Source organism: Cervus canadensis, chromosome 1 (assembly GCF_019320065.1).
Source record: "Cervus canadensis isolate Bull #8, Minnesota chromosome 1, ASM1932006v1, whole genome shotgun sequence".
In the NCBI taxonomy this organism is placed as follows: Eukaryota; Metazoa; Chordata; class Mammalia; order Artiodactyla; family Cervidae; genus Cervus; species Cervus canadensis.
In genome coordinates this window covers 52,682,725-52,754,128 of record NC_057386.1, presented here as the reverse complement: position 1 = coordinate 52,754,128, position 71,404 = coordinate 52,682,725, and the positions used below count along the sequence as shown (strand labels likewise).

At 49.4% G+C, this 71,404-nt stretch overlaps 2 protein-coding genes across 2 annotated transcripts; one reads left to right on the top strand and one right to left on the bottom strand.

The window, feature by feature from the left end:
- Positions 1–16,677: 16,677 nt before the first annotated feature.
- On the bottom strand, positions 16,678–17,642 carry LOC122436903 (translation initiation factor IF-2-like). Its single transcript, XM_043461193.1, has 2 exons — positions 17,120–17,642; positions 16,678–17,060 (listed from the first exon to the last, which is right to left on the bottom strand). The coding sequence occupies exons 1-2, from the start codon at positions 17,640–17,642 to the stop codon at positions 16,678–16,680; spliced, it is 906 nt and encodes a 301-aa protein (XP_043317128.1).
- NOG (noggin) lies at positions 17,033–19,005 on the top strand. The gene has a single exon (XM_043483515.1). It carries the CDS (start codon positions 17,641–17,643, stop codon positions 18,337–18,339), a length of 699 nt encoding a protein of 232 aa, XP_043339450.1. The 5' UTR covers positions 17,033–17,640; the 3' UTR covers positions 18,340–19,005.
- The last annotated feature ends 52,399 nt before the right edge of the window (positions 19,006–71,404 follow it).

The window sequence follows — 71,404 nt, the reverse complement described above, 5'->3', positions numbered from 1 at the left end:
TATCCTGAGGCCTATGCAAGATACCAACAGTGCAGATTACAAAATTACAAGTATGATTATCCTGCCCCACTGACTGAATTGCTCCAACTCTGTACTTGTATGTATGAGTTTACATAATGTACTGAACAATTGTATATACATACCCCCAGGGGAAGAATATAAACCATCAAACTATTAACACTGGCTACTCTAGGGAGGGATGTGGGACACTTCTGTGTTTTTACTTTTTATATTCCTCATTATTTCAAATTTTAACAATGTATTATTTGGTCATTTTTCTAATTTAAAAAACTTAAAGGTTAAAAGCCACTCATTTAGGCATAAATAGAAGAAAATTAGAAAAAACAAACAAACAAAAATTACATGCAGTCATTGTCTTCAAGTTGCAGAAACTAACCTGGACCTCTCACCATCCAAACCTCACCAGACCAAATCCCAATTACGTACAATATGGCACAGCAACGCCTTCCAGACCAGGTTGATGCGGACTGGGGTGAGGAATTGGCTTATTTTGTTTACAGTCCAGGACAGTACTATGCTCATAGTATGTAATATGTACAATGCTCATATTATACATTCTATAAAAAATTACTAAATGTAGAACGAACAGAGAAGAACTCAGGATATACACAGAAAGGCAATTTTACTTGATTTAAGCAATTGAGATGAGGAGGCCAAACTGTGACCAAACACCAATACTTTTGAGTGCAGTTAAGACTGGTCTGTAATTAGCATATCAAATGTTTGCCTACCTGTAACCACTTCTAAATTGCTTGTACACATTTGCTCATCAAATATCTATTAAAGCTCCTAAAACCAGTCCTTGCCCCTCAGGGGCTTCAATCAAGCAGTACAAGTGGACCTATAAATTCAGTGTTTGAAAATGCTACTTGTTAACAGACATAGCCCTGGGCAGGGTTGCAATCCTGGTTCTGACTTCACAGTCATGACCAGCTGTGTGAACTGCTTTGGCCTCTCACCCTCCTGAGCTATCAAAATGGCAATGCTAGAGCAAGATATTGTCTTGAAATATTATAATATCAGTATGCTCCTGAGACTAGATTCTCATTTAAGAAATCCAGGAGCTCTGGACCCTAGCTCCAGACACAAACCACTAAACCTCACTCTCAGGCCCCTTCAGCTCAAAACTGGGGCTACTACGCATGCTGATCTTTGTCCCTGCAGTCTCACCAGGGTCCTAGGACTGCAAGTCACCCTTTCCTGAGGGCTCCAAAGTTCGCCCAATCCAAATGAACACTGATCTCATGTATGTAAGTTTTCCTGGAGATTCACGGGAGCCTTGCACAGGGGAAGAACACTGTAAGGATCAAGAGCACAGTCTCTAGACTTAAGATCTGGTTCCAATCCCAGCTTCCCCACTTACTAGCAGAATGACCTGGAACATGTTGCTGAATCTCTCCAGGCCTCAATTTCCCCTTACATTAAATAGGTATAGGAATAACATCCATCTTGGGTTCAGTGCCTGGCAAGTCCTTAACACAGTGCCAGGACCAGGGTAGGTGTGGTGGGAATAGTAGTTCTTAACGAGTGAGGGAAGATAAAGTGAACAGGATTACAGGGTCGGATGGGGGATGTGAGGCCCAGCAAAGCAAAGGTGACTTTGGAAGCATCCTCTCAGGAACCGTGGTTACTGTTTCTTCCACAGGTGGGTTGGGGGCCAGGGGAAGATGGGATGCTTGTGAAGGGGTGATAGAGCTCTAGCTTCCTCAGGCTGTCTGCTCCTCTGATTGCAGTGTATTTCTCTCTTGTGTCCATCCTGGGACACAGCACCTCTTGCATCCATTCCCTGGAACCTGGTTTGTTGCAACAGTGAATCAAAATCAATACCACCCTTGTTAACAACTCCCACCTGTGTAAGTCAGTCTCAGACCCCTCCCAAACCCCAAACCAAATCTTGGCTGCTCCTTCAGGATGATTACTCCAGAGTTAACCAAAAAAGACCATTTCCCGATAGTGTTATAACCTTCGGGTCCTAGGCTGGTGATGGAAATGTGCAAAGGCATTATGTTGGAATCACCAGTTCTAAACTCTGGGATCCCCCAAGCCCAAATTAGCTGCTGCCTGTTGCAGTGGCCTCAGCCCACCGGGCCATCTACTCTTAACAATTTCGCCTTGCATCTAACTCAGCCTGTTGGGAGAGACTGAAAAGTCAAGATCCTTTCACTTTGTTTTCATTTTCCCAAGCAGCTCAGATCTAACATGAAAAGTGCAATAAACGGGGAGTATCAGTGCTCTCTGAAAATATCACTTCACAAGTGAAAATCTATCCAAACAACCAGTTGTAGAGGTTTACCCTCCTCAAAAATGCAGCTGTCACCAAAAATACATTGGCGATCTCTCGCCTCCTTCCCTCTGCCTCTCTCCCTTCCTCCTCCGTCCAGCTCTCCCTGTCTTGCAATTTAGCTTTAATTGCCCTGTCAGCTCTAAAGGCGGCTAATTGACGCCTTTTATTCCGCGTTCAAACTCCTCGGGAAGAAAGGAGCTCGCGTCCCTCCAGCCCCCCAAGCCTAGAGCGGCGTGGGGCGGCCGATTTAGCACGCCTGTCTCCCCGCGAACCGAGCTGGGTGCTGCGCGCGGGGGGCGGGTGGAGGGAGCCGCGGAGGCGGGGAGGGGGCTGGGCGGGGGTTGGCGCGTCTATTTTTAGTGAGGGTTTTATAGAGTGGATCCCTGTGGCTTGGCTCCACACTGAAATATTGTCCTCGTCTCAATGACATAAACACAGGGCAACTTGGAGACCTTGGCGCCAGCCCTGGCCGGAGCCTGTGAATGGGCAGAACGGTGGGACGGACTGAGCGAGAACCCCGCTGTAATTACAAATAAATCCGCCCCCCGCCCCCAGCCCTGGCTCTCCCAGCGCCCTTAATACCGCAAAAAGCCTCGGCTTTTGTGTAAATAAGACGAACCCAAGTTACTGAAAGGCCTACCAAGAGGCAGCTAATGGCATAATGACTTGGGTAAGCTTCGGTTAAAAAGGAGGCATTCGAGAATTAATTAAACGGCCATCGCCATCAGAGCGGGCCAGGCAAAGGCACGGATGGAAGGCCCCGCTGGCTCCTGGAGTAGATCCAGGTCGCTGTCCTCGCAGATCTTAGAGCATTCAGACCTGGCCCGGCTCCTCGACACATCGCATCTGATAAATTGGAACCAATTAGCACAAGGTCTCTCAATACGATTCTCTGGAATGTCCCAGACCGGGCTGGATGGAGCTGTTGCTCCGGACTGCCTCAGACATGGAGCCACTCTTTCCAAAGCCTATTTAAATATAGCCTTGCTTCCCTCCAAATGTAATCCCAACCCTCATTTTTATCCTTGGAAACTTTGGGGGGGGGGGGGATGGGAGGCGGGGGTGCGGAGGGGGTTTTGCATAGCCCCTATCCCCCACTCCGGCAACCCAGTAAATAAATAAACGATTACACCGAATTCCATTTGAAGTTGTCAGTCCCGGAATGGAACTTTCATCCCATTATGAATTTCATGGGTGAGACGTTCAGACTTTGAATGTGGCTGACGCCTCCATTGAAAGGCCCTAATTGCAGTTGTAGGAACTGCCTGCAGACACCACACTGTACACACCATCGCATTCCTGCGAAGAAAGAGCATCCTATGAGAGCCGCCCAAGGCCTCCCCTCAAGGCAGCAGGATTGTCAAGGTTTCACTTAAACTTTAAACCAAAGTTGCCCTATCGAAGGGCCAGGTGCTAATTTGGGATTTTGAGGTCGGGCAGCTTTGCCCTGGCTGACAGGGCTCTTACTATGCCCAGGGGGCTGGCTGCAGTGGGCCTCCGGAGCACCGGGAAGGGAGCCTTTCCATCCATAGGGACTCCTGAAGGACGGCTTTTATTTTCGGATGAACGTCCTCTGAGCCGGAGTGCCCGCCTACCTGAGTCAGGAAGGCCCCCTCCGGGAGTGCCCAGGGGAGGGGAGTCCCCCATCCACCCGGTGTCCAGTGACCCCTGATGGGGACCGAGCCAGAGAAGAGGGGCGCGGGACAGGGAGCTGTGTGGGAAGAAGTGCCGCGCCCTCCTTGCTGGACGTCAAGGGCGCGTGTACATGTGTGATCAAATGCTCGTCATGTGACATTCACCGTTTTAGCCATTTGTAAGCGGCATCAAGTACATCGTCACTGCGTCCCACCTTCACCATCATCTGTCTCCAGAACTCTTTTCTTCTCCCCAAACTGAAACTCTGTAGCCAGTAAACTTTGACTCGCTCTTTCTCCTGCTCTCTCCCTTGACAACCACCATTCTGCTTGGCCTCCATGACTTAGATTACTCTAGGTACTGCGTGTAAGTGGAATTACGCAGTATTTGTCCTTCTGTGATAGAACTTGTTTCATTCAGCATAGTGTCCTCAAGGTTCATCCACGCTAGAGCATATGTCAGAATTGTCTTCCTTTTAAAGGCTGAGGGATATTTCATTGTATGTATCCACCACATTTTGCTTATCCATTCTTCTGTGGATGAACAGCACTTGGATTATCCCTACTTTTTGGCTATTGTAGATAATGCTGCTGTGAACATGGGTGTATGTGTGTTGCAGTCCCTGCTTTCAGTCCTTTGGGATATATACTCAGAGGTGAAATGGCTGAATCTTATGGTAACTCTATTTTAATTTTTTAAGGAACTCCAATACTGCTTTCTATAGCACTTCCATCATTTTACAGTCCCACGAGCAGTACACAAGGGTTCCAGTTTCTCCATATCTGTGTCAACACTTCTTTTCATTGTGTGTATATACATATAATGGCCATCCCAGTGAGTACAAAGTGATATCTCATTGTGGTTTGGGACACCAAAGATTTGTTTCTGTTTTATGTTTGTTTTGGTAGCTCTCATCCTCTTTCTAAAAAATAAAAATGCATTTAAACACCCACCAAGTAGATCACCCTTTTCTTCCCTCTCCCCAAAGATAACCACTGTCTCCAAGTTGGTGTGTATAATTCCCATTATAAGCTTTACCACATATGTTTGCATCCATTAATAATTTATACTACTATTTTGTAAGTCACCTTGAATTCCATTTTTGTGTCTCTCCTCACCACCACTTTCCATATTTATTAGTTGTGTAAGGAACATGAGAAGCAGAATCCTAGATGAAATAAAAAGGGGCAATCAAGAACAGACCACAAGTTTGGGGTTGGGCAGAGTTAAACCACAGCTCTGCCACTTTCTATCTGGGTGACCTTGGTCAAGTCTCTTGACTCCCTGAGTTTTAGTGTCCTTGCTTATACACTGAGATGTTTTGAAGGCTACATGACATAACAAATATAATGCCATGTACCACGCACACAGCAAGAGCTCCTCCGGGAAGAGAGCAGAAGAAGAGAAAGAGGTTGCCATCAATTTTCTTGCCAAGCTGGGCCTCTGCCCTGCTGGCACTCACGCAGAGCACCCACTGACTCTTCTTGCCCACATCTTCACACTGCCATGAGGCAGGACAGACCATCTGCAGAAGCCTAAGATTCGCCCTTTCAGAAACTGGCAATGTAAGTTATGAGAGTGAGGGTCCCCCCTCTCCCCCTCCTCACCCCATCCAGAAAGCAGCGGCAACTGGAGGGAAGTGAGGAAGGAGGAGAGGGACGCCTGAACTGTTCTGCCAAGTCACCCTCCTCGGGGGAGGACATTGAGCTCAGGCCCGGAGCCTGGCTGCAGAAACTGTAATCCAATACCTTAATCCATTTCTTCTTCAAAGCGTTACCCTGCATGCCAGGTGGACAGAGCCTGGGTGATGCTGAGCTGCCCCTGAGAAGCTCATGCAGCGGGCTGTGTCATTCAGGCTGGGAAAGAATACCCGGAGGGGTGCCTCTGACCAGGTTATCTGGACAGTTGGGGCTATGGAGTGACAGCTTCGAGGACCTAAAGGATGTTTGAGGAATTGCACCTCGTCGGTGCTGACAGTGAACCTAGCCATTGATCCAGCCACCCCCAGTGAGTGTTGACGGAGCCAGATGCTGTGCAAAGCTCTTCGGCTACACAAAGGAGAATCAGATACGAGGGGAGCCTACTCTTCAGAGAGATTAGTGCTCTTCTGCCCTTTTGGAAACTCTTCTGAATCCACCTCTCCAAGAAGACAGCATGGACTGGGAGCAGTAGGGGCAGAAAGGAGAGAAAAGAGTTCCCAGAAGCACTGGCTGCTAGGGTCTCAGGGGTGGCGGGTGGAAGACTCCACCATCTTCCCTTCCAAGGGCATGGGCTGAGTTCAGCCTGACATGTCACAGCAGCTGTGCCTCCCCAGAAAGAGCTGGGATCACTCAGCTACTCCCGACCCCCAGCCCAAGCTGCAGCTTGCTGGGACGGAGCCAATCTCGCCCCACCCTCTGCCCGGCCCAGGCTGGCTTGTGCTGCCAAAGACAGCAGAACTCAAGATACTGAGCTGCTAATTTGTGAGGATTCAGGCTGCTAAAGGTGTTGGTACAACAACCAGGCTGTCTCCAGTTCAGCACAGGCAAGTTATTGGTGTGCACCAGTTAAATAATAAAGCATCTATTTTGGGCAAGTTGGTCTTTTTATTTTCTAGATACCTACGAGGGACCTAGTTTATAAGAAAAGATCCAACAGGGAATTCCCTAGCTGTCCAGTGGTTAGGGCTCAGTGCTTTCACTGCCAGGCCTTGGTTCAATCCCTGGTTGAGGAGCTAAGAGCCTGCAAGCCAAGCAGGATGACCAAATAAATAAAAAAGATTAAACGTAAGCCACTGCAGTCTGGGTTTGCCGCATTCATTCAGAGATGGGCAGTTTTCCCCACCACAGTCTCCTTTTATGCACTACCAGGATCCATCTGAATTGCTTTTTGTCCCCAGAAGCAATTCACAAGTTCCGGAAGCCATTCATTTCACTAGTCATCTATGGTACGCCAAACACAATGCTAGGTACCAGGATTAGAGAGATGAACTCCCATAAAGAGCTTGAGACGAGTAGTCAAGACAGACAAATGCCTAGAATGGATTACCATCTGGTAATCCACAACCTAAAGGAAGAGCTCCTTGATGACACAGGAGATTCGAGGAGGGAGCAATTCGTTCTGCCCAAAAGGAATCAAGAATGGAGGAGGCCATGCTTCAGCCGAATCTAGAAGGCTGCAAATGATCTTGCAAAAGAGAGAGCGTAGACAGAAGCTATAATGATGAGACAGAGAAGGCGATGTGGAGAGACGTCTGAGGAGTTCTCTAAATAGAAGGTGGACAGCAGAGTGGGAGAGAAACAGGCAGGGAAAAGGTAGATCAAGGTTAGATCGGAAAAGGCCTCCGATGTCATCATGTTATCCGGAGGATAACCAAGAGAACCCTTAAAAGCTTTCGAACAATTGTAAGTCATTCCATTTCTATATACGAGTTCATTTCAGCCTGTTTCTCCTTCAAGAATGCCAAGACTTTGGGAGAAATGAGAGGGGCACTTCAGGGCAGTTCGGCAGGAAGCTTCCTGCCTGGGGCGGGCCAGTCCTGTTGGCATGCCCTCCTTCTCTGCGGGAAGCTGGTGAGAGATGAGGGTCTCACCTAGGACCCCGAGGGCTGTGGATGAAGGAGAGGTGCTATCAGGGATAAGGCAGAGACCTCACAATCCCCCACCTCACAACCCTTCACGGCCCTGTGGTCCCTAAAAGAGGACAAGTGTCTCAAAGCTCGCCCGGCTGTCAAAATATTTAGAAAAAGCATATTGAAATCACACATAGAACAATAGGACTATCTCAGAAGTAAACATCCACGCTGTTGAAGCAGCCTAAGCCATAAACATTTAGTTTCGAATGTAGCTGCCTCTCCTTCTGGGCTAGGGGCTTGAAAGAAAAGCAGAGTTCTATAAAATGGGATCTGCCAGGATTTTCTTAACCCTGTGGCAGGATAATTACGATGCTTCTTATTACATTTAAAGGCTCATCTGTGGTGACTCAAATCCTCCAGGAGGTAAGGGAGGCAGCTTTGCATTTTTCTCAATGTATTTTGCTGAACCGCTGCTGTAATTCACTTTTGAAACACAGCGAAGTGAAAATGAGGTTGGAACCACAACCTTGCCTCATTACCAGCCCGCCCCCTCCCTGCCACCTCCGGGCACTTCAAGGGCCCTTCTCCCAGCATTTTAGGGATTATCTTTGCGAGTTTAATCAAGCTTTACATTAACTAGTTAACATGGTTAGGCATTTGTGTAAGGAGAGAAACCCTTGTCTGAAATTGTAGCGTATCAGATCCTTTTGTAGCGAGGTAGGGAGCAGACCCAGAGGCCCAAGTATTGGACTTAGCTCCAACCTTATCCATCTATCTACCATGGATGGGGAAATTTTTTAAATATATATGCATATAAATAATTTATAAAATTATTTTTTTCCCTAAAAATCCTATAAATAATGAATCATATCTTAGAAAAGTCTTGTGTTGAAACACAAATATACCGACCAACCATGCTGGTGAAGGACTGGCCACTGTCTTATATACTTTTATTTGTATTTTAATTAATGTTTACTTACAATCTTAACTAATTGTGCTGAAGAAAAGGTTGGAAAATCATTGTGACAGGTGGGAGATGCCTGATGGTTAGAAGGTAAGGTAGGAACCCGTTTTATAAATTTGCAAAGATTGTTTTTATAACTTTGAAGCTTCTTTTCAATTACTATGGGTATGTTTTGTGAGTTACAATAATGAAATGTCATGATTTTTTTCCTTAATTAAGGGCATTTTTTAATGAAGCTGGGTAACGATTCTAAGGTGAAACCTTAGATATAAGAAAAATAAAAGCAGCTGGGGGTTTCAGAGACATTGTTTGTCTTGAGAGTGATGTGAGAAAGCTTGATCAAAAGCCTCATTTTACTACAGTCATGCTCCATTATGGAGGGGAGGACTGTGGGTAGGCTGGGGGATGGGGCGTTTGAAATGAGCCCTCTCCCAGATCTGACCAGATTGTCAAAAGTCACTGGCCAGAGTAAATCTCCCTTGCCTTCTGGTTGATACTGATGACCTCTGGAGGAAGCTGGATATGGATGGGTCAGACTAAGGGAACAGTTATGGACCAACTTAGGAAGAAGGCCCCATTGAGCCCACAGCTCTGAGCTAAGAAGCCTCTCCCTACCTCTTGAGATAATCTCAGAATCAAAAATGACGTTGGGACGCTCCCTCATCTCTATGGGCCTCATCTGTCCCCATCTATAAAATGAGGATTTAATCACTCCTACTCCAAGAAGTTCCTGTTAGATGTAGATAAGAAACTATTTATAAGGCACATGATAAACTTTTGGAGGGCTTCCCTGGTGGCTCAGTGGTAAAGACTCCACCTGCCAAGGCTGGAGATGTGGGTTCAATCCCTGGGTCAGGAAGATCCCCTGGAGAAGGAAACGGCAACCCACTCCAGCATTCTCTGGCTGCCTGGCATGTGAAATCTTAACTTCCGCAACTAGGGTTCAAACTCTACCCCCTGCACTGGAAGTCTTAACCATTTGGCCACAGAGGAAGCCCCAAAGGAAATGGCAACGCTCTAGTATTCTTGCCAAGAAAACCCATGGACAGAGGAGCCTGGCAAACTGCAGTCCATGGGGTTGCAAAAGAGTCGGATACGATTTAGCAGCTAAACAACAACAAAAACTTCTGGCACGTGTTAAATTCATAGTCCTGTTTCTAAGACCGGCAGCTGGGAGAGAAACCCTCTCTTGTAGTCACTTGGGGACTCTGTCCCCCAATCCCTCAACTGAGGTGACATGCTTCCAGTCGCCAGCCCCCACCCCAAACTCATTCCAGACAGCAGGGTTTAGATCAAGCCTGAGATTGGGTTTTGGTGCATTTTAGTTTAGTTTTGTTTTTCAGCCCAGTGGTGGGTTTTGATGAGGGTATCACTTTATTTTGAAAACAATCTGATTTCTCTGTAGATGCCGGAGATGGGAGATTAAAGTGTCATGAAACAGTGCCTATCGCATACTTACAGGCCTGCGTACATACACTCTCATCTGCACACAAAAACCTCCTCAAACAGGCTTCTTTCTCCCTCACCTCACCACCACACAGGAGCGCTGAATCATTTAACTAACGCTGAAACAAAGATCCTCCTAGAATAGGAGTCAGCCCTGCCCCACAGCCCAGGGCTGACTTCAAAACTCTTTTCAACATGAAGAACCTTAAATGCCATTTCCAGCTTTACTTGTGCCTGACAGTCACTTTGGGGCAAGTCATTGCCTCTCAGTGCACTGATTTTAATCTTTCGCTGACTTTTCCTTAAATGCAAAAATGTTTTTTGATTGCACTCTCTTTTTAAGCCGATTTACATACAAAGACATAAAGTGGAAAGCTCTCTCCCCTTCTCAACTCACCCACTTACCCCACTCTTCAGAGGTAATCATTACAATTAATGAGTTATATTTTAGAGATTTTCCCCTGCACATAAACCCTTCATAGAGAATAAAAACAAGGATTCTAGGGCTGAACCAGTCTAGACCTTGATCAGAATAAAGTTTTGGGTTTTTTTTAATAGAGGCTGTCTTAAAATATTGAGGACCTGTGATCACCATATTCTTTCAAGTATTTCTAAATTCAAGTATAGTTCAAATTGGATTTTTAAACTGCTTGAGACCCTTGATGGCCCACGATAAGCCCCTAGTCTTCCCGTCATTAGCCCTCAAACCCCAGCACTTGCCATGGTCAGCTTGTTACAGAATTTGGACCATGTTCCCTCCTCACACTGCCCCGAGTTTCATCCAGCCCATGCCCCCTCCTCACTCCTCAGCCTGAGGAGTGGCCCTTGGATCACTGGACATTGAATTTCCTAAAAAGTTTATTTTTGGATCCTCCCCACCCCCACCGCAGCATTTCTGTGCTTCATCGTGGCAACTGACATCCTGACTTGTAATCTCGTGCTTATTTTTCTTTATTTTCCCAATAGTGTTTGAGAGTATCTGGAATCAGGGTACCTGCCCGGTGACTATATGGAGAAATAAGACCGATGGATGACAGCAGGTAGTCATAGCAAATCATTCCAAGTCTGCACCGATGCTTGGATGGTGAGCAGACAGAGGTAGGGGCTACGAAAAAAATTCAGAGATGTGAGACTTCTGCATTTAGACAGAAACAGTGGCTGGAACCTGTGAATCACCCTACTCACAAAGCAGTGGCTTTCACTGTATTTTTCACTCCATTGAGTTCCTGTCTCCTTGTTATCTTGAGTCTTTGAGGGGATAAGGGAGGCTAGACCATATTATCTCAATAAACATCTATCTGAGGCAGCAGGATGAGAGGATGTGGGGGAGATGTGAGCTTAACTGAGATGGGTGCTTGTGTGTCTGATGGGGGGAGGGCTGTGTGTAAATTCCTCATGGTAAGAGGCTGAGAGGGACTGTCTCCAGGAACCCTTACAGCCTGGGGAGCAAAGGAGGGCCGGCGGGGGTCGGGTGGAGGCTATGGGGAGCATGCGTGGTGTGTGTGTGCGCGGGTGTGCACCCCGGTCTGTCTGTGTGCTGTTGCTCTGTGTGTTGTGATGGGGGAGGTGCACGCCTCAGCAGATGTATCAGTGTCTCTAGCGTGTGCACTCGTGTGGATTCTTAAGGGAGAATGATGGCAAGAGGGAAGCAAGTTCTAGAACAACTAGAGTTTTCGTTTCTGTTATCCGTGACAGTTGCCTTTTCACAGAACAGCATCTCCCTCCTTCCCTTTGGAGAATCCTTTCCTGTGCTGTCCCTGCTGTGGGGGTGGCATTCCATTCATTTCCCTTTTGAAATTTTGGGTCGCCTATGGTAGGAGTCCACAACGCAGAACCAAGTGGTGGTTGATTTTTCAATGTGTGTGTGTGTGTATATTTAGAGAGGGAATGTGTGTGTGTGTGTGTGTGTGTGTGTGTGTGTGTGAGCACGCACATGCACGTTCGCACACAACACAGTGAACCGAGAGAAACGATAAAACAAGATTTCCTTTCCAGATAAAAGCCTCGAGTCCAGAGAGGCCCAGACCCCAGCCCCGGAGAGGCGAGGTGAAGCCCTGCAGAGCCGAAGGCCGCGGCAGACCCAGCGCGCCGGCCGAGGACGCGGCGTCTCCCCCGCCCGCCCCAGGCCCCCCACGCCAGGGCCGGCTAAACACGAGGAGGCTGCTGTCTCCAGGGCTGGGAGAGAGGCGCCCTCGTTAAAACTCAGATAAACAGTTTATCAGGAGATGAATGAACCACCGGGCTCCAGAGGCGCTCCCCTTCCCCAGCGGAGCCGGGCGGGGCGGGGGCGCGGGAGCCAGGCTGGGAAGGGAGGCGCGGTCAGGGCCCAGCGACCTCTCTCGCTGCCTCCCTCGGCCTTTGCTTTAGCTTTGCCGCTCTCTCTGCAAACGCACTGCCCATCTATTTATCCGTGCTCCCACCCCAGCCCACAATCTGGAGTCCCGTTCCCCTCCCAGTCTCCTCTTTCTTGCCTCCCACCCCCTCCCCCCTTCCTATGCTGCTGAGAACTCCTCTGCTGTCGGGAATCTCATCACCGAAATAATCACGCTCAAAATATTAGACTTCATGGCCAAGCTGCACTGGCTGCCGGTCCTGAACTGGCCAGGGCTCCCCCTGCCTCCTGCAGCCTGCCTGGTGCCCACCAAGCTCCCACCCTACAAGCCCCCTCCCCTCTCACGTTCCCCCTGCAGTCAGGACAGGAAAGTGACAAGCCTTGTGGCTGACTTGTCCTCATTTTGCTCAGTCGGGTCAAGCCCAAAGATGCCATCTGGGGTCTCACTGAGAGCAAGCCCATCAAATTCGACATGTAGGGGACCCAAAAGACCATCAGAATCAGAGTGACAATTTTTGTGTGCCTGGGACGATGCGGGGCCTAAAAGTTGTGGACATGCCTTCTCCTCTGCGGTGCCTCCTGTCTCTTGACCCCTCTGTGTCACGGGGCCTCAGAGAGGTGCGGTGATTCACCCAGGGTCACACCGCCGGCAGGTGGCTGGTTTTCCAAAGTCAAGTCCCACGTCCTTTGCATGTCACCCACAGCTTCCTTGGGGCTATGCTTCCATGGCCAAAAAATAAAATAAAATCAAATTATTGAATTGTTTTGAGAATCAGCTGAAAATAAGAAAAGATGCATAAGTAAGTGTCCTCGGGGCCCTGCTGCCTTGACCTGGAGTTGCCAAAGCCATTGTTCAGAAGGCTGCCTCAGCCTCCCTTGACCAGAGCACTTGGCAGGGATAGAATCTTGGGACACAGATCTCCAAGAATGGATTTGCAGTCACGCTGTTGATGAGACTCTTCCCTCATAGGCTGCCAAGACCCAGGGCCCTGGCCAATCCCCCCTGATGTTCGCCTGCTCCCCTTGATCAGTAAACTGAGCTGATAACCATCCCTCCTTTAGCTAATCTCCCCACCACTCACAGCTTCTTTTTGAATACATATACCCACTTTGTCCCCCTTGTCAAGCTCCTTCTTAAATAGAGCAGCAGAAGCATGGAAATGGGTCAGCTGTTGAGTCCCCCCAAGAAATTCCAGCTCCCCACCCCTAAGCTCCTGCAGGCCAGGAGCCATGGAGAACAGCTCAGCTACACACGCTGAGTGGACGGAAAGCAGGCCCAACAGTGTTGGAGGTGATTCCAACAGAAGCTCAGGCCCACCAAGCCCCTCTGGCTCAAATCAGAGATGGTCAATCAAAGGTGGTGGGGTTCCCAGAAGAACTAACATATGTTGGAAATCTATTGCCCACTGTATAACCTGCCCTGGTTACTGAGCTAAGCATAGCCTCCTTTATCTCTATAAAGGATACAGAACACAGTTGTGAGAGGTGTGTATAATCCCCATTCTACAGAGGAGGAAATGGAAGTTTGGAGTTAAGATGCCCATGTTGAGAAGGTAGCCCTGCTGGTGAGTGGCAGGACCAGAATTCTAACTGAGATCCACCTGTTGCGAAGGTTGTCTTTATGCTGAGCATCTCTGTTTATGACAGTTACTCTCCCATTCCCCACACCCCAGCTCTTTTAGCCATCCCTGATATGGTGTGCTTCCTTTCTTTATGCAAACTCAAATCTCCTCCTTTATCTACTCAGATAAATATATCCTTTTTCTTCACCAAGCCCAGCTAAAGTTCAGCTCACTATTAAGATATTGGTAGGAAAAAAAAAAAAAAGATATTGGTAGTACTTAGCTTCTAATAAACAGCATGCCCAGATTCACCCAGTATCTAAGTATATGGGCTACGCTAGTGTAGCAGGGAGTGGGGAAGTGATTGCAGGTGCCCCAAGTGGGGCATTTCAGAACTCCACACTGAAGAAGAGAAAGTGTGGTTTGAACAGAGTATAGCTTATAATTGTTTCAACTTTTTGGGTCATCATGAAAGTGAAAGTGAAGTTGCTCAGTCATGTCCAACTCTCTGTGACCCCATGGACTGCAGTCTGCCAGGCTCCTCTGTCCATGGGATTCTCCAGGCAAGAATACTGGAGTGGGTTGCCATTTCCTTCTCCAGGGGATCTTCCTGACCCAGGGATCAAACCTGGGTCTCCCACATTGCAGGCAGATTCTTTACCATCTGAGCCACCAGGGAATCATCATAATGTATTATAAAATTTCAAACATTCAGAAGATAGCATGAAATTGCAATATTTACCAAAAGTGGGCATGAGTTTTTTAAAAGATTGCAAAACACTGGTCTATGCTCTTAGGGGAATTTAGAGATTTTTTTCCCACACTCTTCTAAAGTTTTCTTCATACACTTACCATATCCCCCTTCACTGGACTGCAAACATCTCGGAAGGGAGCAATTGACTGTGACTTCTTTCTCCTTTGTGTCCACTGCCCCCCCAACCCCGGCCCCGGCCCAGTCTTCACCCAGTGGACATTCTATAAACAGGTCACCCAGTCTATTGTCTGACATGGTTTGTTTTCATTCTACCCGACCTAAATAAAGGACTGAAGGATCTGGGCTGCTTTTCAAACAAAAACAGGTGATCTGAAGGAAAGGAGAGGAGATCAATGGAAGAGAAGACAGCACAAGAAAATGTCACTAACTGGAACCCGCCATCTCGGGAGAGCTGGGCTAGAATTTAACCTTTTGAACTCTTTACTGAAAAATTATTCTCTTAGTTAATTCACAGCAGTGGCAGAACTGTTCTGGAACATTTAATCTTCCTAAGAAAACAAACCAGTGCCAAGCCCCCTAAAGCACATCAAAAAGAAAGGAGTGCTGTTTAAGAGCCTACTGTGTGCAAGGTTCTCGTCCCATATTATTTCAGAATCAATGCAATTCAAGCAACCAGTTAGTTGTTCTTACCTCCTGTATTCCTCAAAGCAAGATTTCCTTGTAGGCAGTACCTTGATTGTCTAATTCTAGATACTGCCTAGATCTGAAAGTTTAAGGAACTGATTTCAGCTGAAACTAGCCATCCCTCCCAGTTGCTGGGGTTTTCCAGAAATACTGTGCCTCGGAACAAAGTGTATTTCCTTAGATGATAAACTTCTGTGTGTGTTTCGTGGGGGTGGGGTGGGGTGGGAGGGAAGCTGCAAAGGTTGAAAGGAAAAAAACAGGTCTTTGGGGAAAGGAACTGGAGTGATTCAGGCTGTCAAAACGAGACTTCTAACTCCACACTGTGGAACGCTGTGAATGCTTGAGTCTTCCACGCCGAGTCTCTGTTGCCCAGCTTTTTCCAGACTCCAATCACAGCCCCTCAAAGGAAACTGAGTTTGAGTGTTTAAGCTTGGATTCAGCCCCTCATTCAAGGAAAAATGACCAGAAGTGTCATTTCAATATCCACCTCCCATCAGAGACAGACTGGTCCTGGAAGAGAAAGCATCATGGAGGTTTATTCAGAACCACGGAAAGGTAGATCCGGAAGAGTCATGTGGTTATGTCGCTAACGCAGAAAGTAAGGTGGCTCTTCCGAGGTTAACACAGCCCCATCAGGGTGGACATCGGGGCAGACCCCGGCCAGGACTCAGGTGCCCTGCCGCCAATTCCTCTTCGGAAGTACGCAGCAGACTCACTCGTCAGCGCGCACGCACACACACGCACATCAGCACGCCCACGTCCACACAACGACGCGGACACTGAAACAAACCCAGTCGGGTCAAGTGGACCGCAGACAAACCCACCTCTGCGGCCCCCCCTCCAGCGCCGGGTGCAGGGAGCGCCGCGGGCCGGCAGAGGGCGCGCCGCCCCCAGGGAGCCGAGCGGCGGCCGCGCGGAGCCGGGCGGGCGAGGGGAGCCCCTGAAGCCGGACGCGCCCCTCCAGCTCGGCCACTCAGGGTGCAGGCCCGGCCGAGGGGACGGGGAGGGTGAGGAGCCGACCCCCCTTGAGGGCCCGGGGAACACACGGGCCGGAGGCTTCCTAGGAATTGCATCACGCTGCGCAACGCTGCGGCTCCTGGAGTCCTCCGGCGCAAAGTGTGTGTGTGTGTGTGTCTGTGTGTGAGTGTGTGTGTGTGTGTGTGTGTGTGTGTGTGTGTGTGTGTCTGTGCGCGCGCGTTGGGGGGAGGGGGAGGGGACTTAGCCCGAGCCCGGGAGAGAAGAAGAAGGCGAGACGCGCCCGGGGAAAAAGCTCCCTGCACATGGAGACATTCCTTGCACCGAACTGCACCGAGAAGCGAGCCCCCAGCACCGCCCCGCAGCTCCCCTCCCGGGGCAGAATACCCAGCTAGTGAGGCTCTTCCCACCCCCGCCTCGACCACCCCCCAAAACCGGCCCTGCACCCTCCAGCCCGGCTCCAGCGCAGCCGCGAGCCTTCCCCGGGACTGGCCCTGGCGGGGCGCCTAGAGCCCCAGTTGCATTGCTCCAGGAGAAAGGAGGGGGGCGGTGCATTTTGCCGGAGGAGGAGAAGGGGGGTGGGTGGTGGGGGAGAGAGAAAATTGCGCGGAGACCTGCCAAGCGCCACCGCCGCCGCCGCCGCCGCCTGTGAGCTCCGGCGGGCAGCCGGGCTGTCGGCTTCCCGGGGCATCTGGGTCCGGCGGGGCACAGCCCGGGCGCTTTCGAAGCCGCCGCCGCCGCCTCCGCGGCGAGTGCAGGCGGCTTCCCCCGGAGCCTGTGCGGCTCCGGCTCCTCGGGGGTGGAGAAGTGGGGGGTGGGGTTGTTGTTTGGGGGGAAGAAGGGGGAGGGGGCAACGCCGAGAGAGTCAGTGGTTTCCATGGTGATGGAGCTGAAAGTGCAGGAAATTTAAAGGCTTGGACCCTGCGAGACAGACAAACCGGTGCCAACGTGCGCGGACGCCGCCGCCGCCGCCGCCGCCGCCGCCGCTGGAGTCCGCCGGGCAGAGCCGGCCGCCGAGCCCCGAGCGGGCGGAGGGAAGTGCCCCGAGGACCGGCCCGAGCCGCGGCGCTGCCCCGAGCGGCCGGACGCCGAGCCGCGGGAGAAGGAGGCGGGGAGAGCGGCCCGTCCACGCGCCCCGCGCCGCCGCCGGCCCGGGAAGGCAGCGAGCAGCCGGCGCCTCCCGCGCCCGCGGTCGCCCTGGAGTGGTTTCGGATGCCCCGCCGCGGCCGCCTGCCCGCGTAGAGCAGGGAGGAGAGTGGCGGCCCGCTTGCGCGCCTCCTTTCCGCCAGGGTGGGAGCCGGCGCCGCGCGAAGGGCTCTGCGGGCGACTCATGCTGCCGGCCCTGCGCCTGCCCAGCCTCGGGTGAGCCGCCTCCGGAGAGACGGGGGAGCGCGGCGGCGCCGCGGGCTCGGCGTGCTCTCCTCCGGGGACGCGGGACGAAGTAGCAGCCCCGGGCGCGCGCCGGAGGCATGGAGCGCTGCCCCAGTCTGGGGGTCACCCTCTACGCCCTGGTGGTGGTCCTGGGGCTGCGGGTGGCACCGGCCGGCGGCCAGCACTATCTCCACATCCGCCCGGCTCCCAGCGACAACCTGCCTCTGGTGGACCTCATCGAACACCCGGACCCTATCTTTGACCCCAAGGAGAAGGATCTGAACGAGACGCTGCTGCGCTCGCTGCTCGGGGGCCACTACGACCCGGGTTTCATGGCCACCTCGCCCCCCGAGGACCGGCCGGGCGGGGGCGGGGTGGCGGCCGGGGGCGCCGAGGACCTGGCCGAGCTGGACCAGCTGCTGCGGCAGCGGCCGTCGGGGGCCATGCCGAGCGAGATCAAAGCCCTGGAGTTCTCCGAGGGCTTGGCCCCGGGCAAGAAGCAGCGCCTGAGCAAGAAGCTGCGGAGGAAGTTACAGATGTGGCTGTGGTCGCAGACCTTCTGCCCGGTGCTGTACGCGTGGAACGACCTGGGCAGCCGCTTCTGGCCGCGCTACGTGAAGGTGGGCAGCTGCTTCAGCAAGCGCTCGTGTTCGGTGCCCGAGGGCATGGTGTGCAAGCCGTCCAAGTCCGTGCACCTCACGGTGCTGCGGTGGCGCTGTCAGCGGCGCGGGGGCCAGCGCTGCGGCTGGATTCCCATCCAGTACCCCATCATTTCCGAGTGCAAGTGCTCATGCTAGAACTCAGGGCCCCCCGCCCGCACCCGGACACTTGATCGATCCCCACCGACGCCCCCCGCACGGTCCACCACCCTCTCGCGAGGGGATTCAATGAATTTTTTTTTTTTTTTTTGCTACAGAGACCTAGCTTTCTGGTTCATGTAATGCACTGTTTAACTGTGTAGGAATGTATATCTGTGTGTATATACGGTCCCAGTTTTAATTTACTTATTAAAAGGTCAGTATTATACGTTAAAAGTTACCGGCTTCTACTGTATTTTTAAAAAATTTTTAAGCAAAAGGAAAAAACGAACAGAGAAAAGAGAGACTTATTCTGGTTGTTGCTAATAATGTTAACCTGCTATTTATATTACAGTGCCCTTCGCATGGCGAAGCAGGGATGGGGGGGAAAGTTATTTTTTCTTAAAGTACAAAGAGAGGGGAGAACTTTTGTAGAGGGACTTTTAAAAAGCTATTTTCCATTCTTCGGAAAGTGTTTTGGTTTTCCTTGGACCTCGAAGAAGCTATAGAGTTCAATGTTATTTTACAGTTATTGTAAATATAGAGAACAAATGGAATGACTAATCATTGTAAATTAAGAGTATCTGCTATTTATTCTTTATAATATCCCGTGTAGTAAATGAGAAAGAAGTGCAGAGCAGGATTAAAGAAAACCACTAAAACCGACTGCGCTCCACACTGCGATTCTCTGTGTTGGTGATTGATGGGGGGTTGGGGTTGGGGGGGCGGGTAGGGGGCGCCGCTGTGCTTACTCTGCTTGTTGGGAGAAGGGGCTCATCCCTTCTTCTGGGGTGATGGAAGTGACCGTCCAGTTTTTCATTGTGGGGGGGGGGGGCTATTCTCAAACTCCTCACTTGAGCATCACGTGGCCTCCGCCCAGTCTCCCAGCCTTTTCTCCCTATGTCACCAAAGCTCGGGCCCATCGTGACCTCGACACCCAGCCGGCCCCCTGGAGCTGACCCCAGGCTGGGCCGAGGGGCGGGGGTGGGGGGGGGAGGGTGGGCGGCCGCTTTGTCCTGCCTGACAGGCCCTTCACAATGGGGACACGTGTCTTTCACACCTACCCTGGGGGCGGAGTGCCGCTGAAACTTGACCCCCGAGGAATGGGGGGGGGGGGGGAGGAGGGAGATCAGAGCGCGCCCACCCAGATCCCGCCACCCCTCCCGCTTCGCATACACACACACCCCCAACAACCCGCCCGCGTTAACCCTTTGCACTCCCGGAAGCTATGGGGAGGCGATCCCTTGGAATCGACACTCACAGCCTCCAGGGTCCTGCAGGTCTGAGGCCCCGAAATCCAGGCCCTCGGCCAGAATTGCTGGGAATAGCTGGGAGATTTGACACTCACCTCCTCCTCCCTTCCCTGAGACCTAAGGAGGGCTCAGAGGAGTCCGAATTTGGGTGAAAAAACGTCACCCCCGGGGATCTACAGCTGGGCACCGGGCGTGACCCCCTCTGGACACTTAACTCCACGTGGGGGTGGGAGAGGGGGGCGAAATCGGAGTCAGATCTTTGAGCGTGTGGGTTCCATAAGGGGTAACAGACCTGTGACCTCTTAAAGCGACGTGCAAAACATGCCCCCCACCCCACCCCTCGAGAAGCCAGCGTCCCGAGGCCGGCTCGGGACTCGCGCGCATCCCTGCGCCTCAGCCCGCGGTGGCGCCCATCCGCGCCGCTCCACGTGGGCCGGCTTCCTGACACCGCTCAGCACTCCTTTTATTTATCTTGGACTCCGAAGTCGCTCTCCTGTGCTCCCTCCCCACCCCCTGGCCACCTCCCCGCGCCTCCCTCCCGGCGTCCCGCCCCCCAGGCCGGAGTCCCGGGGAATCTATGCTAATTATTTCAAACCTGCGCTGGTCCCCGGCGCAGCCGCCGAGCCCCCGGCCCCGCCCGCCCCGTCCCTCCAGCCGGGCGCTTTCTTCCCTCCCGACGCAGCCTCTGTGGCTCCTAGTTTCAATAGCCTGGCTCGGGAGCCGGACCCCCTCCCCGGCGCTGCCTCCGTCAGCCGTGGGACAGACGTTAGGGTATTCATTAACCGAGAGCAGAGGAATAACGGCATTATTCCCCCCAGAGAGGGCACCCTGCCCCCGCGACTATCTGAGGCTTCATTGTAAAAGGATTAAAAGTTAAAGACCTCCATCTTATGATTCTTTCATTTAATCTTCCTGGCGCCTGGGAGACATGCTCGATGGATGATGGCTTTTAAAATATTCCTAATGTCGGCTACCTTAAGACTCCAAGCCCGGCAAACAAACGTAATTTATTTCCAGAAGAAAGGGGATATTGAGATGTTTAAGTTTATGAACCGCCGTCCCCATGTATATTTGTTAAGTTCTGACAAATACCCAAATAATGTTAAAATCAGCCATTCATCACTTATGAATTTATGCAAAACTTTCTGTGCCCCGGGCCAATATTTTTTTAGACAGAATCTCTCTTGCACAGGGAGGGGGTGGTGGGGCGGGGGGGAAGGGGAGGGGGCTTACTGGGCGGGGGGAGCCGAAAGCAAGAATTTTCATGCCTGGTAAACACGCGAATTATGCGAAGAGAGTTATTCCCAGCTGGGCGGGCAGCCAAAACTCGGAGAGCGCGCCGAGGCCGGCGCCCCCGCCCCCACGTTGGCAATGTCATTGGATTACAATGCGAGGTCTTCCCCTCGCGACGCCCCCTCCTCCCTCCGCCCGCAGGCCAGCCTGCCCCTCCTCCCCACCCCTGCCCACTTGGAAAACCCGCTCGCAGCCGGCGAGCTTCTCGGCTTTCCAGAGCGGGAGTCCGCGGGAGCTAGGAGGACCCGGGCTGCAGACGTGACCAGCAGTAGACAGACCCCTGGACAGACAGACCCAAAGGGCAGACCCGCAGCGGTTCCGGACCAGCAGAGAAGATCCAGGAGAACCCAGCCAGCCCCACAAGAGAGCGAAGGCGGCGCTGGTTCCTGGAACCTCGTGACTAAGGCACAGCCGGTTACGTCTCCATTATTATTAATGTTGATAATACTAATAATAGCATCAACGCGGAAAGGAGTAGAGAGCTCTGGGCAGAGAGGCCAGAAACTGTCCTCTGCGGTCACCTCGTGTCTACCTCCTGTAAGAAGGAAAATTGATCTCGGTGTCTTCTGAGGCTTTGACAGCCCGTGTCTGTGAATTTATGCAGCTGCTGAGGGACCACGCCCTCCCCAGAATGGAGATTTATCACTATTACTGATACAGACACTTCTACTTCTTTCAAAATCCTGGAAGAGAATGGCAAGGTTTCCCAGCACCCTAGTCCTCCTGCCCCAATTGCCCCAATTCACTCATCAACCCTCTTCTGTTTTCAACTCCTCCCTTCTTCCCCTTCCTTCCGCCCTTCCAGCAACCCCACACTTGACACACGCACACGGAGGCCAAATGTCCACGGAAAGCCAGCCCCCTTAGGGGAGGGCCCTCTGGCCCCTGGAGTCTGGGAATGGGATCTGGTTCCCTGTTGAGATGGAGAAGGCCAGGGGTCCATTATCAGTCTTGCTTCTGAGACTCCTGGGAAAGGGGCTTGAAGTTTGGTGGCAGCTGCAGGGGGAGGCTGGCTGTGCATTAAGAGCTCTTAGCTGTGCTGGACGTGGACAGCAGGCGGAGGGCCCAGCCCATACTGGTATTTTGAAGGGGTGATTCATCCTTTTTCTTTAATGCTCTTGGAATGCCCAAGCTGGAGGGGAGCTTAGATTCCAATGCCTACCCCTCGATATACAGATGAGAAGGCTGAGACCTCGGGGGGCTTGCTGAAGATCACACAGATTAGTATAGCTGAGGGTGACTGGGTCTCCTTGGTGCGTCTTCACTGTTCTCTCCCCCCCCCTCAATTTTTATTTATTGGTGGGGGAGGGGTGTGAGAGCATTCTCTCCAATCTTGCCATAATTGTAACTGATCATCAGGAAGGTGATCAACCATCCTGTCACATTTGTTCAGCAAACAGTTATTAATGGCTTGCCATGTGCCAAGAGCCGAGCTAGGCCCTTTATACACATTCTCATCCGAAGTCTTTAGTTTCCAAATAAGGAAACTGGAGCTCAGAAAGTTGAAGCGTTTCACCCAAAGTGATACAGTCAGTGGCACGTTATGGCTCAAAAATCTGAGCTTATGCTAAAGCCTACACTGCTCCTAAATACCCCTACCCCATTCCAGCACACATACACCTGGCTTGGAAGACCCCCGTGCCACATTACGCGCTGTCCAGGCTTGACTCACGCTCTGCGAGGATCCATGCCTGGGACACCACACACGACATTTTTGTGTACCCTGTGAGGTGCCAGGACCTCTCTCACGCACCCCCTCCCCAAAACAAGGAGCTTACAATGCAGGAGAAGAGGTTAAGAAAGAACAGGGTATGTGCGTGTGGAAGGAAAGAGGAGCTAAACAAGCCAGCAAATGAAAGAGGAGGTCAGAAAGAGGAGGAGGACTCCCTGCTGGCCTGGGCAACCAGAGGAGGTGTCTGACTCCTAAGGACAATTGATTGCTGACCTCCTGAGGTGAGGCTACGAGAGGAAAGGGCATTTAGGTGGAGAAGGTAGCATACATAAGCAAGGACATAGCACTGGAAAAGTGTTTGCATGTTTGGGAAACAGCTCAAACAAACTTCACTATAGGATGGATCCACCCCAAGTGAGAGCAGACAGTAAGGTCTGAAAAGCAGGCTGAAGCCTAATGATGAAGAACCTTGAATGCCAACTAAAGGCACAAAACGCTATTGCTCAGGCAATAGGGAGCCACGAAGCGCTCTCCAACAGGGCAATGACACTATTAGCGCCCTACAGCAAGAGAATTATTTATTCACTCAGCAGTTTTTGAGCACTGTTGTGGTTATTGTGTGCATGCTAAGTCGCTTCAGTCCTGTCCAACTCTGCAACCCTATGGCCCGCAGCCCTCCAGGCTCCTCTGTACCGGGGAGTACCCAGGCAAGAATACTGGAGTGTGTTGCCATTCTCTAGGGGATCTTCCCAACCCAGGGACCAAACCTGTGTCTCCTGCATCTCCTGCATTGGCGGGTAGGTTCTTTGCCACGAGTGCCACCTGGAAAGCCCCATTTTGGTTATTACTGTTATGTAATGAGCTACACCAAAATCAACAGTCTTCAAACAACCATTTTATTTTGCTCATGATTCTGTGGGCCGGGACTTCGGGAAGGCCTCAGCTGGGCAGTTCATCTCTGATACTCATGGAGTCAGCAGAATGCGGGAGGGTCCACTCCCAAACGACTTCACCTCTCTGTGGGCTGGGAGCTCCACTGACCTGCTGAGCAGCCCTCCTACAAGTGACTTCTCCATGTGGCTTGGGTTTTCTCATAGAAAACCCAGTGGCTTCAGAACAATTGGACTTTGTACATGGTAGGTAGCCCATGGCTCTACGAGAAGGTGTTCCAAGAGATCTAAATGGAAGCTGCAAGACTTCTTACCAAATTGTCTCAAAAGTCCCAGGACCTTGTTTCTGCCGCAGTCTATGGTAAGCAAGTGTTTAAGACCAGCACAGATTCCAAGCGAAGGGAATTAGACATCACCGCTCAATAGAAACAATAGCAAAGAATCCGGGCCGTCTTTAATCTACCATAGTCACTTTCTATCAGCTAAGCTCTGTGTTGTATGCCCCAGACACAAAGATGAAAAGAGACTGTCATTTTCAAATTAAGTTTGGTGCCTGTGTCCAGGATGGATTGGAAATGGGATAACAGCTTGGAAAATTCATTAAGGAGGAACTTGCCAAGGTCCAGAAAAACATCAGTTAAGCGTTGATACCTGAGGAACAGCAATGCCAATGAACAAAAAGATCATTTGCCAGAGGCATGGAGAGGACTTGGTGGCTGATTAGATGTGAGGACTGAGAGGAAGGCCAGAAAGACCTGATGTGTCTGGCCTGCGAGGGACCAGGCACAGAAAAGGAATCTAAGATGGAAGCACTTCCTCCCACCCCACCCCTCTCCTACACACACGTGCGCGTGCGCGCGCGCACACACACACACATACACACACACACACACATGGAGACTCCAGGCTTGTCCAGAAGAGGGAGGAATCTGAGAAGCCTGGAGAATCAGTCTCTCATCCAGATGAGTGAGTGAATGAATGAATGAACAGTAAGGACAGAGCGAAAAAAGAGGGCAGGGATAAACAAGCATTCTGGGCTTGGGGGGCAATAGGATTTCCCCCAGCGGACAGATGGGTCCAGATAGCACCGAAGGGACTTGCATTTGGAGGTGATACGAAGAAAGGAGCACAGACATTTCCCAGGCAAACCTGGGAGAGGCCAAGGAGCAGAGAAGGTCCCTACACTCTGAGTGACGCTGCCGGCCCGCGCTTCGCCTTGGTTATTTCATTCTCTCCCCGAAAGGAGGAGCATTTACTGCCCTTATACAGATGAGGAAGGTGAGGCTCAGAAAGGTTACGAGACTGGCCCAGCAGGTGGAAGCTCAAATCCAGGACTCTGATTTCAAAGGGACATTGTGTCTCCTGTGTTAGGGCTTCCCTGGCAAGAACCATCCCCCTTCTCTGCATCACACTAAGCCCTGAGCGCTGCCCGTTCTTAAGGAAGGGGGTTCTTAATCTCTGGTGCTTAGAAGAGGGGTGTCCAGGTTGGGACACAGGTCGGGCCTCTCCATTCATCCTCTGCTGGCTCTCAGGACCTTTTCTTCACAGGATGCGTCACAGTTTGTAGTTAGTATCTATGACTTGCAGTTACCTATTTGTATTGTGTTTTTTTCTGGGAGTGGGGTCTGTCATTTTCATCAGACTCTAAGGTCGGTACACAAAGATTGAACACTCTCCCAGTCCATGTGATTTTTAAGTGACTGAATTGTTGATTGTAACTCATGCTTTTGGTCTCCACAGCATCCAATACCTTACCTGTCCTGGTGAGTGTTCAGTCAATCCTAGGTAAAGTGCAGTGAACTGACTCGGGGTCTCCAGGGAGTCAGTGTCGTTTCTTGAAGAAGGGAGGAGGTGGGAAGATTCCGGCTTAGGTTTGGTAAAAAGGGATCAGAAAGGTAAAACGGTGGGCTGGAAGACCACACATGAGACTGCTACTGTCCTCTGGCTCTGGAGGACGGTGTGATGGGGGGCGGGGGGAGAGAAAAGGACAAAACCGAGAGGTTTTAAAGGAGAACGGAAATTAGGTTCAGCCCGCCTCTTTGAATAAAAGAATCTTTTTCTGGAGCTGAAAGGAAGCTCTCCCCTTCAAACTGCACAACCCCCTTCTTTTGCCACAACCCCCAGCTTTCCCATGCATGCATCACTCGTTGTATTCCCTACAGAGCCACTGCAGGCGGCATGCATTTGAGATCCCTGGACTCAATATAAGGAGGGGACTGAGAGTCAAAAGCAAACGTTGCATCTTTAAGAAAACAGGAAGTGCTAAAGGAAGTCAGGTACAGAATTTCGGAAGGGGATCCAGATTTCAAGGATAGATAGAATTACAACATATAAACGCCATCCGACTGAAGACACAGGCCTGTCAACTCAAGGTCAGTGGACGTGTGTTTCAGGTCTAGTTCCCTTGGAAGAGAACTGGGGTCAGAAGCAGAATTTCCAGATTTCTAGCTCAACACTCCCTTTACAGTTGTTCCAAGTACAAACAGTATTAGAATTTTAAGAGCATTTTCATATACATAGTTTTATGTGCAATGAGATGTGAACCAAGGGAAGGACATAGGTCTATCTTGTGTCCCCAGAGCCTACCCAGGGCCTACCCTATAGCAGCACGTCACAGATATCGCCTGGAAGGATCGATGTGCATAGGCGTGTTTCACTGATAGGAGAGCGGAAGCTCACAGAAGTGGAGGAAAGGATGGATGCTCACGGGGCTTGTTCCAGGTGTTGGCAGCAGGACGAGCTGGGGCCATCAGTAACAGGACTGCTGCTGCTGCTGCTGCTAAGTCGCTTCAGTCTTTTCCGATTCTGTGCGACCGCATAGACGGCAGCCAACCAGGCTCCTCTGTCCCTGGGATTCTCCAGGCACGAATACCGGAGCAGGTTGCCATTTCCCTCTCCAATGCATGAATACATGCTAAGTCACTTCCGTCATGTCCGACCCTGTGCGACCCTATGGACAGCAGTCCACCAGGCTCGTCTGTCCACGGGATTCTCCAGGCAAGAAGTTGGGTTGCCATTTCCTTCTCCATCAGTAATGGGACATCCGGCTGCTGTTACTTCTCTCTGCTTGGAGCTGGGCTCAGGAGACTAGCCACACATCTGCGGCCACACAGCTGGTCTACGGAACGGGCGTAAGGATGATCAGGTGGTCCACATCTGCCAAGGCAAACAGGCCCCGCAGTGGCTGGTTTTGGCAGCCTCTTCCCAGCCTGTGTTGCAGAGGACTCCCAACTGGTATTCAACTTATGGAATTAAGGGGGAAAGATTAGTCAGGCAAGGGAAGTCATCCTTCCCTCATTTTACAGATGTGGGAGCCTGGGGGAACAGGAAGCTTAGTGACTCTGCCGACCTCGCACATTCGCTGGTGGTTGCTCCAAGATCCAAACCACACTCAGCTCTCTGCCGGGGGCACGCAGAGGGGTTTCGGGATCTCTGAGTTCATAATCCCAGCCAGTCTCCCTGATTCCACGCTCGCCCAGCTCCAATCCATTCTCCACGCTGTTGCCCAAGTGACCTTAAGACACACATGTGGTCTTGTCACTCCCCTGCTGAAACCTTCTCAGTGGCTTCTCCTCACTCTTGGGGATAAAGGCCACAGTCCTTTCCAGGCCGAGGCCCCCACCCCTGCCTCTGGGCCCCAGGCACACAATCTCTCCCGAGGGTTCGCTCACACCGAGCTCGGCTGCTGCCCCTTCAGCCCCGGGGGTGCTCTCTCTGCTATCAGCACCCCTAACCACTGCCCTGCCCTTTAGAGCCCCTTCCTGCAGCGAGCAGGTCAGGGCCCTCTCTCCACGATCCCTCAGCTCTCAGGCCTTTTTCATCACAGGATATGTCACAATTGGGAGTTGGTTGTTTTTTTTTTTTACATAATTTTGTTTATCTCTTTTTCTGGCTGCGCTGGGTCTTCGCTGGGGCGTGCGGGCTTCTCGCTCGTCGAGGCAAGGTGGGGCTCCTGTGTGTGTGGCGGCGTGTGGCGCTCTCACTGGGCGGCATCTCTGGTTGTGTATCCCTATATACATAGGGATAAATGATCACACTGAATAAATGAAGAAGCAGTAACTGATCAGCTACCTGGTATCAGCCATGTTCTGTCTGGGGCTCTGAGGATACCAGAGCTCAAAGTCCATCTCCAGTTAAATAGTGAGCCAGGGAAAATTTAAGAATGTGCCCCAATGTGTGATATAGAGCCAGGAGCCAGGACTATTCAGATGACGCTATCAGTTCTGGGGATTACAGCGACTCCCAGGCTACTGACGCCCAAGATCTCTGCTCACTGGAGGATGTGGGGAAGGATAAGTTGCCAGATACACTCTTTTACCAAATCGAGGACACTTCAAATAAAAGGAGCTCCACCCCCAAAATACAGTTTCCATCAGGAGCTAGATAGCAATGAGGGATTCCCTGGAGAAAATTTCAAGACTCACCAGTCATGGGTGGAAAAATCACCTTTCCCCATATCCGAAATCTTTAAAAATCGGACAGATTGTCTTATCTGCTGGACAGTTAAAACTTGATCTTTCCCTGCCCAGGGAATAAGAACATTACACAATGACTGACTCAGACCTAATGCTTTACAGTTTAAAACCACTTTCACATCCATTATCTCTTTCAGACCGCACAGGGGCGCACAGCCAGAATTTTTATTATCGTTTTAAAGATAAGGAAACTGAGGCTTGAAGAATAGCTTGCCCTGGAGGCAAAAACCTTTCTGCCTGAGAACGGAGCTTGATGTGGGGGCAGGGAGGGAGCCTTGGATTTGGGAGTGAATACCAGCCTGAGTTTGAGTCTTGGTCTATGGCCCTGAGTTGTGGGCCTCGGTTATGACACTTGAGTTCCCTGAGATTTAGTTTCCACATATCTAAAGCGGGCATAATATCCACCTTTCTGGGGTGTTGGGGTGTTCTAGTGGGTTCCATGCAGGTAGCTCCAGGTGAGGTGCAGGAATCCAGTCAATGACAGTTCCCTTCCGTCTGGCCAATCTCAGGGCCGGAGCAGCACCCTTCTGAGTCAGGGGGAAAGGTGAACGTCCTACCAGCTCCTTTCCCAAGTCTTCAGCTCTGCACAGTCCACACCTGGAGGAAAGAATCAGTGGGTTCCTCTTTTCTCTGAAAAGGCTGCATATTTAGGGCCAGTTGTTTTTGTTGTTATTATAGGCCAAAGAGTGGGTGAGGAGGAAAACCCTCGGCCAAAGGCAAAGTTGAGAGAAAAAGGGTTACGTCGGGGTGAAGGGAAATTGGGAAACCAGGGAATTTGTTTTATACAAACCAAGACAGGAACTCAGCCCAAGTGAATTCACCCTAATTTCTTTGAATTCTAGAAATTCCTCTTTTCTAGTTATTTGCAGGAATCACCCAGACACGACTTGCTCCTAGAAACACTCACCTCGTTTCAGGGACAGAGACTCACAGCCAGCAGGGCCAAGGCCTCCTCAAGGGTCAACGTGCAGAATCAGGGGATGGAGAGCACGTCTGTCCACCTGGGACCACCACCAGGGAAAGGAGGAAGCTGAGACCAGAAAGGGGCAGTGACTACCACACCAGGGTGGCCAGCATCCCTGGACCACACTCTTCTCCTGAGCTCTGAACCTGCCTTCCAGACTTCACCACATCAAACACATGTTCAAAGCGGAACCCTAACAGTATTCCTAAACCTTCCAGTAAGTTTTCTCCTTCTTAAGTTATGTCCCCACCATTCACCCAAGTATATGGTCAAAACAAAACAAACAAAAAAGACACACAATCACTCTGGTCTACCTCTCGTGAGCATCCTCTCCTCTCTAACAAAGTATCCAGCAGCACCTCTCGAATCACCTCTCAATGCGTCCTCTCGTCCCCATGAGCTACAGCTCAGGCCCTTATCATCTCTCGCCTTGGCCTTTGAACACCCTCACAGTCAATTTCTTCACCTCCAGCCTGTCCCATCTTTAACACTGAGACTTGCATCGCTATTTCCCTAGCACACACTGCAAACTTCCACGGTCTCCCCTGTACTGTAAAACCATGGCTAACTTCCTTAGCATGGCGCCCAAGGTCCTTTACAGTCTATGACCCCAATTTACCTTCCACGATAATCTGTCATTATCTTCTGCTCCACCCCACCCCCACCAACCAGCCGCACCACCTTACTCATGGCTGCCTGAACTTGTCAGCCCTTTGATGCTTTCCGTACACCTGGAATGCCCCCTGCCCCACCCTTGCCCCAACACCCCAAACCAGGATTCCCCCTAGGGAAGACCTACTCATCCTTCAGGGCACAACCCACACGGCACCTCCTCAGCCCTCGGCCAGGGTGGGATTGTCAAGACACACTTTGCCCTCCCACAGTGCCGATGATTAATAATAAGCATAAATAGATATTAATTGCCCATATGTGACAGGCACTGTCCTAGGCACTTTACGTGCACTATATCATTTACACTCCAGCAGAGATCCTAAGTGGTATTACTATGGATCGGTTCAGAGGGATTTGGTGAACTACCCATGGACTCTTTGTTAGTAGCAAAATCATGATGCAAAACCAGGATTCAGACTCCCGAACCCATGTTCTTTCCAATTTTGCATACTGCATCTCACCTCATTAGTCCAGCACTTTTAAGCTGGGATGGACCCATACGTGGCTCCTCTGGATTTTGAAGCCCTTGGAGGGCAACTGCTGTATTTGACTCTACCTTCTAACCATGTTTTCCAAAAGAGTGCTTGGCGCATATTAAGCATCTGATAAATATATGGTGAATGAGTAACTGAGTAACTGGATATGAGAAGGGGTTCTGGCTTTTTCTTTTAAAATCAGATCCAAACAGAATGTGTTGGTTTGTTTAATGAACATCGGTTAATTCCAACTTCAACTAAGGAGATCTTTTGAAGACATAGGTAATGTGGGTTGTTAAAAGTAGAGACTTTGAAGTTGAAGCTAAGCTTTTTACCCCATCCCAGCTGTGTGACTGATAATATTAATGCCTTCGTAAGCTCTAAAACCCTGAGCAAACACAAGTCTCTTTTATTAATATGTGCTTCTCCAAAGAGCACTCAGCTTGTCCCCACCCAGACAGAGAAGGAAAACAGGGAGAGATAACCCCAGAGATTACTGGCATCTCACTGGAAAAGCCTGTGAACACCAGATAGGGATGCTGTTCTGCAAAGGCTGCTGTCTTGTGAGGAGCAGACTTGACAGAAGATCCAACTGTGAGGAACAGAAGCCTATTTAAACCAGAAGCAACTGAGGTCAGAGTCGCAGAAGACCAGCGTGGCAGGGACATTAGAGAAATCAAGTGACTGCCATTGTTCCAGGCCTTTCACATTAGAGATGGGGAAACCAAGGTCCAGAGAGGTGTAGAGGCTTGCCCAAGGTAACAAAGCTGATTAACACTGGAGCTGGGACTAGAATCTAGTGACACCCATGATAAGCCATATTACCATCCTCCCAATATTCAAATCACTTTTTAAAGTTAATTTATTTTTTATTGAAGGATAGGTGCTTTACAGAATTTTGCTGTTTTCTGTCAAACCTCAACATGAATCAGCCATAGGTGTACATATATCACCTCCCTTTTGACCCTCCCTCCCATCTCCCTCCCATCCCACCCCTCTAGGTTGAAACAGAGCCCCTGTGTGAGTTTCCTGAGCCACACAGCAAATTCCCGTTGGCTCTCTGTTTTATATATGGCAATGTAAGTTTCCATGTTACTCTTTCCATACATCTCACCCCTTCCTCCCCTCTCCCCAGGTTCATATGCCTATTCTCTGTCTGTTTCTCCACTGTTGCCCTATAAATAAATTCTTCAGTACCATTTTTCTAGATTCCGTCTACATGTGTTAGAATATGTTATTTGTCTTTCTCTTTCTGACTCACTTCACTCTGTGTAATAGGTTCTAGGATCATCCACCTCAATAGAATTAACTCAAATGTGTTCCTTTTTATAGCTGAGTAATATTCCATTGACTATATATACCACACAAATCACTTTTTAAAACACTCGACATAATTATCTTTTTTCTGAGTTCCTGAACGAAGTAGTCAGTCAGTAGTTAGACCTCTTCACCCGCAATGTCAGGGAGACCCTTCTAGGGTCTCCAGAGCCCTGAGAGCTGCATGCCTTCCTCCCTGCCAGGCACAGGCTGGGTCTCGGAGACCAGCCACGACTGCTCCTCCTGCAAATGTCTCCAGAGACATGAGCTTCCCCAGGTTGGGAAAGTCAGCCCAGCATCTCAGTCAGGTGAACACGATGAGCAGAAAGAGCTTAAGTTTTAGACTGTCAGAGCTCCGGATGGGCAGCCCATGTGGAGAAGCTGGTGGCTCAGATGGTAAAGAATCTGCCTGCAACACTGGAGACCTGGGCTTAATCCCTGGGTCAGGAAGATCCCCAGAGAAGGAAATGGCTACCCACTCCAGTATTCTGGCCTGAAGAATTCCATGGACAGACGAACCTGGCAGGCTACAGTCCATGGGGTTTGCAAAGAGTTGGACACGACTAAGTGACTTGAAAGTGAAAGTTGCTCAGTCGTGTCCAACTCGTTGTGATCCCATGGACTATACAGTCCATGGAATTCTCCAGGCCAGAACACTGGAGTGGGTAGCCTCTCCCTTCTCCAGCAGATCTTCCCAACCCAGGAATCTAACCAGGGTCTCCTGCCTTGCAGGAGGAGTCTTTACCAACTGGGCTATGCAGGAAGTGACTGTCTACAATCCTGCCAGTCTTTCCCCATCCCCGGCAGCGGTGAAGCCATGGTAATGCGGTTCCCCCATTCATGGCAGGGGTTGTACACTCACAGTGAATTAAAAACCCTTTCCTTCCCCACTGTCCGTCCCTGAGAAAACTCAGGGCCAGCAGCAGTCATCTTAGGCGCTCACCGCATGCCACAGCCTGTACCAACCATCCCCATCCCTAAGGGAAGGGCTGGTACCACTGCCTGCAGATGCGAGCACTGGGACACACAGCAGCAACCGAAGGTTGAGGAGGCAGATCCGGGGTTCACTCAGACATTCTGACTTCACAGCCATTGTGCTGTTCTCCTTAACCCCTCATCCGCACAATAGGAGTAGCACCCCCTACCTCGCAGGAGTATTGCAAGGATGAAAGCAGGTAAGAAACGCAGGTGCCCAGAACCATGCCTGCCATATGTGACAACTTCAGAAGAGCATTTTACGGGGTTGAGGCAAATGGCAAGGGAGAAGAAGGAGAGAAACGGGGGCCAAGATGCCGGGGCCTGTTCTGACCATGTGGCATCATGGGGGGGTCACCTCACACAGGGAATGGAAATGTTCATGCACCTTGGACAATTTCAATCCAGTTGTTAAAATGTCTGTTCGCTTCCAAAATGACTAACCTTCCCCTTTTCTCCAGCTCTCTTGCATACATGTGCAAGCAGTCACACACAGACACATACGTATACACATATTATGGCTTTTGTTTTTCTTCCGCTTCTTTTGCTTCCCTGCCTTTGGTAGCCATGGCAACACACCCCAGCAGCAATGCGGAGGTGGCATAGTTGCTGTCTCTCCCATCCCCTTATCTTGCTGATCAAGACTGGTCAGATCTAACTCATTCGGAGGGCTCGGCTAGCCTCACCCAAAAGGCAGTGGGACATTTTCCCAAGGGAGGAAGCAAAGGGGACACGGTTAGAGAAACTCCACTTTAAAAACAAGCAAATAAAACAACCCTCTGTCTAGGATGGAGGCAGAGCAAAAGAACCCAAACCCCTAGATGAGCCTTCCCCAAGCAAGGGTGCTGGTGAGACTACTTGGAGTCTTCAGCCCCTGTGGCAGATTATAATTAAGGGAGGCTTGCTATTTTTAGCCTTTTGGGCTGATGAGGTCCCTGGATGAAAAATCTGAGCCTCATCCTTGCAAGTCTGGAATTACAGAATGCATACCTTGCTCCAACTCTCAGATGCTGGACCTCACGGTTCTTGTGATACCCTATCAAGTGAGGCAGGTTGCTCAGAGCCATCCTCTACAGTTACCCTGAGTGCAAGGGGCCACATACCACATTACACAGAGCGTCTCACTCCGTCCTCCCATCTACCTGAGGTAGGCCTTTTATTACTGCCATTTTTTGAGACCAGGAAACTGAGTCTGTAAGACAACACCAATCGGTTGTTCACAACCTCTACATCTGAGGTCAAGTCTGATTCCTTGGCCATCATGCTACTGCTGATCCTGGACACCATTTAGATACTGCTATTTAATATGGTAATACTATGCCTGTGGAATTGATGTGGCAAGCGTGTCATTGGTAGATCCCCTGGAGAAGGGCATGGCAACACACTCTGCTATTCTTGCCTGGAGAATCCCCATGGACAGAGGTGCCTGGCGGGCTACAGTCCATGGGGTCTCAGAGAGTCGGATGCAGCTGAGCGACTAAGCACAGCCCAGCACACATGGCCGTTACTACTGAAGTCCAAAAAGGGAAATGATATGCTCAAAGCCACATAGCTGTATGAAGATAGGATTGAAACTCCGATCTTAACTCTTGTAGGCATGCTGAGGTACATAATTTGCAGTGTGCCTGCTAAGCCAGGTACTGGAGCTATAGAGAGGCAGCAAGACTGGTTTCTGACCATGAGGTGGGCAAATGTTGTTGTGTGAGTTCTCAGTCCAGTCCGGGAGCTTCAACAAGTCAAAGGATGAGTAAGAGGGAGTCAGGTGAAATAGGGGGGCAAAGGGGAAAGGATGAGGCATTCCTGGTAGGGGGAATGGCATGACCACAGGCATGGGGATCTGAAATAGCTCGTTGTAAAGTGGGAACCTTATACAGATCAGGGTTACATAGAGTGTCCCTGAGAATGATGGGAAAATTAAAACTCTGGTGAAAGTCAGGGGCCATACAATAGAGGGCCTTGGAATCCACATTCAGGAATTTGGACTCTCTCCAGAGTCACTGGGAGCCACTGAAGGGTCACGTGGCATGGACTCTCATGTACCATCACAGAAGGGTTCACTGGAAGCCAAGGAAGAGTTCTGTATATCATGTAGAGGGTGGATGAGAAGAAGAGACCAATTAGAAAACTTGGCAGTGTCTGGGCTCAAGATTGAGTAGTCTTTTGTCATAGAAAGATTAGGATGGAGAGGAGACGGTTGATGCAAGAAATTCTTGGGAGGTAAAATTGACAGGTCTTGGTGATTGATTGGCTCCAGAGAGAACAGAGAGGGGAGGGGTCAAGGATAACCCCAGTGTCTTTTTCATTACATAACCTTGATTACTGTCTGGAGGGTTCCCAGCCCAAGAACAAGGTACCTAAATGTCTAACATCATCCCGAGGTTGCTCGGAGACCAGACTCAGAACAAACAGAAAGAACAGTTGTGAACCAGTCAAAGGGCCGTGTCTAATGTGCCTCTGCCACTAATAGGCAGCGTGCCTTCAGGACTCTAATTTGCGGGTTTTGGTTCCTCTGTCTGACATAGAGAATTGGCTTGGACCACTTCTCAGGTGTCTTCTAGCCCTCCTTACCTTCCTGATGTGATTATCATGAAAGTCAAACTCTGCTATTCATTCATACCTACAGCAATATACATTACCACTCTTCATGTGCCTACTCCTGTTCTAGGAGGTGTGGGAGTCCGAAGATGAACAAAGGTCAATATCAGCTGTCATGGAAAGAGGATGGGGGAGCTATAGGCAAATAATAGGCAGTTCCAACATGAGTGATGGGATCAAAAAGCACTCAAAAAGGCTCTTCACCCAGGTTGGGAGCAGAATAGGTCAGAAACTATTTCCCTAAGAACAAGATCCCTAAATTGATATTGAAGGATAAATAGTCCAGCAAAGAAAAGGGAGAAATATTACAGGCAGCAGTAGCAACATTGTAGAATGGTCAGAAAGTAAGAGAGCTGCATGGTCAGCTCAAGGACTTGAAAATGATAACTGTATGTGGAAGTGTGTTGTGAACAGTCAAGTACTCTGTCATCATCATCATCACCATCATCATCATGTTTATAAAGCCGGATCTGGTGAAACACATCATAAGCACAAGGAAGCATTGCTCTTTTCTCAAGACCAAGTGGTACCTCTCTCCTCTGGAGTATAATAATGATACAGAGAGATATCTGTACTCTCCAATTCTTTTACTATTCTCCATGATTCTTCCCCCAAGGAAAAAATGTCAGAGATATTATACAATGCAGTTTCACTATTAATTATGTTTTCAGAGTCTCAAATAATCCTGTGGTGGCAAAAAAAAAAAAAAAAAAAAAAATCACTATCAGCATTATACATAAAGAAATTGAGTGATTCAGCCAAGAGCGGAGAAACCCAAACTTGATACCTATCTCTCTGGTTCCAGGTCACCCTCTTTCCCACAATCCATAGAGACCTTCCGGTCACACAGAACATAGGGCCACACCCATCATTCTCAAAGATTTTAATGGCAGATTACATTTCCCAAAGTCAGGGTCCCTTTTCATTGATTACCTTGTAGGTGGGTCAGCTTAAGTCTCTTTAGTTAAGCCATCTCCAAATCACTTTGGCTGGAAGATAGGAACGGTTTATGTCTGGGAAGGTTTCCTGTAGACAGCAAATCTTATCCATAATGGGCAGATTTCCTATGTTTAATCAAGGCAGGTGATATTCTTATCTCTGAGGTTCTGGTTTTTTAACCTTTTGCATAAGCCAATGTTTGCTTAGAATTTGGAATCCATCTCATTTGAGGGCTTAATCCATGCAGTAAGATGAAGGAGGGAGAGAGTTGGAGCTGGGGACCAAGGTGGGAGTCTTTCTTGGCCGTTCCTTCTCTGCCTTGTGACCCAGAAGCAAATCACGCCACCGTAGGCATGCCTGGGGTCTGCACAAAACCTCGGTGTAAATCTCCATCCTCCTTGTGATTGGTTCTATAGACACTGCAAGTGACATCGTTTCCTTGAGCCTCAGCTGCTCATCCAGAAAAATGGGACCAATCCTTTATACCCTTCAAGATAATGTAATGCTGGAATATCTGTGTTGCTTAGCTGATATAAACAGCTGGGAGAATTTAGAACAGTTCCCTTTACGTTTCTCTGCCTCTCTGGATCACTTTCCTCATTCACAGAAGGGAGATTAAAATCTCTCCCCTGTATACCTCATTGGGCATCTGAGAAAATTCCATGCAGTCATGTTTGCGAAAGTCCTTGTAAACTTTAAGAGTTTATGACAGTATGAGATATAATTTACTGTAAGTCATGAAGTATTAGTCATTCAGTCGTGTCCAAGTCTTTGTAACCCCATGGACTGTAACCCACCAGGCTCCTCTGTCCATGGAATTTTCCAGGCAAGAATACTGGAGTGGGTTGCCATTTCCTACTCTAGGGGATCTTCCTGACCCAGAGATTGAACCCGGGTCTCTTGCACTGCAGGCAGATTCTTTACCATCCAAGACACCAGCAAAACCCATAGAATATTGGAGTGGATAGCCATTACCTTCTCCAAGGGGTCTTCCTGACCCAGGGATCAAACCCAGTTCTCCTGCATTAGAAGTGTGAAGTCTTAGCCACTGGACCACTAGGGAAATCCCACTCTATCTAAGGAGCTATGCAAAACTCTTCACATATCTGTTTATTATTCTATGAGGGTCCTACAGGGTGGATATCATCATTTCCAATTCCCAAATAAGGAAGCCAGAGCCCAGAAGGTTAATTGCCTTTCCCAGATTGACGAGATAGTACTCGCTAGAGCAGAGATTAGAATCTAAGTTGGTCTGACTCCAAACCCAGTGTTCTTCCTATGAGCCCCTGTTCCCAATGAGTCCAGGGGTTACAATCCTAGTCTCTGAAGTCAGGCTATTTCAGTCTCATTTGAGGTCTGTGTCACTGGGGGAGCATTATTTTTTCTCTGCCTCAGTTACCTCATTTGTGAAAATAACATATTGGTAGTATCTAACTTTTGGGCATAAGATTCTTCATCTCATTTACTTCTAGTTTCTTCAACTTGAAAATGAGAAAATAACAATAATTGTACTGTGCCAGGCTGGAGGCAAAGAGATCTTACTAACAACCTTTCTTATTGAATCTTAATTCTAGCTCTAAGATCTGGGCTGTTCCTTACTTGAGACTTATATCTAACCTCCTCTGTGGAGCCTTCTAAGATCATTCAGGGGTAGTGTTTGGAGTCCTCAACATGTTAACATTCATTTGTATGTCACTGAATACATTTATATAAATATCTTTTATGCCTTAACTGATAACTGTGAAGAATCATAGCTTTCTGGAATCTAATAAGAATAACCGTCATTTGCTGGGTAGCTTCCATATGCCTGAAATTGTACACTGAGCCTTACGAAGTAAGCTTTTCTATTCCTATTATATAGAAGAGAAAACCGAGGCTCACAGAGGTTGGTTTGCCCACAAACACACAGCTGTTTGCACAGAATACACTAAAAAATGTTTGTCAAATGAATGAATGAATGAATGAGTGATGTGTCCTCAAAACCACTAATGATTTAGTGAACAAAGCCCTTGTCACTTACACTCTGACCCCACAGCACCTAGAATAGAACTGATTGCATAATGATGCCAGACTCAGACTTGAACAGAGTAAAGGCCAAGATGTCTAAGGAGTTTCCAACGCCTCCGTTGAGTGGACACACTTTGTGAGTGGCTCAGTGGGGAGCACATATGGGCTGGATGTGAATCTTGCCATCTGCCAATGTTGGGCACTCAGAGCTCCGTGGGGTTGCCAAGTGGCCACCTAAATTCTCATCTCTTTTAGGGACATTCAATTTGTTGATGATCTAAACAGCCACAGCAGAAATTTATTCGCAAGTTTAAATCTCACCATCGGTTCCTATTTGTGGTGAAAACTGGATTCTCGAAGGCCAGTCGTCTTTGATACCATTGATCCTCAGTGTTCCAATAAACCACATTTTCAAAAACAAGATAAAACCCTCAGAGCACAATGATGCGTCTCACAGTCTCCACAGAGCTTTTGCTTTCTCTGGCGCTTGGCACCCAAGTGTGACATCAAGCAAGTGAGGAGGAAGGGGGAAGGGGGGGGTCACAGAGACTAGGGCATGAAGGAAAGTCAACATCATTGCTTCATCCAGGTGTCCCACAAACATTGAATGGAGGCCTACCTGGTAAGGTGGGAGCCATTGTTCTCATTTTCTGGGAAAGGAAACTGAAGCTCACAGAGATCTGTCAAGAAGATTAAGATATGGTCCTTACCCTCAAAGAGACCCCAATTCAATAGAGGTGACAGACATGGAGTCCATGACCTATGACCCAAAAAGAGTGGCTACAAAGTATTCAAGGTGTGTGGAAGAAAGTGCAATTACCTTAAGAAGGAAGGACTCCCTTTGGGAAGTATTTGCAAATTAGGTGAAGTCAAGCCTGACAGTGACATTTGACAATGACATTTGACTTTGTTTCATGAGAACATCATATGTATCCTGATTCCTCTCACAAGTATGTGAGAGGAGTCCAGCACTTGGAGATTTATCTGTGTGATTTTAGACAAGTGACTTCACACTTTTAAGCCCTAGTTTCTTTCTCAGCAGGATAGGAATTTGTTGTTCAGTCACTCAGTCATGTTCAACTCCTTGAGCTCCCACAGACTGCAGCACGCCAAGCTTCCCTGTCCATCACCAACTCCCGGAGTTTGCTCAGACTCCTGTCCATTGAGTCAACGATGCCATCCAACCATCTCATCCTCTGTCCTCCCCTTCTCCTCCTGCCCTCAATCTTCCCCAGCATCAGGGTCTTTTCCAATGAGTCAGTTGTTCCCATCAGGTGGCCATAGTATCAGACCTTCAGCTTCAGCATCAGTCCTTCCAATGAATATTCAGGATTGATTTCCTTCAGGATTGAATAGGAATATGATCACTGTAATTTCTGTTAGGACTACTGTCATTAATTGCTGCGGGGCTGTCCTGGGCCCTGCAGCACGGCTGGCAGCATTCCTGGCCTCTTCCTCCTGGATGCCAGTACCCGCCTGGGCGGCAGCGACTACAACGCCTCCGGCCATTGCCAAATGCCCACGGGGCTGGACGGGGCAGAATGGCCCCTGCGGAGAATCCCCTGTCTTGCCCCTGCCCTGGAAGGTGTACTGTTCCCCTGTCCCGGGTGAGAAAAGCCCCGGGACCTGGAAGCGGAAGGAACCGTCCACGCTCAAGGAGCCTGAGAGCCGGAAGCCCTCCTCCACTTCCTGGGGCTCCCCCGAGGCCCACAGGGCCCTCCACCAAACCAAGGCCCTCCTTCCCGCTCCACCTGACCCCGTCCCCACCGCCGAGCTGCCAGGAGTGCCCCCTGCTCCCTCCGCCCTGCCCTCGCCCCTTCCATTCGCCCTGTGGGAGGGGGTGGCCCATCGACTGCCAGGATGGGCACGGCGCTGTTGCAGCAGAAAGGCAGACGGGACGACAGGCAGGAGAAAGCCCAGCCTCGGCCTTACCCCAGACTTCAGATTTCAGGGGCAAACCCCCCAAAACAAAAAGCCTGCTCAAAGCAGATTCCTCCGTTGCCATGTAAGGCAAGGCCTTGGCCCGCTCTGCACAACCTGGGAGAGTTGGGGTAGGAAGTAAGCTTCACAGAGAAGGGCATTCTGGTTCAGTACCCGGTCCCCACCCCCAGGCCCCCCCAGGCCCCGTTGCATTCCTCCTGGAAGGCCCCTGAGGATGCACTAAAATAACCCCCTCGGTCCTCCTGCCCTTCTCCGCTCGCCTCGGCCGTCCCCTCCTGCAGAAGGCCGGCATGCGGCCTGGTGCACGGCTCAGGGGTGTGTAGCATTTTGTCTGAATAGGCCCCTATGTTCCCATAATTTATAGTGGTAAGTAATCTTATTTGCAAAGCAAGCCCTTACAGTTATAAAAAACAAGTTAATTGACTTGCATAAAAATCAAACATGTAAAAGTTTTCCATCTTAACACAAACAGCACACTGAGCCCATTTGTACAATAGCTATGATGCAGGGCGGCCCGCGTCTGGACTACCTAGGACCCGGCCTCTTTCATAACCCGAAATGGAATCTTAAACCCTGACAAGGCCACATACCGATGGGAGTTACTGAATTTAGAGGCAGTCACTCAACTAATTATACGACGTTTTATTTTTTTCCTTGTGTCAATAAACAAACTTGGGTCTGACTTCTGACACCGAGTCCTAGAAGCCAATTAAGAGGCGTTCCCAATATATTACAGGGTCTACAAACAAGGATGGCTTTTCTTGGAATCGTGAACATCATGTTTCTTTTAATGAGTGTGAAAATATATGAGTTTCTTAATCACTGGCAACTCCGATGGCGTCTGAGACAGGGAAATCACTGACTCCCAGCTCAGGAATGAACAGGGGCCGGATTCTTGATGGGCTTTTTACGACGGGATCTTCTGCTGAGGGACTGCGGGAAAGACAGCCTTCAAGAAATGCTGCATTTAGTTGGAACATGACAGTGTGCTGGTGGTGAAATCAGCGTCATCACCCCAGAAGAAGCAGAGAAAGGAGCCCACTGTGGTCCTGATCTTGTGCAGAAAGCAAGGAACCCCACCGTGGTGAAGTGGAGGAAAAACTGTAAGCCTGCAAGACGTGCACTGCAAAGGGCTGTCATGCTGCCCCCCTGATTACCCCCAGCCTCTTCAGGGAAAGGGAAAGGGGAGGGAAACTAATGTTTATTAAGCACCCATCATGTGCTGGGTGCTTTTGCTTTCTGTATCCCGTTTAGACCTCCAAAGAACCCTGCCAGGAAGATATCAGTTCAGTTCAGTGACTCAGTCATGTCCGGCTTTTTTCAACCCCATGGACTGCAGCACGCCAGGCTCCCCTGTCCATCACCAACTCCCAGAGTTTGCTCATGTCCATTGAGTCGGTGATGCCATCCAACCATCTCATCCTCTGTCATCCCCTTCTCCTCCCGCCTTCAATCTTTCCCAGCATCAGGGTCTTTTCCAATGAGTCAGTTCTTCCCATCAGGTGGCCAAAGTATTGGACCTTCAGCTTCAGCATCAGCCCTTCCACTGAATATTCAGGACTGATTTCCTTTAGGATGGACTGGTGTGATCTCCTAACAGTCCAAGAGACTCTCAGGAGTCTTCTCCAACACCACAGTTCAAAAGCATCAGTTCTTCGGTGCTCAGCTTTCTTTATAGTCCAACTCTCACATCCATACATGACTACTGGAAAAACCATAGCCTTGACTGGACGGACCTTTGTTGGCAAAGTAACGTCTCTGCTTTTTAATATGCTGTAAAGGTTGGTCATGGCTTTTCTTCTAAGGAGCAAGTGTCTTTTAGTTTCGTGAATGCAGTTACCATCTGCAGTGATTTGGGAACCCCCAAAAATAAAGTCTGTCACTGTTTCCATTGTTTCTCCATCTATTTGCCATGAAGTGATGGGACCGGATGCCATGATCTTAGTTTTCTGAATGTTGAATTTTAAGCCAACATTTTCACTCTTCTCTTTCACTTTCATCAAGAGGCTCTTTAGTTCTTCTTCTCTTTCTGCTATAAGGGTGACATCTGGTTATTGATATTTCTCCTGGCAATCTTGATTTCAGCTTGTGCTTCCTCCAGCCCAGCGTTTCTCATGATGTACTCTGCATATAAGTTAAATAAGCAGGGTGACAATACAGAGCTTTGACATACTCCTTTCCCGATTTGGAACCAGTCTATTGTTCCATGTCCAGTTCTAACTGTTGCTTCTTGATCTGCATACAGATTTCTCAGGAGGCAGGTAAGGTGTTCTGGTATTCCCATCTCTTTAAGAATTTTCCACAGTGTGTTGTGATCCACACAGCCAAAGACTTTGGCATAGTCAATAAAGCAGAAGTAGATGTTTTTCTGGAACTCTTTTGCTTTTTCTATTATCCAACGGATGTTGGCAATTTGATCTCTGGTTCCTTGCCTTTTCTAAATCCAGCTTGAACATCTGGAAGTACACGGTTCATGTACTATTGAAGCCTGGCTTGGAGAATTTTGAGCATTACTTTGCTACTGTGTGAGGTGAGTGCAATTGTGCAGTAGTTTGAACATTCTTTGGCATTGCCTTTCTTTGGGATTGGAATGAAAACTGACCTTTTCCAGTCCTGTGGGCACTGCTGAGTTTTCCAAATTTGCTGGCATATTGAGTGCAGCACTTTCACAGCATCATCTTTTAGGATTTGAAATAGCTCAACTGGAATTCCATCCCCTCCACTAGCTTTGTTCATAGTGATTCTTCTGATTTCACATTCCAGGATGTCTGGTTCTAGGAGGATATAATTGCTCCTGTTTTACAGATGAGAATACCGAGGCTCAGAGACATGAAGTGACTTGGCTAAGGTCACACAGCAAGTCAGTGGCAGAGCCAAAGTCAGTTCTCATTCAGATCAATCATCTTACTAGCCCACTGCTCCAACGGGGTGAGAATAGCCTTCAGGAACCCAGGATCAGACATGATGTTTCCTCTCTGAAAAATGGCTCCACCTACCCACTCAGCAGTACCAGCACAGACTAGAAAAGCAGCAAGAATGAGACTCTGCTGTGCATTCTGATGGAGGTGTTCCCAGAGGAGGAGCACCCAGTTCAGCCAGATGGTGGGGGTGGGGTGGGATGGATGGTCAGGAAATACACAGAGAGTAACCCATCTGGTGAGTTCACATCCCTCAGTGTTTTTTAATTCTGAGATGGACAAGTGAGGAAAGAGAACCCAGGAGGACAGGCCAGCCTGAGCACGGGTGCGAGGTTGTGAGTGCGGCCCAGGGGCTCCCCACCTCACTGGGGGGCTGGCCCCCGGGACCGCAGCATGCGCAGGGGGCGGCACCGAGGGGAAGGGGGCGGGCAGGGTGGGCGCAGCCAGAACTGTTCTCTGGACCACTCAGGGTGGGGGGACAGACAGGTGACAGGAACTACACCTGAACCGAGAAGATGGAGGGGCGCCTGGGGTCGGGGCTGAGGTCCCAGGCTCCATGGCAGCACAGTGCGGGGTTCAGAGCAGGGGCTTCCCCCTGCCTCAGTTTCTCTTCTGCAAAACAGGATAATAAGAGTGTTGGCTTCTCAGAACAGCACCCCGCGTGTCACGAGACTGGTTAACATGAGATGCTGAAGATCCTCCTCTGGGACATGCTGTCACCTTGGACGAGTCTCCAGACCTCCCAATAATATGGATGTGTGGGCTCTTGGCCCAGAGTAGGGGCTCACAGGATAAACGCCGTCACTGCTGTCAACTCTGCTCCCTCGTCTTCACCATCTCCGGGACAGCCAGTGATCACGGCCTCCCCGAGCGAGCAGGCAGTCACCGCCACCATCCCGTCACGGCGACCTGTCCCGGCAGGCCGCGATGCCACCCAGGCGGACAAGACAAATGGACTTGCCACCCACCCGGAGCGGGCACCAGGGAGCAGACCTGGCTCTCAGGCTCCGCCGGGCTCCCTTCCGGCTGCCAGGCTGCCCGTCTGCGTGGGCTCTGCCCGGTGGAGGTCCTGTTATTTATGTTTGGAAAATGCATTCAGGGCAGTTCCCAGAAGCACTTACAGAGCTCTTGTTTAATTGCTACTTTATAAACTCGCTGCTCCAAAGAGTGAGGGATTGATGGTCTCGCCTGGCACCTGGAGCAGCCCCACTGCAAATGCTTTTCCCAGAGTGGCCTGGGAACCCAGCTCCCAGGAGCCCCAACCCCGTGCGGCTCTGGCCCGTAGCCAGCTCCGGAGGTCCCTGTGGGCCTCGTCACCCTAATCCCCAGCTTGGGGATGGCAGCAGCTGGCGGGCTGGTCACACAGGCAACGAATGCACGAAGAGCCGTCATCCGCTCAGGACCAAGAGCTTTGGGGGGTGGGGGTGCGGCTAAGAGAAGCCCTGTCGCTCCCCCTTCACCCTCCCCTTGTCGCTGACCTGCAGAACGACCCTGAGGACATCCCAGTCCCAGATATGGACAACAGGGGCCAGTCCTGCTGAGCCCCTTCCCCGAACACCATCGGGGTCCAGCAGGCCTGGACTTGCAATGCCAGCTCCGTCCATTTCAGGGCTAGTTCTCTACACACCCTGAGCCTCAGTATCCTCTCCTGTAAAGTGCTACTTGTGGATTCCATTTGTCAGCATCACTGAGAAAATGAAGCGGAGTCGCAATGGTGCCTCTCCTGAATGTAGAAGCAGCCGATAAATAAATGGTATTTATGGGATTTCCGCAGCCACAGAAATAAAGGGTCGAGTGTCTTCAGTGAAGTCCTCCTAGACTCAGCAAGTCTAAGCCTCCCTTCCAGAAGAAACCCAGACCTTCACAGGGATCTCTTCTGCTTGCACAGTCACTTTACACAGCACCATACTAGAGTGCCCTGCAGACGCCAAAAAGCATGTTCTCTCCAATGACCTTCCCGACCGCCCGCCAGCATTTGGGTGATGAGCCTCACTCCACAGACGAGGCTTACGGTAGAACGCAGGCAGGATGACTGTCTGTTAATCAGCTTCTTCTCCAAGCCTTGCTCCCTTTCCTCCACACCTGCTCTGCCCTCAGTCAGCTCCAGGCACACCTGTGTCTCCGAGATGGCCCCCAACAACCCTGCCCTCCCGAACCCACGACCCTGAGGAGCCCCTCCCCCAGGAGCAGGGCAGGGCTGCATGACACCTGGGGCATCGTGGGGACAACCAGGTCACATAGACCTTTCTGGTACCCCCCGTGTTCTCTGAGCTCACTCCCCATGGGAAGCAAGTTGCATGTCATGAAGACTCAAGCCGCCCAACGGAAAGGTCCTTGTGGTGAGGAACCAGGACCTCCCACCAAAAGCCAAATGAGTTCAGCATCTCAGAATCGGGTCCAGCCCCACTCAAGACTTCCATCGCAGCCTGGCTGCAGCCTCATGAGAGATTCGGAGCTGCAACCCTCCAGCCAAGCCACTCCCAAATTCTGTGAGATAAGAAATACTTGCTCCTTTGACACAGAAAACAAACAGGGTTACCAAAGGATGAAGAGATGGGGGGTAAATTGGGAATTTGGGATTAACAGAAACAAACTACTATGCATAAAATAAATATACAGGACCTACTGTGTAGCACATTAGTGATATCTAATATCTTAGAAAAGAACCCTAAAGAGTATATATATATATATAAAAAACTGAGCCACTTGGCTCTGCACCTGAACCATTGTAGATCAAATACACCCCAATAAAAAGGATTTGGTGCTTTAGGCTACTAACTTTGGGGGAAATTTGTTACCTGGCACTCAGTTCGTCTCATCCCTCCCTCCCCTGTCCACAGCTTAACACTCCCCTGCCTCTTTCCATCCTACACAACACACCCACTGATTTCAGACTGGACGAGCATAGGTGTCACTGTGTGTGCTTGTTCCTTTGCTGGGTGTTTTCCTTCTATTTTTTACCTGCAGTGTGTGTGCGTGTGCGTGCGTGTGCATGTGCGTGTGTGCGTACGTGCATACGTGTGTGTGTGTGTGCGTGTGCGTGTGTATGTGCGTGCGTGTGCATTCGTGTGCGTGCGTGTTTGTGCACTCCCCAGATACAGGCCACTCTACCACTACTCTGTGCAACCTCCTCAAATGAAGATCCTAATAACTAAGCTTTTCAAGAAATAGGTGTTTCGTGTAGATTCTAGCATTTCAAGACCTAGACTTCCTGGTCTTCTGGTTCTCTGTTCTTCTCCCCTGGGTGTGTCCTCAGCCGAGACTCACATTACTTTCCACGTGGACCAGGTAAGAGCCTCCTTGCTAGTCCCACCCCCAGCTGTGCCTCTCTTCGCTTGCTCCGTACTACCATCATGCAAACACCATCTCATTTTTAAACTACCATCTGATTAAATCCTTCACCCTATTCCTACCACCTCACAGGAGAAAGTCAGTCTCCACGGCATGCCTTTTGAACCCTCCCTGCAACCCCACCTGCTACTCCTCCCCAGTGAGGTACTGATAGGCTCCTGACATTCCTGCCTCTGCGCCTTGGCACCGCCTGTGCCTTTTATCTGGAAGCACTTCCCAGCCTCATCCACCTGGTAAACCTCTATTCATTCTTCAGAACCCAGGTCAGTCACTGCTCCCTGGAAATCCACGTCTCCAGGCAGAGTTAGGTCCCCTCGGTACTCCTGGGTGTCTCTCTCTGATTACACTGAGCCCGTTGCTAGAACTGTATACTCCTCAGTCTCCCCTGCGAGGCTGGAGACCCCTAGAGTTCCATCTGTTCTTGTTCTCTTGGCATCTGCTTCAAGGGCTTGGCACATAATAGCTACTCAGAGAAGATATATGGAGCCAGAAAGTTTTGGGGGGCAGGGGGCAGTTTTCATTCTGTGAACTAGCGTACATGAAGTTCGATGGTGCGGTGTTAAGCATACAGAGGGCGTGCCATAAATGTTAAGGTTGGTGCCTTTTTCCCCTTTGCTCTACAAGCAGAGGAGCGGGCCTTGTTTGTCTATGGCCCCTCAGTTTTTCAAGTACACCCAGGAGTGTACAGGCTGGTCTGATTTTTCACTTACATTAAACTCTCCTTGAACCCTGTGGGCTGTTATCCCCCCATAGCCTCCATTCCTGCCAGGTCTCCTGGAGTCATTGTGTTTTTCCTTTGGAAACCTTAACAGCGGGTTTCATAAGGCCATGCGACATTTGCCTTTTCTGTCTTCGGTTCAGAGAATCGCACTGAACTCATTCGTCCCTTCCCTTGCTTCCTATGAGAACGGCAGTGAAAACACGCACTCTGGAGCCTAGCTGCCCAGTTCCGATCTGGCAAGCCCTGAGACTGGCCTGTGGCTTCTCTACACCCTTCACTGCCGCATCTATAAAGTGGGGCTATAACACTGCTTGAGCCGCAGTCTGCTGTGAAGACTCCGATACTGTGGATTCCCAGCAAGTGCTTAGTGAACACTGGTGTCTATTCATTCTACTAGCCTTTCTTTAGTAGCTGTGCAGGCCAGGCCCTGTTAGAGGTAGAGGAGAATGGGACCAGCTCCTCACACCCTGGAATTCACAAATCAGAGAGGGACGCAGGGAAAGAGGCACGCAATCACCAGTAATGCTGGTGAGTGCTCCAGGGGAGGGAGGCAGCCCTGCATCTGTTTAGTGGGAGCAAAGAGGAAGGAGGTTTTGCTAATGAGAGAGCTGAAAAGGCATGTGAAAAAGTGGCAGCTTACCAGGGACACCGGGAGGGTCCCCGGGGCAAGGGAACCAGCACGTGTCCAGGGCCAAGGGTGAGACAGCAAGCAGCATGTCTAGAAAGCTCGGTAGCTGACAGTAACTGAAGCACCAGGGAGACGCTATTAGCTCCATGTTCCAGGCGAATTAACTGATTGCAGAGTGTCCATGCAACATACAAGGACATGACGCAGCGGGGTGACTGCACATCGCCTGCAGACTCGGAGGATCTTAGGGAGCAAGCCACCCCCAGCAGCAGGCACCAGGAGAAACGGAGGCATTTGCAGGCCTGCCGCCCTCCATCTGCATCTCAGAAAGCTCACGCCGATGGTGGCCAGCTTGGTGACTACTGCAGTGGCCCAGGCAGGATGGGTTGGACCATTAAGGAAGGAGGGGGACAAACGCAAAAGACATTTAGAGCAGAAGGCAGCACGCTCTGTCCGTAAAAGGCCAGATATAAACATTTCAGCTATTGTGGACCATACAATCTATCATGACTGCAACAGTTGCAAAAGCAGTCACAGACAATTTGAACATGAGCACGGCTTGTGTTCCAATAAACTTGATTACAAAAGGAGGTTGCAGGCCACACGTGAGTCATAGGCCGAGTTTGCCAACTACTGATTTGGAAAGTAGATGGATGGGAATTGACATCCAGAACAGCAGGGAGGAGGAGGAGTTCAATAATCTCAGAGGGTCTTGAGGTCCAGCACCCTGCCTCTTTGCCAAAATACAAAGATCAAGATTCCACAAGCTCCTCTGTATTCAAGTTGTCCCCTATAACTGTCACCTCCTGATGCCCCTTAGGACCTGCATGACCCTGCACTGATCTTTGGAGAAGTTGGAGAGCAAGCATGAAATACAGACCCGTGGGAAAGTTTTTCAGAGTGTCTGGCTCCCCATTTCCAGCCCAGACCCACCTCAGGCCTGGAGGAAAAGCTAGAGCAACCATGGCCCCGTGGAGTTCCCTGGCAGAGAGGGAAAGGGCTGGCCCAGAAGCCAGCACACACGCTCTAGGCAGCCCGGCTGGATTTAGTCAGTTAGATGACTGCTCAAAAATAGCACGTGAATCTAACTGGAAGTCATAAGTACAAAGAAAGCGGGCAATTTTTTTTTTTAATATTGCAGATAATTCTAATGTGAAGTGTCTACTATTGTATCCTTCTGCACTGCTGATGGCAGTACAAATTGGTGCCCAACTTTCGAAGGGAGCTTTGGTTACAGCTTTCAGAATGTAAAACATCCCTTTAACCAGCATTTCCACTTCTAGGAATATATCACCTGGAAACACTTGCAAGTACCTATGCCCGAGGTTATCCATCTCACAGCATTTGCTGAGCCTTGTGTCTCCCTTAAACGCAACCCAAACCCTCAATGTGTTGGTGTTTGAAGAAGACAGGACTTTGGTAGGTGACTAGGTTTAGATGAGGTCATGAGGGTGACTCAGGTGACCATTTCGTCTACTACCGTGGGCAAGAATCCCTTAGAAGAAATGGAGTAGCCCTCATAGTCAACAAAAGAGTCCAAAATGCAGTACTTGGGTGCAATCTCAAAAATGGCAGAATGGTCTCTGTTCGTTTCCAAGGCAAATAATTCCATTTCACAGTAATCTAAGTCTATGCCCTGACCAGTAATGCTGAAGAAGCTGAAGTTGAATGGCTCAGTGAATATCTACAAGACCTTCTAGAACTAAAACCAAAAAGAGGTGTCCTTTTCCTCATAGGGGACTGGAATACAAAAGTAGGAAATCAAGAGATACCTGGAGTAACAGGCAAGTTTGGCCTTGGAGTACAAAATAGAGCAGGGCAAAGGCTAAGAGTTTTGCAAAGAAAACACACTGATCATAGCAAACAGCGTCTTCCAACAACACAAGAGAAGACTTTACACATGGACATCACCAGATGGTCAATACTGAAATCAGATTAATTATATTCTTTGCAGCCAAAGATGGAGAAGCTCTATACAGTCAGCAAAAACAAGACCGGGAGCTGACTGTGGCTCAGATCATGAATTCCTTCTTGCAATATTCAAACTGAAATTGAAGAAAGGGAAAACCACTAGATCATTCAGGTATGACCTAAATCAAATCCCTTACAATTATGCAGTGGAAGTGACAAATAGATTCAAGGGATTAGATCTGATAGACAGAGTGCCTGAAGAACTATGGACAGAGGTTCCTAACATTGTATAGGAGGCGGAGATCAAAACCATCCCCAAGAAAAAGAAATGCAAAAAGGCAAAATGGTTGACTGAGGAGGCCTTACAAAGAGCTGAGAAAAGAAGAGAAGTGAAAGGCAAGTGAGAAAAGGAAAGATATACCCATTTGAATGCAGAGTTCCAAAGAATAGCAAGAAGAGATAAGAAAGCCTTCCTCAGTGATCAGAGCAAAGAAATAGAGGAAAACGATAGAATGGGAAAGACTAGAGATCTCTTCAAGAAAATTAGAGATAGCAAGCAAACATTTCATGCAAAGATGGGCTCAATAAAGGACAGAAGTGGTAGGGACCTAACAGAAGCAGAAGATATTAAGAAGAGGTGGCAATAATATACAGAAGAACTGTACAAGAAGATCTTCATGACCCAGATAATCATGATGGTGTGATCACTCATCTAGAGCCAGACATCCTGGAATGTGAAGTCAAGTGGGCCTCAGGAAGCATCATTACGAACAAAGCTAGTAGAGGTGATAGAACTCCAGGTGAGCTATTTCAAATCCTAAAAGATGAAGCTGTGAAAGTGCTGCACTCTATATGCCAGCAAATTTGGAAAATAGCAGTGGCCACAGGACTGGAAAAGGTCAGTTTTCATTCCAGTACCAAAGAAGGGCAATGCCAAAGAATGCTCAAACTACCACACAGTTGTACTCATTTCACATGCTAGCAGTCATGCTCAAAGTCCTCCAAGCTAGGCTGCAACAGTACATGAACCAAGAACTTCCAGAAATATCAATAACCTCATATATACAGATGACACCACCCTTATGACAGAAAGCAGAGAGAAACTAAAGAGCCTCTTGATGAAGCTGGAAGAGGAGAGTGAAAAAGCTGGCTTAAAACTCAACATTCAGAAGACAAAGGTCTTGGCATCCGGTCGCATCACTTCATGGCAAATAGATGAGGAAACAATGGAAACAGTGACAGACTTTATTTTCTTGGGCCTCAAAATCACTGCGGATGGTGACTGTAGCCATGAAATTAAAAGATGCTTGCTCCTTGGAGGAAAAACTATGACCAACCTAGACAGCATATTAAAAAGCAGAGACATTACTTTGCCAATAAAGGTCCATCTAGTCAAAGCTATGGTTTTTCCAGTAGTCATGTATGGATGTGAGAGTTGGACTATAAAGAAAGTTGAGCGCCAAAGAATTGATGCTTTTGAATTGTGATGTTGGAGAAGACACTTGACATCCCTTGGACTTCAAGAGATCAACCCAGTCAGTCCTGAAGGAAATCAGTCCTGAATATTCATTGGAAGGACTGATGCTGAAGCTGAAGGTCCAATACTTTGGCCACCTGATGGGAAGAACTGACTCATTAGAAAAGACCCTGATGCTGGGAAAGATTGAAGGCAGGAGGAGAAGGGGACGACAGAGGATGAGATGGTTGGATGGCATCACCAACTTGATGGACATGAGTTTGAGTAAACTCCGGGAGTTGGTGATGGGCAGGGAGGCCTGACATGCTGCAGTCCATGGGGTTGCAAAGAGTCAGACACGATGGAACAGCAACGATGAGATCGGGGCTCTCGTGGTGGGATCAGCGCCCTGGTTAGAGAAGAGACAGGAGAGGCTTGGCCCCTCCACAAGCACACTCCAGGAAGAAAGCCCTCACCAAGAACCAAACCTGCCAGCACCTTGCTCTTGGACTTCCCAGCCTCCAGAAACAAGGAAGCAAATTCTTGTTTCAGCCCTCACTCTACGGTATTATGTCACAGGAGCCCAAATTGACTAAGACACGGAGTGATAGCAATTTTAAAATTTAAATGTTCATCAATAGAGAAATGACCTAACTATGGTTCATTCATAGTACAGAATGCTACACAGCTGTTAAAAGTTTGAGCTACATTTATAGGAAGGGACACAAATGGATCCTGATTCATTATTGAGTAAAAAAGAAAGTCACAATAAAATACATTATTTCAGTTTTTTAAAAATGAGTATAAGGAGGAGAAGGGGACGACAGAGGATGAGATGGCTAGATGGCATCACCGACTCAATGGACATGTGTTTGGGTAAACTCCGGGAGTTTGTGATGGACAGGGAGGCCTGGCGTGCTGCGATTCATGGGGTCGCAAAGAGTCGGACATGACTGAGCGACTGAACTGAACTGAACTGATAAGGACCCACATAAATATATGCAGCATGGAGCCAAGCCAAGAGGAGAGTGGAGTCAAGCAAGGTGTCTGGGGAGTAAAATGTAAGGAGGTGACCCCCCCCACTCCGTCACCCAGGCTCATGGAGGTATGGACGCTGTGCCTGCACAAACCTGCGGGCATCACCTTCCATTTCGCCCCCTGGGCACTTTGCTTCACCCTGGCCCCAATCCCGATGCAGAGAAAAAAACCTGGGGCTCCTACACAGGTTACCTTTGGAGAGAAGTACTGAGGAGGTGGCAGCAGAAAAATCTTCATTTCTGAGTTTACTCCCTCTTGTAGTGCCCAATATTTTTCTACAAAAATACATGAATTATTAAGTGGGATATTTTCCTTTTAAAAATCTTCTATCATTTTATCCCATTAATATGTATAGATTTGCATAAGTTGAGTGATTTTTTAAAATGTGTATCAGTTCAGTTCAGTCACTGAACTGAGAATCGTGTCCAAATCTTTGCGACCCCATGGACTGCAGCACACCAGGCTTCCCTGTCCGTGGAATTCTCCAAGCAAGAATACTGCAATGGGTTGCTGTTTCCTTCTTCAGGGGATCTTCCCGACCCAGGGATCGAACCTGCATCTCTTATGTCCCCTGCACTGGCAGGCGGGTTCTTTACCGCTAGTGCCACCTGGGAAGCCCCAGGTTCACCATAGCCATGTGTAACAGCTGCTCCCAATAGGAGTTTCTTTTTCCCATGAAGCAAGTCTGGTTGCATGTCATGTGATTTTGATATCAGCTAGCATCAAAACCCATACCTGCAAAAAAAATCACTGATCCTAGAGAGAGGGCATGCAAAGAGCTACAGAGGTAAAACAGAAACATAAAGCACCTGAGTTTGAGCCCCAGCTCTGCCTCAGACTAGTCACTTAGAAAAACAAGCCCAGAAAACTTCCCTGGTTGTCCAGTGGTTAAGAAGCCACCTTCCAATGCAAGGGATGTGGGTTCAATCCCTGGTCGGGTAGCCAAGATCCCACGGGCCACGGAGACACCACGCCCCATGCGCTGCAGCAGAAGAGGCCCTCACGCTGCTGCAAAGAGCCAGGGCAGTCAAAAATAAATAAATACACAATTTCACGTATATCTTTAAGTCACTCCTCAGTACCTTCATCTGCAAAATGGGAATTATAACATCTACGTAAATGTTTGCTGAGAAGATGAGAGACGGAATGAAATGATACAAGTGCAATTACCTAGCATGGGTGCTGCTGCTGCTGCCAAGTCACTTCAGTAGTGTCCAACTCTGTGCAACCCCATGGACTGCAGCCTACCAGGCTCCTACGTCCATGGGATTTTCCAGGCAAGAGTACTGGAGTGGGGTGCCATTGCCTTCTTCAAGCATGGGTGAGCTCTCCCCAGAAGTTAGTTTCTCTTCTCTTGAGACTTCCTGCAACTTCATCAAAAGGTTTTATGAACTAAGTCCCATTTCATCATCAAAGTGCATGGTCATCTCAAGCAGTTCTGCTTTTATTTCTCATGGGTTATCAGTGGGCAGAAAGCCTCAACATTATAGTTTCACCAGTCCAAGAATATGGCAGACTGGTTAAGTTTTCAGAAGAGAATCCAGATATGGGCTTTGAAAACCAAAGAACACCATGAACACCTTGGGATTATCTGGTGCTTCGGCCTGGTTATTCTTTGGGGAGAGTCCGCTTGATTTCTCCCATTGTTCACCGTGTAAGTATACATCCAGAGACTCCTTTAGCAGAGATCCTAAAGGAAAAAGAGCTCCCAAGCAGACCTTAAACAGAAGAGTAAGGGGAAGTGAGCGGCTCGTCTGGAGCAGAGGTTTCAGCTAAGTCTGGAGTCCGTTCTGAAACATGTCTTGTATGCAGAGCACTATTCTAGATCCCAGTGGGGAAAGCCGCTGACCCATAGGCTGGGTCTGTGGTGCCCTTAGCCTTTTGAAGGGGAGATTTGTAATGTGTGAGCAGAGATATAGGTGCATTTCCTGCCATGCCTTTACTGAGAGAGGACTTGGGTGAAGAGTCAGTATATTGTGGCCAGAATGAGATGGAGAGCAGCTGAGGCAGAGGCCACGGCAGGAGAACAGCTCCGATCATTTCGTGGATGATGACGGAGGCCTTCATGCGTGCTGGCATAGCATCCTGATTACACTTTGAGGAACTACCTCCTCCTCCTGGAAACAGCTGAGGTTCCCAGCACTTGCTGGGAACCGACACAGACTGAGCTGCTGAAGCCCCAGGCCCATGTGGGAAGCCGGCAGCGTCCAGCAGTGGTTTACAGCCTAGGGCGGCCTCGTTCTTTCACTCTATTATGTCTTGCAAACACTTTTTTACATGTGTTGGGATGTGAAAAAAAAAAAGTTGAAAATTAATGCAGTTGAGACTTGAGGGACTTTTTAATGAAGGTGTCCAGTTCTCCCCTGGTTCCTCCCTGGAACTTGATCCATAAGCATGGTGTCTGAGACTGAATGTGGGAGAACATTCTTTCCAGTGGCAGCACTGCCTTTTCCAAACCTACCTTTCCAGCCTCTCCTCTTATAAGCCCCCTTTACTCCCTCCAGCAGAGGAATCTGTTCCTTGCAGCCAAGGGATGCTAACCAGTGCCACGGTTGCTGCGTGGGAAGGTGTGTGTGCATGCGTGTCTCTCTGGAACTGTGTTCTGTATAACTTAAACTCCCAGATATACCCTCCTGGACCTGTGGAAGCTGAAGCCCTCTCACTCTCATTCTGTACCCGCACTCCCAAACTCTCCCCCGAAGTCCTCTCGGGTCGGAAGACTGGGTTCCAACCCAGCCCTGAACACTGACCTGCTCCTGAGAGACGCTCTGGCAATCACAGGCTGGCTGCTGATCACCCAAGGGAAAGAGAGGGAGACAGGAAAACCTGTCTGGAGCTTGGAGGCTAAGCCACGCATCAGTGCAAATCGCAGGCGAAGGTCTTAAGCAGGTCTAGCCTTTGAGGTAAGAGGGGGCTGCTTTCACCAGACAGTCCACTGCTCTTTGCTCCACAGTGGGGGGTCGGGAAGGGGCTCCCACCCATCACTGGAGAAGCTACTCGGCTCCAGAGCAACCAGGGCCAGGCCCTATCAGGGTGCTATAAGGAGATGAGCAATATAGCTAGTATTTACTATTGAAAACACATAAGGGCAAATATTTGACTAAGTGTTTATTTGCTAGTGGAACTTTTAAAATGGCTGATTGGAGCCCAAGTGTCAGTGTGGGGTGTTTGATTAAAAACAAACTGGGTGAGTGTTTCTTTGCAGCTGTGAACTTGGCGAGCTTCCGATTCTTCGGTTCTGGAACACTCAGTGGGCTCCATCCCCTGACAGCAGGCAGCGGGCAGGGAGCCCCGGCCGGGTGGCTCGCCCTGTCCCGGCCGCTGGGAAAGCCAAGTGCTCACGTCCCCTTGGCAGAACCGGGTCCCACCACACGGCGGGCACTGTGCAGAGTCTGGGGTGACCCGGGAACATTCCGGCCACCTCCGGGCATGATCTGTAACTGAGGCTTAATCTCTTCATCACAAAGCCGTTTCGTGAGAATCAGCTCTGAGCATCACTCTGGTGATGACTAACTGTTTGCAGATCTTTCTTTTCCCCTCTCTCGTCTTTTCTCTCTCCAAGTGAAATTTTGTGCTTATGCAATGTATGTCTCTTGCTATTAACTCTGAACAGCTGGGGGTGGGGAAGGGTGGGACTTCAGCTTTACTAAAAGGTCCTCAGAGCACACGTCTTCTCTCCCACGAGACAAACAAAAAAACAAAAACTCTTGCACTCTTGCATCTTCTGAGTTCTTCCCCTGTGCCTCACTCCAACCCAGGCACTCCCTCCATCCCCCATCTCAGTTCATCTTACTGTGTAGGAGACTGTCATCCCCATTTTACAGATGGGTAAATGGAGGCTCAGAGGCATGCCCTGTTTTGCCCGAAGCCACACAGATGGGAGGTGGCAAACGAGATGTGAGCCTAGATGTGTCAGCCTCTATAGAGTCTCACTTTTTCATTCCCTCCTCCTGTGTTCACTCCCTTTAACCTACAGTCGGCATGCTGGGTGCGCCAGAACAAGGAATAAATGCCCGTGAAACCTGGGGGAGAAGACCAGTGGGAACATAATCCACTGCTCCAAACTCTTGGTCTTAGGAGAGATGGTCATCCATAGCTTGGGAAAGAATACCCCTCCCGAGTGGCTGGCTCCCTAGTTAGCAGGCCCCCACAGGACACTGGATGGACACAGTTGGGAGTCAGATCACTGTCGTCACCATCTCCTGAAGTTTATTCTGCTCAAGGAAATGGGTGAACAAGGAGGAGAAAACATAGACCCTCAGAAACATATCCTTTAACCCCTGGAACCACTCATCCCTCCATCCCGCATTCCAACTGTGCTTGAGAGGCCACAGATACAGGTGCAAATCCTGCTGGGCACATGACTAGGAACAATTATGTACCACTTTCTGAGCCTCAGTGGCCCCATCTGTGAAATGGGGATATTCATGCCACCACACAGCATGATTGAATGTTGAATAGGACATCCACCAAGAATTGGCTGGCACTGAATGTCATCCCTGAAAGGATTAACCTCCCCCCAGACTCCCTCTGAATCCTGTAGGAATCCCTGTTTCCTAAGAGGACAAAGCCCGCATCTCTGTTCTAAAGTGATTCCCACCCCACCCAACTGATGGAATAGTCCAAGCCTGTCCTTTACCCTCTCCACTCTGCAAATTGCAAGCAAACAGGACTGCTCATGACAGACGGCCCTGGAGTTTGGCCAGATTGCTGAGAGTGAGAAAAATTGTCACACTCAGTCTCCAGGAGACAGTCCCCAGAGAGAAACTCTTCCCGCCGCGGGCCCCCTGCCATGCACCACGGGCCTGCCCTGAGCCCCATGGGTTGAGATGAGGGATGCTGACTCCAGGGACTCGTCAGGAGAAGCCTCACCACAGGCTTCGTAGGTGCCAAGGAGGCCCTCATCTCACAGAAGAGGGAAATTGAGGCTCCGAAAAAGTGAGCGGCTGAGCCAAAGCCACAAACGCAACAATTCAGGATGAATTCCCTATCTTCCAAAGCCGGGGCTCAGCCACATTTCAAGGAAGGGGAGTTTGAGAAAGCATAATGGACATTGCAAAATGACGTTATGCTTAGAGAAAAAAGAGAAATAGGTTTTTAAAAATTATACAAATTACTAAAGTTAAACAAATGTTCCGCTGGGCATGAGTAAAAAGAAAATTAAGAAATATTCCCTTAGACACTGAGGGTGAGCAATCTACCCGGAATTATGTAAAAACCACTCTCCTTTTTTATGAAGGGGAGGTCCCCTCCTCCCCGTCTGTCTCTACCTCCTCTTCACATTCACACAACTGTCCTGCAGCTCAAATAAGGAGCAGGGTGGGGTGTGTGAGTGTGATTGCATGTGTGTATGTGTGTGTGTGTCTGTGCGTGAATAAAAACCTGTAATGGAAATAATGACTCACACTTTTATTTCTCCTGCCACTCATCTTTAATTTGAGCATCACTGCATTTCTGTGTAGTCTCGTAGGCCTGCTTTTCCACATGAAGAAGAAACAGGGAAAGAACATAATTTTCCCAGGGTCCCATAGAAACTGATCATCAGAAAGAAGAAACTAGCCCAAGTGATGTCTAACGCTTGAAGCCCACGCTTCTGCGGAGTTGTCCTTTTCCCACCCATTCTGCGGCCTGTCATGGGTGTGGCCCTGGCCAGACTTTGACCCAAGATCTTCTGAATCTCCTACATTCTTCACAGAAGGAAGTATTCGGCAGTGCAAATGCCCTGATTTTATATGTGTGTATGTGTGATATGCATACATAGACAGTACACAATGAAGTAAATCTTATATCCTATACACGCACCTACATGGATGTGTTTACACATGTGTGTGTATAAAAGACAGCTCTTGGGACTTCCTTGGTGGTCTACTGGCTAACCCTCTGTACACCCAGTGCAGGGGGCTGGGGTTCGATCCCTGGTCAGGGAACTAGACCCCACATGCAGAAACTAAGAGTTCGCATGCCCCAACTAAGACCTGGCACAGCCAGATAAATAAATATAAAATAAAACAGTCTTTATTAAAAAAAAAAAAGACAGCTCTTTTGGAACCCATGAGAAGAGAAGAAAGAGGCAAAAAGCACAAAGAATGTGGAGAGGAGGAGGAATAGGGTGTGAAGGAGGAGAAGAAGGGAAAGGAGATACACAGTCAGAAAAATCAAAAGAGGAAGAGATAAAGAATGGGTGAGTCAAAGAATTGCCAGGAGAGGAAACAAAGAAAACACAGAGGAAGGAATCTCTTGCTGGCAGGATAAATAGCTGTACCACTCTGAGGCCAATTGCTTACCAGCAGTTCTTAGGGCGCTCCTTGGGCTCAGGAAGTGTGGGTTCAGCCAGGAAGGCTCCTCGGAGCCCACTTTGTCTCAGCACACTCTGAGACCCCCACCCAGGCCTACGGAGTGACAGAGGAAGGGAGGGCAGGCCTGAGGAAGATGGAGGGAGGGGGGTGTCAGGGCCAGCCCAAAGGATGCTGGGAAATTCCCTGCTCCTCACCTCCTTCCTGGAGCTGGAAGGGCTCCCTCCTCCCCAGACGCGTAGTGGCCCACAGGCTTCTCCCTGGGACCTGGCCTGAGGTCTGTCTTTCCCTCCCCATCGGGGGCCTGGAGATGTACACAGCAACCTCGTTGTGCCTCAGTTTCCCCATCTGAATATTGGTGTGGTAAGAATACCCATGCCGTCAGCACTTGTGAGGAAGAAATGAATGTGCCCCGTCTGGACCCCAAGTGGGCCCAACAGCTTGTAGCACTGGTCGTTCTTGTGCTCCTCTTGGCTGAAGCACCCTCTGGCTGCCACAGCTAACACTCCGGTTAAACGAGGCTCCTGGACTGTCCGTCCACAGGTTGACCGTGCACGGAGCAGCTGGTGCCCTAAACCCAGGGAAGCCAAGAGTGAGGTTTCTGGCAGCTGGGGAATGACAATGGGGGAGAGAGATTGTATCCATTCAGATGACATTTAATGCACACCTACTATGTGCATGGGCTTGACAGTGCAATTGCAGCTAAGAGAAGCATTCAATATTCATTCCTCAAATTTTCCTTTCTTCTTTTTGAAAACCTGTCTATGCGTCTGTCTCTCTAGATGAACTGTCAGCTTCCTGAGGATGGGGGCTCAGCCTTGCTCCTTCTAAATTCCCACAGTGTTTGGCACAGAGTAGATGCTTAATAAATATCTGGGAAATAAGCCAACGGGGAAACAGTGAGTCCCCAGGAGGGGCCTCCTAGTGGCGGTGGGGAGGCCCCCCACCTCCTATCCCCATCAGAGGCCACGAGCAGCATCTTAGTCAAGTCAAAAGAACTGGAAATGTGCAGGTGGTAAGACTGGACCTGGGCTCTCCGTGTCCCATTGCGGCCTACGACTCAGAGCATCCGAGTTTATCTCGTCATCTTTCAAATGAAGTTAGGCCCCCTACGCCCTTGAGTTGCTGGGGGGATAGAACACAAGAATTAAATGGCGGCCCCCTCAAGCCTTCTCTGTGCCTTTTCTTTGGACAACAGGACAGAGCTGAACCCCTTCGACTTCTCCAGTTAGCAACAAACTCCTCAAGATCAAAAGACCCAAGGAATAACTAGGTTCATCCTATAAAAAATGTAGCCACTCGGAATTCCATACACACGCTCTAGGAGTAGATTACTGAAGGTCAGTGGCATTTTACTTAAAACAGAACTCCTGTGGTTGCTGTGCATGCTCACCGAGTCTCAGTTCACCTTTGTATCAACTCTAAGGAGTAGGTGTCCATAGCCCCATTTCACAGATGAGGACATGCGGCTCTTAAGTTCCCACCTGATGGACGTGACTCATCTCTCTGTGGATCTGTCTGACTTCAAAGTATCTTCTCTCTCTCCTCCATCCCATGGCCTCTGTCCATAAATGTTGAAATAGCTCTTCATTCTCATCAGAAGCTTTAGTCAGAGGATGAGAAAATGGAAGCAAGGAATAGGGTGAAGGGAGGGGGAATTTGGGGAAAAGGAGGCCAAGAATCCTTTTCCATTCTGAAATGAGTTAGAAACATTCCAATTCCATTTTTCACTGTCTATCGCATCCTAAGAACACAAAGACCTCAGCCAAACCCCTAACTGTTTAAAGAGTAACAGAACTCCAGATTAAATTAATATCCACATTCAAACAGTAGCTACCGTGGGGCAATTGCCAAGCTGTCTCTACCCTCATGAGAAAGGGAAGCAAGCAAGTACTAGCCAGGACCTTCGATCCGGAGAACAGAAACCAGATCCCAACGTGGTAGCACCATGCCGGGGAGCCTCAGCACCATCAGACCTTTTCACGGTTCACCCAAGTCGGCCGCTTTCCCACCGGACTCGCGCTGAACAGCTCCCCAAAGTGATCCGGGCTGTTTTGACACTGAGCATCAATTCCACAACCTTGGTTTTCATCCACTGATCAATTACCCTAGCTCATTACAGCACCGGAGTGCGCTTTCCCATCAGAAGGGAAACATTCATTCGCCCTGCCTTTCATCCGCCCAGGAAGGAAGGACAAAGAGAGGAAGGCAGGAGGGAATGGGGGTGCTCGAGTCCTTCGACAGAGCCCACACACTTCCTCCCTGGGACAGAACCCAGAGAGCAGGGTGTCGCTGAGCCAGGCGTGTAGAGTCCCAGGAGGGCAGCCGGCGGGTCAACATCGTCTCCAGCCGACAGGCACCGAGGGGTGTCCCCACAGAGGCGGGGAGAGAGAGAGTCTGGGTTGCGGGAGATGGAATCAAGCCACCAGTAACCAGAAGTGGGGAAAAAGCGACCCTGGATCTCCAGTTCTCCTGTGATGAGACAGTCTCCCCCAAACGCCCTGGGCAGCCCCTCGGAGAGCTCAGCCGCTGTGCACCAGGGCGCCCCTCCTCTGGTTCTGTGCGAGGTCAATGCAACAAAGAGCTGCTGCCCGTTTACTCCCGAGCTGTGACCCCTCTAAGGACCCCTGGGGAAAACGACTGTGGCCTCAGTGCCAAGGAAAGCTGCCCTCCCGAGGAAACATTTTTAAAATACACATCATGAATCTTACAAAGAACATTTTCTGCTTTCCTTTGCCCAGGCAGAAGCTCAGAGACAAACTTGCTAACCAATTTTAATAACTGTGCAAGACTCCACGCTGTGCACGGACACTGCCCTAGCTTCATAATTCTCTTCATCTCATCTTCTTCCTGTCGTGATTTCCTTAATGTATTGCATCTCATTTAGGGAGCTGCCTAATATCCTTCCTGGAAAGGAAAGAAGCCTGTGGGATCTAATCAATCAGACCTTAAATAAATAAATAAAATGCAAAAATTTGGTTTCGTCTTCACACAAGCCTACTGGTCCTCATACACAGAGAGTTTAAGTAAGTTACCCAAAGTCACACGGCTAGTGAGGGACATCACTAGAAAGCTAACCCAAGTCGTCCTGACCTCAAGTGTCAAGCTTAAAGTTTAACATTTAAAGTCTGTGCTCTTGAGGTCCGGGGCCTCAAGTCCTTCCAGAGTCCACGAGCAGACCCACAGAACTGACCCCTGCTCCCATTTCTCCCCCTCACCCAGGACTGGGTGGGAGAACACAGGTGCAGACCCCCTCTTCGCCCCCAGCCCAAGCCTGGCCGGGCCTCTGCATCAGGGTTCGGCGCCTCCATTCCGAGCTGGGCTGTGGGTTCAGGGAGGGGCGCCTAGTGTGTGTGGTTCTGATTTGCATGCACGCCCCTGGGCTTCACAGAACTCTTCCATTCCAAGTCCAGAAGCCGGGCGAGCCTTTTTTTTTCTACACACAACCCTCTCTCCAAGCCCCCACGCCCCCAGCCCCGCCCAGTCCGCAGCTCTCCCTGTCTCTGACAGCTTTTCTCTTTGAATCAGAGAACTACACTCTGCCAAGCGAAAATGTAACTCAAACCTCAAAGGGCTCAAAGGCGCTAGAAACTCGCAAGGCACGACTGCCCCAGAGACGCTGCTTTGCCCCCGGGTGTGGCTTCCTTGCAGCCAGGGGCGGGCGCCGCCGGGGATCCGGGTATTTTTAGCCGATAATGTATCTAGGTGCCCTTGTGCCTGATACCCCAGGGATGAGGATGGTTTCTCTTCTTTAGGGGTCGGGAAGGAGCCTCGGAGAGTCCAGAAGACCTTTGCATTTCGTCGCTGCCTACCGTGTGCCCAGGGCCTTTCAGGAGCAGGCCCTCTGCCCTCCCAGCCACCCAGGAGGGCCAGTGGGAGCTAGGCATCCTGCTGACCTATGACTTCGGCACACGGCCTGTCAAAAGGTGAGGCTGGAACTCTCAGGACCAAAGTCACCGCGCCAGGGACATGGGTTGCAAGGTGCCTCGGGCTGCTGGCCGGGAAATGGGTACACACGCTTGTCCAGCCAGCTCCTCCCTGACAACGTCAACAGGCGAATGATCTGCCAAGCAGAGCCTGTTGTCTGCAGACTTGCAGAGAGGAGCTGAGTGACGCAGGCAGGTGGGCCCCGTCAGAAATGGCCTTCTCAGGGAGGCGAGTCCTGAGCCCCACTGGAAAGGAGGGAGCAGGGGCGACTGGAGGCTGCCTTCTACACACAGCACTGTTTGTCCTCGGGTCTCCTTCCCCACCAAGACCAGCTCTCCCACTGGCCCACACAATCATCACCAGCTTCACCCAATTCTTCATCCAGGCCTCGCTCCAAACATGCCTTGGTGTTGGCAGGTACCATCCCCAGTCTGACCTAAAGCCCACTCAACGAATACCCATTCATTTAATTCCGTTGAAAGAAGAGGTGATACTCATTCACAATCAAGTGTAAGTAACCAGCACCAGTTTACATGGTGACCCTCCTACAGAGATTTTCATTTTCACAGGGATCAAAGCCTTAAGCTCAAGAAACAGTTTTCACTTGGTGGCCTTCTAGGCATCAAAGACTAGTTGGGGAGGGGGTGCTAGGGCCCAAAGGCAGAAAGCGTTTACCTGCCCAGCTATGGGTCAGGCCAATCCCACAGGAGAGATGGAGTGATGCACAGAGAGACTCAGTGCTGGATCTCAGGGACCCTTCTGTCCTTTCACAGTGGTTCAAACAAGCGCTTAATTTTCATCATGTAGGGTTTGCTGGAGCAACTGAAGAACATTTGTTGTTAACTGATTGTAAGCTTTGTGAGAATAGGGACCAAAGCTGTCTTGTTTCCCCAGAGCATAAGGCAACCAAGTCAACCAATACAGTTTATCCTGATAAACTATAGGTGGATGGATAGAGATATAGAGGAGTGGACAGCGGCTAAGTGGACGCATAATTATCTCTGTAGGTGGATGGATGTGTCAGGTGGGTGGATGGGGTGTGCAGAAGGGTGGGTGAGTGGTGGGTAGGTGAATGAACTCTTGGAGAGTGGATAGGTGAATGTATGGAAGGGTGGTGGACAGTTGGACTGGTGGATGGGTTAAGGGATGTACGGGTGGATAAATGGTGGGAGGGTGAGTGAAATGCTAGATTCTGTAGTAGATGCTTTTGTGTTTATGCCTTTTTATTTCCCAGGCACTGCCTTAAGTCCTCTGTGAACAAAGTGAGGTTTAAACAAGTAAACTATCTCTCACCAGCTCTGTGAGTTAAATGTTGTGCAAGATGACAGCTCCTCCAGCTCAGAAGGGGCCAACCAGGATCCCAGTCTGAGTCTTCCTGAGTCGACCCAAAGGTCTGTCCACAGCCCTCACATACTGAGCATTTATCCAGGGGCCACCTGCAGCCCTGCCTGTTCAGCTTCACCCCTGAAGGGGCCCCACCCCCTGCTCCTGCCTCCAGGACATGTGCAGCTTGTTTTCTGATATTTGCTAATTCATTCAGGCTCCTTGATGCATCACATTTCTTTTCTGGAATTTTCCAACCAATACCTCCTGTTCTTCAGAGATGTTTGGGTCTGGGTCAGACAGGGCATGAAGACCATTTGACCCAAGACCAAATCACGTGAGGGCAATAAGCCAGTGAGCTGTCAGTCTAGCCCTTAGTCTTGATATTCCCCTGCCCTGCCTCACCCACCCTTTACTTCAGCTCGTGAGGGCGGTGCCCTTTTGGAGGTCAGGGAACCCTAAGAGAATTTGCTGAAAGCTATGTATTTGACCCCAGGTTCCCGGTGTACATAAACACAAAATTATACACACAAAGACTCCCTTTGAAGAACCCCTGGACTTATTTACTGTTGGGGGATTCACTGTTTCGGGTGTATCATCTCTTCATAGTCCAGGTGTCTAGTATGTGAATGATGCAGATGGTCGAGTCTGCCCCCATTTCTCTTTATCACTGTCAAACAATTAGACACAAATAAGATGTGTGTTAGATGGGCTCTCCGAAGTTACAGAAACTCTGACTCTATCCTCTGAGACTGTAGTAAGCAGTTTCTAAGAAGGCTCCCAAGGGCCCCTGCCTCCTAGAACTCACTCCCTAGTCTAATTCCTTCCTCTTTTTTATTATTTTATTTATTTGCAGTCCCTGCACCATGCTGCATGCAGGATCTTAGTTCCCTGACCAGGGATCAAACCCATGCCTCCTGCAATGGAAGTGCAGGGTCTTAACCACTGAACTACCAGGGAAGTCCCCCTTCTCTTTTTTAAAAAATGAATTTTTCAAAGTATAGTTGATTTACAATATTGTGTTAATTTTTACTATACAGCAGAGTGATTCAGTTATACATATATATGCACACGCTTTTTTATATTCTTTTCCATTATGGTTTATCACAGAATACTGAATATAGTTCTCCATCCTATACATTGTTTATCCATTCTATATTTAATAGTTTGCATCTGCTAATCCCAAACTCCCAGCCTAACCTTCCCCCACCCCCTCCCCCTTGGCAACACAAGTCTGTTCTCTATGTCTTTGAACCCATTTCTGTTTCATAGAAAGTTCATTTGCATCATATTTTAGATTCCACCTATAAGTGATATCATATGGTATGTGTCTTTCTCTGACTCACTTAGTATGTTAATCTCTAGGTCTATCCATGTTGCGACATATGGCATCATTTCATTCTTTTTTATGGCTTAGTGGTATTCCATAATTGCCTGCTTTTGAATGTGGGTTGGACCCAGCAATTCTCTTGAGTGGATAGAATCTGGATGTCCCTTCCAAGATTTTGTTTCAAAAGGTCCTGGCTTCTGTCTTGCTTGGCCTCTTCAACTCTCTTGCGAGCTTGCTCTTAGGGATGTTATAAGCTGCCTGATGGAGAAGGGCAGTCTCTGGCCGTCAGTCCGGGAGGAACTGAGGCCCTCAGTCCAACAGCCTGTGAGGACCTAAATCCTACCAGCAGCCTCCTGGGTGAGCCTGGAAGCAGACCCCCCTGCTGAGCCTTGGGTTGTTAGTAGCCCCAGCTGTAGCCCAACAGCAGAGGGCCTGGGCTGAAGGCTCAGCTAAGCCACACACAGATGCTGGCTCCACAGAAATGGAGATAATGAGGGTGTGCTGCATCCAGCGTTAAGTTCAAGGATCATTTATTATACCTGCGCGGATAACTAATGTGGTTGTCTAACATCCTACTGAACAGCTGCTCTGTGACAATGACTCTAAGGAAAACGAGATGAATAAGATGCACCGTATGCCCTCTAGACACGCTGTCTGTGAGTCAGCTAGTAAAGCAGATCATTATGGGACCTAAATAAATATTATAATAAAGGCATTATCAATGACAGAGTAAACAAACCATAAAAATCCATTGGCCAAGGCAAGTCAGATGGCCAGACTCAAGGTTAAGGGGTGGTGGGGGGATATACTCCACCCCCATGTTAGTAGGTGAAACTGTAAGGTCACAGGACAGAGGATATAAATATCGAGGGGATAAGAAACTGGGCCCCCCAAAACGCAATCTACTGCCATGAAGACATCGAGGAAGTGCAAATGCACATTACTAAGTGAAAGAAGCCGGTCTGAGAAGGGTATTTACTGTATGATTCCAACTCTAGAACGTTCTGAAAAAGGCAAACTGTGGAGACACTTAAGAAGATCCGGGTTTCAAAGGAAGACGGGATGAATAGGCGGAACACAAAGGATTTTTAGGGCAGCGAAACTGCTCTGTATGAGATTATAATAAATGATATATGTCATTACACATTTGACCCAAACCCATGGAATGTACTTCAGGGGTGAGCCCTAATGCACACTGTGGACGCTGAGTGATAATCATGGATTGATGCTAATTTATCAGCTGCAGCAAATGCACCCCTCTGGTGAGGGTGTTGACTGTCGGAAGCTATGCACGTGGTAGGACTATGGCTACATAGGCAATCTCTGTGCCTTCCATTCAGCTTTCCTGTGAATCAAAACTGCTCTAAAAAAGTCTAAAAATACAACCTACTATAAAGGGCTATGGTGGTTTAGGGAAAAAACACATTTAATCGAGTCATAAAAAAAGAGACTGGAAGGAATCATATCAAACACTGACACTAGATGTTGGCAGATTGCATATGATTCTTATTTCCCTCTTTATATCTTTTCCAGCTCCAAATATTCTGCAACGAGCATGTTTACATTTCAAGAAAAAATGTTACAGAAAATATGAGACCGGTTCATAGAGCCTGAAGAAAGGAGAAAGCATTTTTGACTGAGAGGCCTCAGGAAGTACCTGAAGGCAGGTGACATGGAGCTGGCACTGAAGCGCAAACTGCTCCAGCAAAGCAGTATCTGGATCCAGAAGAGAGAAGCCCCCCGCTAAGCCTGGGGCGGGACTTGCCCTAAAGTCATGTGACAGTCAGCGCATCTTAAGGGGCCGGTACCCTGCTGGTTAAGTGAGGAGTAGTGGCGAGCTCTGCCTGCGGAAGGTGGAGTTGGGGGGAAATGGGCATCACCTAAGGAGCCTAAAACGTCAGTGATTGAAAGGACTTTCAGAAACAGATCAGCCCCTTCATCTCATTTTAGGTCATGTTTAACCTAAAAAACAGCAAATTTCATACGGTTCATCCTAATATCAAGAGGGGACCCCGAAGAGTGACTTCCCCCCCATCACAGAGACAATGAGTGACAAAGCCAGGGCACACACAGTGGCTTTTAGCCAAGCAGAGGCAGACTTGGGAAGCTCAGGCTTCCTCTCTGAGGAGCTCAGGTAAGTGTGGGCTTGATGAGGGGCAAATAGATCTTCAGAGATGATGACCTGGGAAGTTTTGACCATGTGTACACTGTCAAGCTCACAGGAAAGGAAATACTGAATGTAGCTCACAGCATCATTCAAGCAGGTGCATCAGATTTGTCTTTAAAGTGAGACTTTCTGCAGAGAGGCGTGGGGTGATCATTGCTGGAAGACCCTCCCGGGCGGAGAGGCAGCATCTCATCCCCCTCTGTAGTGTGCACAGGTCCTGGCACAGTTCTAGGCACGTGATCATCTTCAGTAATGTTAGCCGGATCCAACGCCCTGAGTCGCTGCACTTCCACCTTTCCCAGGCCAGGAGCCTTTAGCTCTTTGTCTCCTGCTCTTCCAGGGTCAGAAGAAGTCTCCCCAGTCTTGCTCCGTAGCTTTTACTTTTAGTTCAAGAGCTTTGGGTGGCAGGGGGTGGGGCAGAGGGAAGCGCGGGTAGGAACTGGACAGCCATCCGGAGACCCCGATGCTCAGGGGCAGCTCCACTGAACCACTTTCTGTATCGCCTTGAGAAAACACAAGTTTTTATAAGAAAAAAAGGGGGCAAATCCATCCCGATGCAGGGGGGATTTGGGAGTAAGCATTAGCCTCCTAAGAGGGTTCACAAGGTTATACTTAGTCTCTCTCTCACACACACACACGCCCAAGCACACACACACACTCATTTTGTATCAAGCACCAGGTTGAGTAGGTCAGAAAGGAATGGTCCCATTGTTCCCTGTTTACGCTTGTTTTTCAGGAGACTGCCCCAGAATGTCACTTCTCTACCCTTCCCCTACCTGAAAATGAGATTAGAACTTGCCCTTGATTTTGCCCCAGGACCGGTCCAGCTCAGAATGCTCACAGCAGGGCTATTCAATGAGCACTAATCATTTCTTCCTATCTCCCCATGAGATTAGAATGCTCTGGGCTCTGGCTCCTGGTACAGCCTGACTGTGTTAGGCCCCGACACTCCCCGGCCACTGTGAAATACCCTGGAAAAAACAGGTTCTGGAAGAAAAGATCTCCTTAAAGCTCTGCTGCTTCAAACTCCTCTTTCACTGAAGGTCTTGGCGGAGGTGGGGGCAGGGCGTATAGGGCCTGAGCCGACCCGCGGAAGGAGGAGAGAATGCATGTTCAGGAGACCTCTGCCCTCATGGAGGCTGGTGGGGGGGGGCAATCCAAGGATGCCCACTAACGTGCCCCATGGTCGGGCCCCAGGCTAAGAGCCCAGCCATGCCCCAGGCCTGGTAGAGCCCCGATTACCAAGTCTCCAAGCCTGTCCTAAGACCACCTTCTCAGTTTCACCTGCTGATCATCCAGGAAGAGGAGACCGCTCACCTTAGTCACCTCCAGCCAAGCTTCAGGCTTGGGACCCCTTTGCCTCTCTCTCTTCCCAGCTCTTGTTTCCACCCAACCGAGGTCCTCCTGATAGGGGCCTGCAGAGGAGAGCCTGCGTCTCTGTCTCTTTCCAGCTGTCAGAGAGGCCAGCTAAGAATAACCACACCCAAAATAGTGCTTGGGATGATTTAGGTGTGGCTCAGCCCAGAGGCAGGTGGATGGACTAGATGACCTTTGACTCCTGGGATTCCTCGTTCATTAACAGAAATCTACTGAACACCTACTATGTGCCAGGCACAATGTTAGGTGCTAGGGATGCAATGGTGAATTAGATGCATGGCCCCTGCCTTCATGGAGATCTGAGCTTAGTGAAAAACCTGTAACCCACGTCTACCACCGCCTCCCCTGCCCCAGTCGGAATCAGTGGGTTTTGCCACTGTGCCGTGGCACTGTGTCCAGACCTCTGTCTAGCTTGGAACACGTGCTAAGTCGCTCCAGTCGTGTCTGACTCTTTGCGACCCTGTGGACTGTAGCCCGCCAGGCTCCTCTGTCCATGGGATGGATGCTCCAGGCAAGAATACTGGAGTGGGTCACTGTGCCCTCCTCCAGGGACCGAACCCCTGTCTCTGACATCTCCTGCATTGGCAGGCAGGTTCCTTAGCACTAGCTGGGAACATACTGTATTATAATTATCCATCTCTTCAGTTGCTTCTTTACTAGATTTTGAATTCTGGAGACAAGAATCACTTCTATCCTCAGAACTTAGCACACTCTATGGCCCATTGTGGATGCAGAATCAAGATTCGTTGAATAACTGGATGCATGGATGAATGGATGGATGGATAGATAGGTGGATATAGATTGATGGATCAAGTCCTTTACTTTCTGGAGATGTTAACAAATAGGAATTTTCTTCCACCTGCTTCTTTCTTTGGACTCTAGTTGGTTTGCCTCCGTTATATCAATTTGGACCATAATAGATTTAAATATAAGACATCCTAAGTGAACATTTGAGGAGTAAAAGGATGCCAGAATACGGCCGATGCCATATGCGTCTCACTCTCACACAGCCAGCCCCTTTCTTGCTGTGTGCAGACATGCCTTCAGTCCTTCTGGATACAGTTCCTAAGTCACTACAGCCAGCTCCTGGAGATGTTAGCTACGTTGAAGCTTATTTATCATCTATGAACTAGATAATCAAGCTTGGCCAGGAGAAGCAGGGGTCAGGTTCTGAAAGATCTGTTGAGATCTGATGATCAATTATGAAACTTCTAAAACAAAGTTTTACAATGAACGAGCCTATCCTACCATAGCTAAGATCAAACAGTACTTTAAAATACATTAACATTTTCATTCAGATGCTAGTTAATGATCTTGTTCTATATATTGGTTGATGAACTGTTTGCTCATCTCTACAAGAAGCCCCCAAGTTCTCAAGTCTGCCAGGGAATCCAAAAATTTCCAAGTCTAACACTAGAGAGGGTCAGACACTAATCATGTCACCATCTCATGGAACCTACAGTGCTGTCCACCACCAAGGTGATAAACCTCCACTCCTCAGGAGAGAATTCCAGACCCTGCACAAAACCTAAGGTGCCGTCACAGTAAACTCCTTGCCAACGACTGGAACTTTTACTCTTTCCTTCCCTAGGAATGCCTATTCCCCCATCTCCACCTAGTTTAAATCTGCCCATTCTTGTGAAAACATGGAAAAAGGCTTACAATTCATGATTCATTTTTTAACAATGTACGTATGCTTAGTACGATAACATATGATATCAGCTGTAACAACAAGCACCGTGGAGAAGCTGTACCCGGGAGGAAAGTCTAGCAAAAAATGCAGCAAAATGCCAACACCATGTGTATCAGTGGCATGGCACCATGAGTGGTACTTCTTCTGTTTTCTAAATGGTTTCTGATAGAGTTCTGTGGTTTTTATCATGAGATCCTTATACTTAGCCAACGTCCACTACAGGATGAGAATTAAGCCACTTTTAGACATTATACTTTGAATACAGCCTGGTATAAATGCTAACACCTCCAAGATGCCTTCCCCGACTACCCCCTCCCACTGTCCCCACAAGACACTGGATTTTCCCCTCTGGACCCTCTAGTCTTTCATTAGCATCTGTATCAGAGGACTTACCAGGATCTATATTGAATCATAGATGATTGCATACATGCCTGTCCAGCTTTGTAACAGAAAGACATTATTTTTGAATCAATAATTCAAAGAGCAGTTATGTTTCCAGCCTACACAGGTTAGAACAAATAATATTATAATATGATATAAATTATTACATTCGCATTACTACTTTCAGTTTTTTAAGTGACTCCTGTCCATTGCCTGCCTCACCACCCAAATGATTTCAGCTCCCAGACCATCATTTGCAAGACCACAACATAGGGGCCTTCAGGGTTGGAACTGTCCAGATCATCTGACACGCGTCGACCTTTAAAACAAGTAAAACCAAACCCTTAGGGACTTAATTTGCAGGGAATATGAAAACCAAGTCTTGGTTGCAAGCCATACACTATCTTTGGGATTTAAGCATTCAGCCAGTTGGATGAAGTATTACTAGCGCTACTGACAACAGGAAGAGAACGGGCCTCCCTCCCAGCCAAGACTGCAGAGTCACCCACCAGACTTATACAGGTACAGCATAATTGGTGGAGGGTTATTTGTTTGAACTTGCAAAATGGATTTCTTAAATGTTTGAGCTAGTGCTAGAAGTGTTTTCAAAGGGCCTGCATACTCATCTTAAACACACACATTATTAAGGGATTTTATTTGACATTTAACAATTTTGTATATTAATATTCCCGTCTTTCCCCTAAATGGCCTAATCCATCTAAATCCATAGCATCAAAAGTCATTACACAGAAAGAACAAGATGTTGCCAGAGCCACTGTGGCCCAGCATTGAATTTGCGTGAGCCGAGAGATGATTCGGGCAGATTTATATCCTGTTATTTCCTGAACTCGGAGCAAAACTCACAGGTTCAAGACTTTGAAAGCGTTTGTCTGAGCAGTCTCCCTCCATCACTGGGAAGGGGAGGGAGTTTCTGCCATCTGCTCCAGCAGCCTTGTCTTCCTTCACCCCTCTCTCCAGCTGGCTATGTGAACCCTGGTGTGAATCCTAAGGCCCATGGCCACTGGTAAGAGGAGATCTTTACTTAATCTTCCTTCCCCTGGAAAACTTTCTTTTACCTCTTC

Coding starts and splice junctions, on each gene's coding strand:
- NOG (XM_043483515.1), top strand. CDS start 17,641: ATGGAGCGCTGCCCCAGTCTGGGGGTCACCCTCTACGCCCTGGTGGTG.
- LOC122436903 (XM_043461193.1), bottom strand. CDS start 17,642: ATGCCTCCGGCGCGCGCCCGGGGCTGCTACTTCGTCCCGCGTCCCCGG. Junction 17,061..17,119: donor CGGCGGCGGCGTCCGCGCAC/GTTGGCACCGGT, acceptor CTGCACTTTCAG/CTCCATCACCATGGAAACCA.